Genomic DNA, 68,317 nt, shown 5'->3' with positions numbered 1-68,317 from the left:
ATTAAATAAAGTATATACACTTGCAGATTAATTTCATAATATTTTATATGTCACATTTTTTGTTGGCTTTGAACCCACGCAAGCCGTCTAATCCTGATTAAGGGTCCCTCATCTAATTGAGCAATTAGATAACAATTACAATTCATGAGCTCATTTTCAGCATAACTCGCCAAATTTGAAACTTACAAGGAGCTATTTGGTCCATAATATTGGACTATTAATAACTATGTGTGAATAAGTATAACATAATCTTTTGAATAATATTATTCTTGTTCACATGGTTTTAATTACTTTACACCATGTCATTTGTTCCAAATATGGGAAATTGAAGAATAGTATGCAATTTTTTGGAGCTCTATTTTTGTTCATCTAATTATCTTTTATCAGAACAAGCAAAAATTGGAATTGGGTAAGAGCAAATTTTATTTTAAAGTATATTTTTTGTTCTTAAAATTTGACAAAAATTTTAAAATTACCCGTAAGTTTTATTTTGTTTCAATTTTGTCCCAAAAATTTTCGATTTGTATCAAATATATCCTCGATGGCTAAATTTTTAAAAAAATTTAAAACCAATATAACAATAATGCATGAAAATTATGCTTGATTTACTTGTATTGAGGGTTATTCTTATGAAATTGTTGTTGAATTGGTCTTAAATTTTTTGAAAAATTAGCCGTCAAGGGTATATTTGATACAAATCGAAAACTTTTAGGACAAAATTGAAACAAAATAAAACTTAGGGATATTTTTAAAACTTTTGTCAAACTTTAGGGACAAAAAATATACTTTACCCTTTTATTTTTTAGAACTCCCAATAGGATAAAAGAAAAGAAAATAATTTTTTTTTTATCACTTTATTTTGTTTCACATTTTAAAAAATGTTTGATGCTCCTTTAATTGGGATTTATTAGGAGCAATTGAGGGCTCCCCCACCAGTAATTAACTTTATAAAGTTGTGTTTAGCTTTGATGTTTCTTCCAAGAACAAGAAAGATAGTGCCTTTGAATTCAAAAACGTTTTTAATTTTTTCTTTTTTTGCATATTCAACTCTGCCTAATCAACACTACATCATAAATGGCCCCATCTCAATACCTATCTCATTTAGTCCCAAGTTATACACAACTACTTGCCCATAATTAAAATTATGATACAATATGTTCATATAACAAACTTTGATGAATCATGAATGAATTGATTTATTCATTTATTGTATATAATAAGACATTGTCATTAATGAGGGGGCACCTTCCTTTTTATTTTTTCTTCTCTTCAATTTTCTCTACCTAAATATATGCTTATATTGCAACTTAGGTACCATTTTACTATCTGGCATAACAATTATTTACATCTAAAATTTGTACTTTTTTTGGGGGGGGGCTTTATGGATTCAAACATGATCAATTATGATGAACAGGTGCAAAAGTATGATGAGATTTGCTTTTGATTTCGTTTGAGCTGGCAAGTATGTACTAAACAAATTTGATAATGGGAGTGTAATGTAGGTTAATTATATTTGCTCAATTATAACAAAGTAGGGCCAATTTGGACACTGAAAAACTTATGGTGGAGACTTGACTAAAGCAAAAGCAATTTGGAGGGCCAAAGGCACAACATTAACTGAAGCTAGCCATAGATTCCTCTTTCAAAAATGTACATAAGTACATATATTGTCACAGGGCCTTAAGATCACTTTGTTGCAGTTTTGAGTTCCAATTCTAAGTTAGAAAATAATAATAAAGAAAAAGCATGTTCACCACAAATTTCAAACCAGATTAGTCGATCTTTTATAATATAATTGAAATACCAATTATAAATCACAAAAAAAAGAACAAAATAATATTGAATTGTCATAAAATTATTTTAGAAAACATGGCAACAAGGTCGGTGAGAGGCGGTGCAGCCCTGCTTCCATAAAAGGCCAAGTTCGACCCTGTTGGAGCCTAACAAACTGCTCACTCCATATTTGTTTCGGCTTCTTAAGCCCCCCACCATTCATTTTCTTTCTTTTTCGCATTTTTTGTTTATATTGGATTGTATACCTAACTAGTGACTCATTTTCATGGTACATCCAACATGAAGATAATGGGAAAAAAAAAAACAGTGAATAAATTTAGAGTTTTACTAATAGAAATTTCTTCCGTCAAGGTAAAGTTGGATAAAGAATAAAAATTATAATTAATTTTTTTTTAAAAATGTGCATTGCACATAATATTTTTATATTTTAAATATTTTTTTGTATTGTAAAACAAACAATCTTTACTCTTTACTCAACTTTTTTATTCAATATAGTATTTGTTACGATGGTTAACCGGAGATTATTAGGTTGGATTAGTTTGGCTGACCCAATCGTCGGAATGAGGAAGTATCCAAGCGGATTGATGATCCAAGGCCCCATCCAACTTCGGTATGAGAGAATGGGGGGTGGTACCTGTAAAGACATTCTGATGCCAAAAGGGAGCAAAACAGGTCTAGAGAGTATTGGGCTTCTAAGATACTTGAGGTGAACCCATAACTACCGTTGGTGTAGTTCCGTTATTTATGGGGAGTAACCGTCCCTTTATCTTAGGGAGGTTGAGATAGGAAGTGCGTAGAAAGATTTTAGGGGCAGTTACTCATTTGGATGGGTGTTTATCTGCCAGATAATTTTCGTCCCAACTTCTTTAGAACAAGTCGTGGTAGGAACCGACTTCGTGGGGTGAAGATCGGTGTAGAGCGAGACTTAATCTTTTGGATTGGGCCTTTCGTTTGGACCTGGGCCTTATCATTGGGTTAGGGTATGAACAGTATTATCCTTTATTAATATGTGTTCTAGAAATAGATTTTGAGAATATCATAAAAAATATAATTAAATTTTTTAAAAAAAGTGTGTCTTGCACATAATATTTTTATTTTTTAAATATGTTTTATATTATAAAACAAACAATTTTCATTCTTTACTCAACTTTTTTCTTCACTATAGTATTATCCTTTATTAATATGTGTTCTAGAAACATTTTGAAAATATCATGAAAAAGAAATATTAGACTAAAAAGTTATGCAAAACCATCAATTTCTTAAAAGTAATTATTATTATATTCTTAAGATATATTTTAAAAATAATTTTTAAAAAATGATTATTATTATTATAAACTAATAAATTTATTGATTATTATATTTGACAAAGAAAGCCAGTTTAATTTTGGGTTGTGACATAATCTTGAGTGAGAAAAAAAGAAGACAAGATACTTTTCTTCCATAATATAGTAATATTAGATTTGTTGAGGTTATTTAATATTTATCAGCATATATAAATGCAGGACATAACAGGCTTGTTAGCAAAGTAAAATGAGTGAAGGTTTTAAGGAGCAATATTGTGAATAAAGAGTTTTTACTTGCAATAATAATTGGCTGGTTGCAAGTGCATTATATGTATATAACAAAAAACAGAAAGTGTGATAGAAAACAGACCCTCATAATGAAGTGAAGCATCTGCAGCCGTAAAAGGCCCCACACCCACAGCCCCTTACTTTGGAGTGGTCCCCACCAGCTCATATGTGTGGTCTTGTGGGCCATGCCATTTCTTGCCTTTGTGGATTTTTCTAACACGAGCTGGCACCATTAATGGATTATCAATAATATTATTTTGGCCAAAGAAAATTCTAGATATTGGAGGAAAAACCCTCAGGCCTCAATATATTGATGTAGTAAATTATTTAGTACTTCAATCCTCAAAAAATTACTGGTTGAACAAAGGAAATTATTCAGATTTTGTATCAGAAAAGAAGTGCTCAATTCCACAATATTAAGGCACAAATGGGACAAGTAACCTTAATTGTTGTTCTAGTGGAACAAGTGAACTACTGCTACTAAGGTTCTATAGTTTTTGTCAAAAAGGCACTAAAATGTTGCTTAGAAAATAAAACATTCTTTAACTTTCTTTGACTCAAGAACATCTCTTTTCTTTTTAATTTTTCATTTTCATTTTCAATTTCCCCCTCACCTCAGAGTCTTCTTTGGTTGTCATTCCATTCAAACCATACCACCACCAATACCTCCAAATAAAACCACCCTCTCTCTCTCTCATAAACAGTTAAACCTCTCTTCCCTTGGAAACTTGTTCCTCTTCCTCTAATTCTAGTACCACCTCCTTTAATCTGATATATTAATACTATTGTAGGGTAAAAGATCATCCCTTTTTTGTACATAACAAAAGAGAAAACACAGAGAAACCAACAACAACAACCATGGCTGGTAACAAGTTTGCAACCATGTTACACAGGAACACCAACAAGATCACACTTGTTCTTGTCTATGCCATCCTTGAATGGATTCTCATCCTCCTCCTTCTCCTCAATTCTCTCTTCTCCTACCTCATCATAAAGTTTGCAGATTTATTTGGCCTCAAGAGACCCTGCATGTGGTGCACCAGAATCGATCATCTCATAGAGCCTGCAAAATTCAACAAGAGTTTATGCAAGGATCTTGTTTGTGAAGCTCATGCCTCTGAGATTTCCAAGCTTGGGTTCTGCTCCAACCATCACAAGTTGGCTGAATCAAACCACATGTGTGAGGATTGCTCATCTTCATCTCAACCAAGTTATGCCAAATTGTCTCAAAGCTTTGGTTTCTTCCCATGGATGAAGCAAATTGGTGTGGCTGATGACAGGGCTATTGAGAAAACAGAGGAGCCTCTGACTTGTTCTTGTTGCGGCACCAACTTGGACAGCAGATTCTACCCTCCTTGCATTCTGATCAAGCCTTCTCTTGATGTTTTGGGGTATAGCCATAAGCAGAATTTGCTCACAGAGCGTGGCGTTGACACGGAGGTTGACGATGGCGATCGCTCGGATCACAGCAGATCAGATGAACAGAGCACTGAAGAAAATAGAGGAGGTGACTTGGTTTTTGAGATTGATCAGTGCTCTGGTAGAAGAACAGAGGAAGCAGGGGAGAGTTGTGCTTGTTCTGTTTGTGATGGCTTGGATTTTAGTTTAGAGAAAGGGAAAGAAGCCATTGAAGAGGAAGCAGAAGCTTTGATAGTTTCTGAGGAAAAGAATGATGATCAGGCCTGTGAGAAGAACACTACTTCTCAAGTTGATTGCACTGATGAGGAGACGACTCTGGAAATTCCAAACAAACACCTTGAATTTTTCATTCATGGTGATGATTGCAGGTTGATTCCTGTTGAATTTGACTCTGCTGCCACAGAAGATGCAAATCAAAGTAGGTATAAGGCCAATGGCGAAGATTTTATTCTGGATTTTGACACGAGTGCTGATGCTGAAGCTGCGCCGGTTATTGAGAATTGGCACATTTCTGGGGAGGAAACTGTGGCAGAATTTTCATGCCAAGAGAATTCAAAGGCCTTCAAGGTCAATGAGATTGAATCAATTCAATTACAAGAAGAGGAACAACATTTGGAGCAAGATTATCAAGATGTGAAGATTGCTGAAACCACTGAAGATTTGCACAAGGATGATAATGCTGAACCAAACATGGAAAGAAGAGATGGAGAATCATGTTCAGATGTTTCAACAGGTTAGCTGTTATTCTATTCTCTTACTTGATTTTCTATGTTTATCGAATGATCTAATACCTATCTTTATTCGCGCAGCGTCTGAAGATGGATCGCAGTTGCAGGGAGAGGAATTTGAAGCAGAAGTGTCCATAGGGACTGAAATTCCTGATCAGGAGCAAGTTGATGAGTATCAAAGCCAAGATATTGTTTTGGATACAAGTCAAAGGATACAAGAAGATCCATCTACTAGCACAGTCAGTTATCAAGTCCCGGATCATAGTGGTAAACCTTAACTTCTTATCTCATTCTTGCTAGAAATTTTTCATTCTGTTTTGTGACATTTTTCAATTCAATATATAAGTAGGCCATGAGAAATTAGAAGAATTTGTGGAATTCAAAACCATGTCACTTGAAGTGAGAATGCCAACAGTAAATAACCACTTTTCGGAGTCTTCTGAGATTCATGAGAATGAGGAAGAAAGGGTTCCTGAGACCCCAACTTCAGTGGAGAGTCTGCATCAAATACACAAGAAACTACTACTCCTTGACAGGAAAGAATCTGGAACAGAAGAGTCGTTGGATGGAAGCGTTGTAAGCGATATAGAATGTGGAGAGGTATCCATTGAGAAGCTAAAATCAGCATTGAAATCAGAAAGGAAGGCTTTAAGCACTCTATATGCAGAACTAGAAGAAGAGAGGAGTGCATCTGCTGTGGCAGCAAATCAAACAATGGCAATGATAAACAGGCTTCAAGAAGAGAAAGCAGCAATGCAGATGGAAGCTTTGCAGTATCAGAGAATGATGGAAGAACAATCTGAGTATGATCAAGAGGCATTGCAGCTTCTGAATGAGCTTATGATGAAGAGGGAGAAAGAGAAGCAAGAGCTAGAAAAGGAGCTTGAAGTGTATAGGAAAAAGGTTCATGAATATGAGGTAAGGGAAAAAATGTTGATGATGTCAAGAAATGGTAGCAGTATAAGAAGCAGAACTTCATCTCCCTCTTGCAGCATTGCTGAAGATAGCGATGGATTATCTATCGATTTGAGTCATGAAGCAAAGGAAGAAAACGGATTTTGTAGCAGCCAGCAAGAATGCAGCAACAACCAGAACACACCTGTGGATGCAGTCTTGTATTTGGAGGAATCATTAGCAAACTTTGAACAAGAGAGGCTATCAATTATAGAACAGTTGAAGGTACTGGAAGAGAAGCTTATTATATTGAACTATGAAGAGCAAGAGCAAGTTCATGATGATAAAAAATCAACAGAATATCTTTGTGAGGAGAATGGGAATGGATATCATGATCATGATGTTGATGATCATGGAGGTCAGGTAAATGGATATGCAAATGGCCATGCAAATGGTAAGCATCATGAAGGGATAAAAATCATGGGTGCAAAAGCCAAGAGTCTTCTCCCACTTTTTGATGCAATGAGCACAGAAGAAGATGTGGAGTTGAGTGGAGATGAGTTAGAATTTTCTCCCATGCAACACATTTCGGCAGAAAAGGCTAATTCGGATAAGAAAAAGCTTGCTCTAGAAGAGGAAGTGGATCATGTTTATGAGAGACTACAGGTGTTGGAGGCAGATAGAGAGTTTCTAAAGCATTGTATCAGCTCCTTGAGAAAAGGGGACAAAGGGTTAGAGCTTCTTCAAGAAATTCTACAACATCTTCGTGATCTCAGGAATGTGGAACTCAGAGTGAGGAACATGGGAGATCTTGCAGTGTAACTAACAAGTCCATGCTCATACTAGGTAAAATGCTGAACTTGAGTTAACTCCCCAATTGAGTTTATGATTTTATAATACTCTGCAACTCTCGAGTTTGATTACATTGTTTGATTTTATGGACTTATCTTGTTCTTTAATGAATGCAGATTTGTTATAATGGAATTGAAGTTGATCCACATGCAGCAGATCAAGCATACAACATGAGCATTGAGTACCACTGGTGTGGTCTACCATAGATACAGGACAACCAATGCAAATGCATCACTTCAATGTTAACAAAAAGTGGGATTCCTTAATGGAGAGGGGAAATCCTGGTATGGTCTGTGTTGATACAATCATGGTGGACAACAAAACTGGAGTCTACCCTTCTCTTTTTCTTTGTTTTGTTTTGTCCATGTAAGCCCAAAATTTTTATGGGGTTGGTGTCTCCATTTCATCATCAGTCTTTGTGGAAAAGGATGGTGATGATTGAGTATATGTCTGTGTAGGGTAGTGAGGTTAAGGCCAACCTGTCACATTGTGTATTTTGTGAGAAAAAAGACCTGGCTTGCAAAGCTGGAGGGATATAACAAAAGATTCCAGTGCCAGGTACATATAGCTTTTAGTTTATTAGAGACAGAATTAGGGCCACTACTTTTGTCATTTTCCTTCATTTTTTTTCCTTTGATAAGGGTGAAAGATGGGGTAAGTAGCCTCTTCCTTTTTCTCTTCTCTCATCTTTTGCATACTTGCATTCTGTTGAGGTTTGTTTTTTAAATTTTTTATTTTTCTGAGGGGAACAAGGTGAGTCACTTGTATACTACATGTATTCATTTTGTAATTATATATATATAAAAAAGTGTTTGTTTGTTTATACTGATTGGAAGTTCCTTGGTTACTGTTGTTGCTTAAAGCTAGCTTGTGACTGAGATATGCGTTCCGAAATAACTAAAAAGTTAAGAATAAGAATAAAGAATCAGAATATGAAGCCTCTACGGTTTTAGCATTGATTATGCTTTAAGGTTAAGCATAATGCAACTTCTTGTTAGGTTGAGACAAATGTAAGTAAACTAAAATAATAATAATAATAACAATAATATAATATTGAGATGCATGCTGCGTTGAAAAGTGAAAACAATAGAAGGACGGCAGTGAGATATTACTGAAAGGAACATTGCATGAAGTCATGAACCTATTGATCATAAGATGAGAAAGGTTCCAAAATCTATTAAAAGTGAAATGGCTAGTTAGCTACACAAGTCAACATCAATGCAAGAAGTTTTCTCAATATTAGCACTCATTAAGTTTGAAGTGTTATGAAAGAAAGAAAATGTTGAAGAGTTCATATTCATTAAGTGCAATACTAATTAAGAGTTGCTCAACTACTATAGAATTCGACAAAGTCGTTTATTATGTCATCCAAATTAAGGATAAAAGTAAACATAAGTGGGCAATAATTTAATGAATATCATGTATGCGAGACAATTAGATTCATGTTTATTATTAATTATTTATTTTGACCAAAAAGTCACAGATATTTACCAATGTAGTTTTGATGTGCAGAAATGAAGGCTATAAGTGATAAATACATTTTTTTTATGATTTGCATGTAGAGGGACAAAGATAGTAATCTCCATCTTATTGTGTGTTTTGTACCCAACCTCATCAAACATAAGAACTTTAAAAACCTTCCAAAATAAATGTTATTAGTAAGAAATTGTCGATGTCAATCAAAGATGACGAGTTATGTATGGTGTATACACTGCATCTGCCCCCCAACTAAGTTTTTCAATCAGTGAGAAACAAAAAAAAAAAAATGTTTTCAAGGGAAATTTAGGAGTGCCCCTGATGTCACGGTAGCATCCCAATGGACCCAATTTGCCGCGAATTTTATGTACCATCCCGTTTTCTATTTCTTCTGAGTATACAGGCCTTACCCTAATCAGGTGCGGAACTAGATAAAATATTAGAGGGATAAAAAATATTTATACAATTAAATTAGACTAAAATAAAATTTTAAAGAGAGTTAAACTGAAATTTACATATAAAAAATTAAAATTAAAAGATCATTGTCCCCTTTCCTACCACCTGACTCCGCCTCCTGACTCTAATAAATGTCACTTTTATTTTCCATGGAGAATAAAATAGACAATTATACCCTGTGACCGGACAATTTTGCAACCTAGTATTAGTTGTACACAACTTTGGTTCAAGGAAAATGTACCCTTTCTTTAAAGGATTTTTTATTTTAATAAATGAAATAATTATAATAATTACTGAAATAAATAAATTAAAAATTATTACTGAAATAAATAACCCTCTCTTATCTTGTTTACACTATAAATGAGATAAGGCTGGAAGACATTTTTAAATAGATGTCGTTCACAGCCTTTGACCGGGTCTCAGTTTAAATTTTTCAACGATTTTCTCATCTCTTTTACTCCTTTCTAATTATATTATCAATAAATATGACGATGGCGCGCACAGTTGGTAACGATGGAGACATCAATAGACTGAACGAGACTTTGTATTACGCCGGACAGCCGACTTTAAGGTTAGTTCTTTTGTGTTGAATTTTGTACTATTTTATATAGATATATTTTTATATGTAGCCATGGTTAGGGTAATAACAAAAAACTAGAGTATAGTTTGTAGCGTTAGGAATAGGTCGCTTGTAGAAATTTAGACCTCTATTTAATTATGGTAGGTTATTGCTATATAGTTATTAGTTTGGAACTCTATTTTACCTGTGGTAAATTGTTACTACTTATTATAATCTTCTAGTTAGGTTTTTTAGTATCAAATATATTAAAATTAACAGAATAATATTTGTCTAAAAAACATGTAATTGAAGATGTAAATATGTTTTTAATTAGAAATATCTTTAACTTAGAAAAAAATGTTTATTTAACTTTAAAATTTTTATATTAAAAAGATTCAATTATAAAATAAAAAACAGCTTAAGAATTTATTAACAAAAATATAGAAACCTATTTAAAAGTTTTAAAATACGATAACCGTTAAATGTCGAAGACTTAATTAAAGTTTTAAATTTTTTTTTTTATAATTCTGAATATTTTTTTTTAGAGGCCTCACCTTCTACTGCCCCGGTAAGTGAGTCATACCCTTCCTCCACCTGACGCCATCGTCCCGTATCTGGTTAAGGCTAGATCGGCGACACGGTTCCCCTCAGGGATTTCACATTCGATAATTCCCTGATTATGACATTCGTGGAGCGATGGCGTCTGGAGACCCATACGTTTCATCTCCTGTGAGGTGAGGCCACTATCACCCTGCACGACATGGCGTACCAACTAGAGCTACGCGCACACGGGCCCCAGTTGGGGGTGCCTTCATGACTTTGGTAGGTGGTACCACATAGAGACGTGGCAGTTGGTGGATTGGATGCTGGGTGCCAAGCCTCCAGTGGCTCCACAGCAGGCTGCGCAGAGGAAGGAGTCGTTCACGCTGAAACTTGTTTGGTTGTGGGATCATGTCCGCCAGATGCCCCCTACAGACAACCCAGAGACCCTTCGCCACTAGGTGCTACATTAAGTTATTGATCGGAGGATATCTGATAACGGGCAAGTCGAACAACTTAGTCCACTTGCGTTGGCTCCCACTTTTGGAAGACTTCGGGCGGTGCCGGGCGTTGTCTTGGGGCTCAGCCGTACTTGCTTGGACGTACCAGTCACTGTGTCGCACACCGAGACGTCACAGACATCGCTGGCTGCACTCCGCTGTTGATATTTTGGATCTACCAGAAATTTTTTTTAGTAGTGTCCAACAAATAAAGGGATCTACCAGTATCCTATGACTGCCAGGTAATAAATATTTATTTCTGTATTTAGTTATCAATTTGTAACTTTCTAAGACCTATTGCATAACGAGCTGCTTTTATTCTTTATGGCACCTAATAAGCTTATCACTAGTGAAAAATAAAATAAACATATTAGAAACTTAAATTTTTTGTATTTTCAATAAATTTTTTTAATTTGTAATCTTACTCCCATTTATTTAGTTATTTGCTATATTAAATATTTATTCGTTAGATTTAAGATATATTTTGTTGGTGAGTCCTCGATTAAGTGAAGCCCACAAGTTTAAAAAAAAAATAAAGAAAGAAGTGGCTAAAGCCACAGGAGAGAGAGAAACTTATATATTTTAAAACCTAATCATATTTTACAATAATAAAATATAATTATAACAACAATTATATTATGTATACATAAAATAATCACTTATATAGAATAAATTTTAAAATACAAAATACACATTAAAAATAAATTAAATAATATATATATATTTATACACAAATTTATAATAGATAATTTAATAATTAATTTTTTATGTAAACATAATATTTTTATTATAAAAATTATTATTATGTTATATATATTTCACTTTCACTATTAAAATTTTTTGGATGTGTCAGTCAAGTTATGTGATAAGACACTTGATGATTCTATAAAGTTCAACCATTTGAAAGATGACTTTGTGAATCTATACCTTGGTTTGCAAATTGCAATTAGGTTAAAAAGAGTCATCTAGCCAGATATTCATTTTCTATCTTGTTCAAGGGATATATATATACATTGGTCAAATAGTCAATAATTGGCGCAATGTTAATGACCCATGCATGTACTTAACCCAGTTAAACTCGATTCAAACTTAAAGCTCAAGAAGTGGGACGTACTATTCATGCAAATAAAGACCGCCACTAAACAAGTAGTCAAATAATAGAGGAAGTTTGAAAGTACTTTGTTGAATGTTGTTCCTTATAGGAAGCAGACAAGCAGTTCTTTATAATTGATCAGTGAAGTGCTTCTGTTGATAAGATGGTAAAATTCTTAGTTATTACCTCGTGGCTGAGTTGGAACTATATGGCTGCACTTATGTTTTGAGCATTATTTAGAATGTGTTCAAATCTTTATTTGCATATAGATCACATTATCAGCTAACACACTAACGTTTTTTTTTCTTTGGTTTTTTTGGGCAAATATATAATTAATGAAAAAGGTTAGAAGATTATTAAAATTTATTATTTTTAGTTATTATTTAATTATTAATTTAATTTTTTTAATTTAGTTTTTTTTAATTTAATAATTCAATAAGATACTTTATCCTCTATTTTTAAATATTAATAGTTAACTGATGGTTAAAAATAATAAATTCTGATGGTCATCTATTATTCTTTAAAATTAACATATATTCGTATATTACTTAAAAAAAATTATATATTACTATATTAGGTAAAAAATAAAAACATTATTTGTACATTAAAATCAATTATTATGTATTTATATATAAATATATATTATTTAACTTTTATATATATATATTTTATACTAATAATTAATTTTAAAAATTTTTAGTATACATCTAATATTATTATAAATAAATTTATTGGCTATATATTTGTTAATCACTTAGATTTTCTTTTACTGTCTTACTAGCTCTACATTCAAGCAAAATACTTAACTAAATCCAACCAATTTGTTATAACCACTTTTCAAATCACGCTGTTTTTCCTTCTCCGTTTCCTTCCACTTCTCCTTTTTCGTTTCATTATCCTTCTCCTCCTCTTCCTCTTTCTTCTTCCGTTTCCTTCCCTTTTTCCTTTTTTTTCTTTGTTTTCCTCCTCCTCCTTTTCCTCCTCCTCCTCTTACTGACATTTCAATTGTTATTTTTTTCCTTTTTTTTTTCGTTATCATCGACTACCATCATCACTACCTTCTCCTTCTCCTCTTTTCTTTTTTTCATTTGATTTCTTCTTTTCATTCGTTTTCCTTCTCCTCCTTCTCTATTATCATCATCATTGTTATCATTATATCGTCATTATTACTATCGTTATTGTTAAATTTTTATCATATTAATGACGTTGTCTAATCCAAAATTAATTTGAATATATTTTTGTTCATAATTCGGTATTGTTTGCGTGCTTGTTTTCGAACTAAGTTTGTGTGTCATAATCATTAAATAATTTCGGTATAAAAACTAAAAAATTTATGTGTATTTGTTAAAAAATTTCGGTATATTTTTATTCTGATAAGTTCTACATAATTTAAAATTCTTCATTTTTCTCTTTCTCATGTTCTGCTATTTCTTCTTCTTTTTCATTATTATCCTTTTTTTCTTATTTATCTTGTTCTTCTTAAGTTTCTTCTTGCTTTACCTCTTAATAAGAATAATAAAAAAAAAAAATCAAATCAAGAAGAATAAAAAATACATAATACTGCAAAATTACTAGAAAGATGATAAACTTTCATTCGTTCAACTAAAAAAAGAATTAAATAATGAAAATAAAAAAAGTAAAAAAATACAGCATTAAAAAAGATATTTTTGTGCTTTTGTAACAAAATTTCAGTGTAAAAACTAAGAAATTTATGTGTATTTATTAACAAATTTCGATGTATTTTTATTCTAATAAGTTCTGCATAATTTAAAATTTTTCTTTTTTTCTTTTTTTTCTTTCATTTTTTTATAATTATTTTTGTTTCACTCTTTTAAGAGAAATAAAAAAAATAAATGCTGTAAAATTATTAGAAATAAGAAGAGAAAAAAATACAATAATAATAGCAACAATAAAAAAACGACAATAAAAAAAATATACAAAAAGAAGAAAAAATACAAAAACAAAAAAAGATATGTTCATATTAGTAAAATACGTATGTACATCTTACGTATAATAAAAGTAATTTTTATTAGATTTAAGCTAACTTAATTAAATTTGATTGCGAAAAAGACTTGGACACCTAACAGGAGTGAATAAATAATGTAATGTATATGGTTTGGAGATGCTACAAAAATGTTTTAGCATCCCTCTCCCTTTCCATAGAGAAAATGAAATTTTTGGTTGATATTTGATTTTGACTTTTCTTTCTCAATATGAAGAGAGTCAAGGAGGCGTCACCTGGTCAATATGAACACACTCGCTTCTGTTCTCTGTTCTCTCTTCTCCATTGTCCATACATATTTATGAGCTTTTCTTTCTCTAAAAACCAAACTAATAATAAGACCCCAAAAAGAAAAAGAAAAAGAAAACTAATCACTAAGAACTAAGAAGTAATAACAACTCAGGTTTCGTATTCATCATTTCAAATCTCTCTTCCCTTCTTTTATATTCTCAAGCTCCCACTTCATCTCCATTTCCTCACAAACCCAATTTCCTGTTCACAAAAAAGATTGCAACTTTGCTTCCTTTGTTTCATGGGCTCATCTTTCGAATCATAGAATTCCGTCATGGACAAGGATAAGGACAAGTCGTCCCACAGTTTTCTTCATAATCTCATCAAACACATTAAATTCGGTTCCAATAAAGGTATTCCAACTAAATCCCAACCTCTTTTTTTCCCCCATTGATCTGAATTATATCTTCTTCTTGATGTGCTCTCGTCTGATTATACTAGGGTTGTGTTCTTCTTCTGTGTTGTTTTTTTTTTTTAATCAGAGCGAAGCAATGAAGCTGAAATAAAGCAAATGGCTGCGCAGGAGCAGAAGGTCTTTTCCTATGAAACGTTAGTTGCAGCTACCAAGAATTTCAGTGCTCTGAATAAGCTTGGTGAGGGAGGCTTTGGACCCGTTTATAAGGTGAGCCATAATCACCAATTTTGTTAGTGTTTCTTTTTGTCTTTGGTTGCAAGGGAAAATGGATGAGAGAATACTGAGAAAGCTTTCAATTGGTTAAAGTAAAGGTACATGTTTTCTGATCATGAATTCAGGAATAGGCTCTTCAATTTTGGAATTTTCACAAAGAATCACTTCTGATCCCTAGAATTTCTCATTTTCCCCCCTTTTTGGGAAGCCCCGCATAAAAAAGGTGGTTCCTTTTTGTTTTACACGGTAAAGAAAGAACATATAAAATCTAAGAACTTTTCTAAATAATCTGTTTTTGATTTTTCATCAAACTTTCATCACTTGCAGGGGAAGCTGAGTGACGGGAGAGAGGTTGCAGTAAAAAAGCTATCACACACTTCAAATCAAGGGAAGAAAGAGTTCATGAATGAGGCCAAATTATTGGCTCGTGTACAGCACCGGAATGTGGTGAATTTGTTGGGCTATTGTGCCCATGGCGGAGAGAAGCTTCTTGTCTATGAGTATGTTCCTCATGAGAGCCTTGACAAGCTTCTGTTCAGTAAGTACTTCCCCCTTCCATTATTACCAATCCTTATTCTCTTCAATGAAATCACATGGAAGGAAGAACACCATTCATATTTTCCTAAGAGGATCTATGTAGTTAGGATTGCTTGTGGAACATGTTTTCTGTTTTTGTTACTTGTTGGATACACAATACTAATAAAATAAGCGTTTCAAATTAATTTGGTTTTTATAATTGATAGTCTGAACTAAGATAATTGGTGGTTTTCATTCAACCCAAAATTTCATTTTCTTCAGCTGACTTTGGAATGCGAATTTCCATATTTACCCTTTTTCCTAGTGTTAAAAGTTTCAAACCAATTTTGCTTATAATAAGCTGCTCCATCTTCTTCCCCTCCATTTTTTAATGCAGAGGTCCTGACTTTTCAGCTATACCAACAACGTGGACGATTAAAATGTAAAATTAGTTTTCTATTGTGATAGTGACTGCACTCAGGACTGACTTTGATATCAAATAAATAAACTTCATCCTTAAATTGGCTTGTGTAGTCAAAGAGATTGTTTCAAAACTCCTCCTTAGCAAAGCCATGACAAATCCTTAATTATCTCTGATGAACCTTCCTAATCAGCTTCTTTTTTCCTTTTCAATGATGGTGCTTAACCATTTATGGCTTCCCATTATAAGAAGGACAAAGTGAAACTTCCCAAACCCAAAAGCTTTCTAGTTTCTAGCATTCTTTTTGGGGTGGAAAAGCCATTCAAGACTCAAGGCAAAATAAATAAGTTGTGGGGTCAATCCTTTCTCATTTTTCTCTCTCTCAAACCAACACAATGCATTTATAATTATATGGTCTATGTATTTGCAAATTGTTTTGCGATAGAAATAGAAAAATATTAGAAAATGTCTATATTCCAATATATTATTTCATTTTTTACTCACTAACAAATTAAGAGGTGGTGTAGATTGAGACAGATCTTGTTTCACTGTATTTATATTTCGTGTTATGAGACACTTATCAACAAAGAAAAAGAAACCATAAATTTGATTCATTAATCAGATCAATATTGTGAGAAGCATTTTTGTATGTTGTTGACTTGTTCCAAGAGAAAATATGAAGATAAAAAATTAAATTGAATGAATGAATACAGAGGTGCACAAGAGGGGGGAGCTAGATTGGAAAAGGAGGCTGGGGATAATAACAGGGGTGGCAAAGGGGTTGCTTTATCTTCACGAAGACTGTCACCATTGCATCATCCACCGCGACATCAAGGCCAGTAACATCTTGCTCGATGACAAATGGCAGCCGAAGATCGCAGACTTTGGCATGGCCCGTCTCTTCCCCGAAGATCAGAGCCAGGTCAATACTCGTGTCGCTGGAACCAAGTAAGTCTAACCACAACTCTTTCGTCCCTTGTACATCAACACCATATTGAAGTCAAATATCAAAACTAGTACTATGACTAAGTATGCATATATTTTTCTCCTAAGGTTATAGAACATAATTAGATGTTTGTGTTTTGGTAGAGTCATAATAATTTGGTGATAATATCACAGTGGTTATATGGCACCTGAGTACGTAATGCATGGACAGCTGTCCGCCAAGGCTGATGTATTTAGCTATGGAGTGTTGGTGTTGGAGTTGATCAGTGGCCAACGAAACTCTAACTTTAATTTGGATGTGGATGCACAGAATCTACTTGATTGGGTAACTAACAATTGATGCCTCATTCTCCTTCACTTATATTTTCTCACGGTTTAGGTATTGTGTATCCTTTTCTTAATCACCAAACTATATAAAAACAATAATAATCAATAAACACAGGTAGACGTTTCTTGACTTTTCAATAGAGTTTTGGAGATCTTTCGTTATTTTAAAATTATTTAGTTAATTCAATAACATTGATTCGGAGATTGACTCATAACCCCATCACCAATCACCATCACATCTTTTCTAAAAAGAATTTAAACCAAACCCCAACGCCACAAACTGCTCCCTTACCTCATGGATACATAATCTGATTCCATCTAGAATCGTTGATAATAAAGCTACTTTATTCATAAATACTGTAGTTAAGATTGACATTAATAAATATTATATTAAACTACAGAATGTTGGGAGTAAAAGAGGGGGGGGGGGGGGGGGAATCGCAGCTCTGCTATGATGTATTATCTCATTCTAGAAAACATGAAAGAAAAAGAAGTTATGATCGATTGGTTGTAAGGTTACCCCAAGAGAAAGGAAATAGTGACACTACTACATGCTAAATTCACAAATTTATTTCAGTCACAAAGCAATAAGGGATATCTAAAAATGAATTAGAATTTGCATAACAACTCTAAATGATGTCTATTTTGTGTCTGATTCTAGACATACAAGCTGCACAAGAAGGGGAGGAACTTGGAAATTGTGGATTCCGTGTTAGCATCCACAATGGAAGCAGAACAAGTAGCAATGTGCATTCAGCTTGGTCTGCTGTGTACTCAGGGCGACCCAAAGCTACGACCCGACATGAGGCGCGTTGTGGTAATGCTGTCTAGGAAGCCAGGCCACATGGAAGAACCTACCAGACCGGGTGTGCCTGGTTCCAGATACAGGAGACGACCCAGGCAGCATACTGGATTGTCCTCCGCCACTCCTGGTACCTCCGGTGCCTCGGATTCTCAGACTTCTGATTCAAGTAGCAACACAACCAGTGTTACTGCTACTAGTGCTACTACTCCAACTGCAACTAGAACAAGAACAAGAACAAACTCGGGAGTTGCGGAATCATCGGACTCAAGAGGGAAACGACCAATGGAGGAGGGTTAGACTAAATGTGTTCTTTATGGTGTCATTGGGGTCAATCATGATTTTGTTATTCATTTTGTAAAATATGAGTTGGTGATATGATAAAGCAGTTAGAATGTAAATAGGATAACTGGATAAGGATAGGTTGGAAATTGCGAGGTTGAATTGAAATATTCATATCTTATTCTTTTATATATATTAAAATGAGGAAATTAGCCACAACAAACTGATACATACTTTTGGGGGAGAGGGGGTCATGATCTTGTTCTTGATACGTTTATGTTTATAACAAGTGCCGTGCACCTTAATGGCTGCTGAAAAAATGTCGAACTAAACATCAAAATATAGTTGGCTAGTTGGTATATGCCCTGTAATGACTACTGAAACATCAAATAATGCAACATTCATCTTTTTTTTTTTTTAATCGTGATATTTTATGGTTTTAAGTTTTAACTGATGACGCTTTGACTTTGTTAATAGTTATATTAGAGGCACTGACAATAAAGTAAATTTTGATAAGTCTATGCAATATTGCAATAATATTTCCTTGAAATAAAAAACATGGTTACATTATACTCGCATGAATTCTTAACAAATTAAATTAAATAAAAAGAAGAAGAAGAAAAGACAGTGAAAGTGAAACCCTAGACACCGCCATGAGACGCACCCTTCTCCGAAGTGCTTCCCTCTTCTCTCGCAACCTTCTCCTCCGCCCCCCTCCTCCTTCTTCTTCCTCCACGACCTCACTCCCCTCTCCTTTCGCCGCCGCAACCCGCCCCCGACTCAGGCTCTTCTCCTCCGACACCAACGACTCCTCCAATGAAACCAAAAACGACGCCGCCCTCGATATCAAGGACGTCAGCAACAAAGGTACACAAAGCCCCCTTTCAATCATTTCCCTCTCTAAATCCACCAAATGAATCTGTATATTTATGCATTCTTTTCGGTTCTGGCAGAGCTGAAAGAGTTGATGGTGAGTTACTTCAAGGGCGATAACCAGGTTCTTCCGTCCATCATGGAGGCAATCATGCTGCGGAAGCTCTCCGGGAAGCACGAGGACACCGACGACGAGCTCATGGACAGCCTTCGTATGGAGCCCATCGATGACGTCGATGACCAGGATTTCGAGGACGATTTCGAGGACCTAGTGGAGACTGATGAGGAGATCGATGACCTCTACAATGCCAGGGATATCGTCATGAAGAGGATGGTCAAGGATGAGTTCTTCAACATGGACGAGAAGAAGTGGGATGAGATCGTTGAGGATGGGGTCAAGCATGGCATCCTTAGGGACACCAAGGAGTGTGAAGAGATTCTCGAGGATATGCTCAGCTGGGACAAACTTCTCCCCGGTATGCCGCCGATTCTTGTTTAGAAATTGTGCTGATTAATACATCATTCATTCTCTCTAGTGCTCTAAAAATTATTAAGAGTATGAGGGAGTTTAGTGTGCAGTGTTAATTACATTCAGGGCTATTATAAATAGGTTGGTAATAAGTAATAACTCCAATGTGCAGTGTGAAAGGCAATAATTCTGTAGGCACCAATTCTTATTTTCTTGCTTGTGCCTTTTCTGTTATTATCTTTGCATTTTTTGAGTTAAAATTTAGTTTTCAAATTCGACATTGGGTGGCTTATGTTTGCTGATTATGCTGCTTTTTCATTTCTCGTTTTGGTGTGAAATTTTATATAGATGAGATAAAAAAGAAGGTGGAAATAAAATTTAATGAGCTTGGGGACATGTGTGAGAGAGGAGAGCTGGAACCCGAAGAAGCTTATGAACAGTTTAAGAAGTTTGAGGATGAGATGGTTGCGGAGTACATGAAGATAATGGAAAAACAGGAGGCCGCAAATTTCGATGGTACAGCTGTGCCAGACAAGAAAAAGGATTTAGATGACCCACCTGGCGAAGGCCCAATTCTCCGGTGGCAGACACGGGTAGTCTTTGCACCTGGTGGTGATGCTTGGCATCCAAAGAACAGGAAAGTGAAACTATCTGTAACTGTGAAGGAGCTCGGACTCTCAAAGTACCAGTTTCGCCGGCTGAGAGAATTGGTAGGGAAACGATATCATCCAGGAAAAGACGAGCTTACAATTACCAGCGAGAGGTAAAGTGTTATACCTATAATTTTCATTCATAGACTATTTCGTTCAATTTTGTGATTTGTGTATGGAATCCTTTCTGTATTTTGAAGGTTTGAACATCGGGAAGAAAACAGAAAGGACTGCTTAAGAACTCTTCTCAATCTCATTGAGGAGGCTGGCAAAGCTAACAAACTGGTGGATGATGCACGGGCTTCATACGTGAAGGGAAGGCTCCAAGCCAATCCTGCTTTCATGGAGAGGTTGCGAGCGAAGTCGATCAAGAGATTGCAAGAATCTAATCAGGTGCCTGCTTGAGGTTCTTCAGGTCTGATGTACGAATTTCGGACCCACCTTTCACCCGCCTTAATTTGTTACTGCTCCCATTCTACTTACTTCTGTGATTATGATCTTTCCTTTTTACACCAGAGTTATATTGTGAGCCAAAGTTGCGGCAATAGCCTTTTCCGCATGGTGGGCTGAGGTTGTAACATTTGATTCTCCAAGTACGCCATAACGGTGGGAGATTCAGTGCAGTGAGCTGTTCTTTAGTCGTATCTTTGATATTTAGAGATAGGCATCGCCGATAAGTTACCTTTAGCAGGTGTTGTATGCTAAGTAATTGATTTTTATCATGCTTCAAAGTTTTGTTTGCTTTTTCACCAATAAAATGTTTTTGTGTAAATAAATACAACTGACGGTCACTTGGATACTGACTAAAAATTACTTAGTAGCTGTTCAATTATTTGAATTGCACAATGAATACCTAAACTAAAAGTGTTACTCGAAAAGAAGAATAATTTGGCAAAGATTATCAGTGCTAGCTTTGTTTCTGTAGAAGCCATTGGGACATTGATTGGTGGTTGCCGAAGCGCAATGGATAGTCAATACCAAGGCTAAATGCAAACAGAATTTGACTTGGTTTACTTTTAAACGCCTTTTTCTACGGTTTAGATCCGATCAAGTTACTGGGAATTCAAGTGCACCAAACCTTGATTAGGGAACATGAATAAATCATGAATGAATAAAAAACAGCAGCAGCAGGTGACCAATCTTTTACCGTTCCGTTCAAGGCGCTCAATATTGCAATAATATTTTATTTTTTGAAAAAGCACCTGTGATATCTAAACATATCGCCATCGCTTATGACTTCGGATCACATAGTAACTGAGCAATCATTTGAGTTCGTGTCTATTACTTGGGATGGCCGACATTGACCTAAACATCACTGACTCATTTTGAACGAAGTCCCTAATCTCTTATGTTGAATTGTTTTTAATGCACTCTTCCAAAAGCAGCTGGTGTGAAATGTGGAAATAGGGAGCATAAAATAAGACAAACGAAACATTATTTCTTGAGAAGCATGACGGAAAGCCTGCCAATGGTAACCTTTGTTCATATTCTAGCATGCGCTCTCCTCAGCAACCATGTTGGAGATGCGTGGTTAAACCTTGTTGAGTTTCTGTTAGTTGTTGAATGTTGTGTGATTTGTGTCTGTTTCGCGTGAGGACATGATACACAATGTATAGTTGTATGTTCTGACAAAAGCAGGATTATAGAATGGGATGTTTCCGGAGCATTCTTTATATTTTGACATTGATTCAGGTGATATTTTTGATGACGTTAAACCAAATTGTGTATGAACTATGAACTATGAAGCCAAAACAAGAGTAGAGTCGTAGGCTTTAGATGTATCGATATTAAAACATGGTGTATTATCATATCTAAAATGGAAATCTTCGCGCTTACAAATCCGAGTGGGCTTTAAATTTCTAAAGTAAAACGTGGTGGTTCTTCATAGGATTTGTTACTGTCTTTGAAATAAGTAAAAATACGTTGTCAAGAATGGGATTCGAACCCATGCCCTTTCGGACCAGTACCTGAAACTGGCGCCTTAGACCAACTCGGCCATCTTGACTTACAACATAATTCTGGCAACTTTTTTTTAATAACGGTATTTTTATATATTTTTTTTCCCTCTTCGGTTAACTGTTATCATAACTTGGAATGGGTGTTTGGACCATAAATGCCAAAAGTTCTTCATATTTCCCTACACGGTGGTATCAGCAGTATACACCAAGATTAATTTCTTCATTTCTTGGAAACCCCCCAACCCCAAAAAATTGATATTAATTTAACTCAGCATTTATATATAGTCAGATAACTACTTTGGACAAAAGAAGGAAAAAAACAAAGCACATTGTTAGCTTGACTTTTATAGGTTTGATGCATTGCACTGACACGTAACAGTTAACACCTTTCAATATTGGTACAAAAGTTGGGCCTAAAACGTGTCTCTATTATACAGTTGATTAGCATAAGCAATAACTCAAATAAGATAGTCTCCCCATACTCAATTAAGAGGTTGCGGGTTCGAGTCTCCATACAAAGTAAAACCAAGTTGAGTTGGTCTAGTGGTTAGCTCACTAGTCTGCTTAAGCAAGTGTCGGGGGTTCGAATCCCGCCTTGTGCATGCAGCAACTCATTGGCCAGCGGCAAACCCTTAAATGGAGCTCAGTACCGCGACGGATTAGTCCTTAGCCTGTCGAGTTGGGGGATACCGTGGAAAACCAAAAAAAAAAAAAAGCATAATAATTGAAGGAGTTTTGCTCTAGAAAAAGTATAAATGTGATTACTGGACCTTAGTGCTCCATTGTTCTCGTCATGAAATTAAAAATTATGGTAGTGGAAACTAATTAGTATGGCTTGCAGTTTTTCACACACAAATCATGTGATGCGAGTCTAAATGGTTAGTACTTTAATTCCAACTAGAGTTTAAAATTGGCACACATGTTTTAATTGCCACTCTCATAAATAAGCTTAACGAATAAAGACATTTATTTTTATACTTGGGAAGCGGCAACTAGTTCAATGTTTTTCACTTTAACTGGAGACTTAAATAAATGAGGACTAAATATGGTTATTGTTAGTTGATCTTGGAAACTGCGACAGTGTTGTGATCCTAGTCCCTTACATTATTCTTAAGGGAATTTCTATATACATATATGGATACATAACAACACTATACATGAGAATGATGATGACATTTTTTGATCCAGTTTATAAAGTATGGTCGGATTGTAATTTTATTTGATCTTCTTTTCCTTGACCGGTCCTCTGGGAATTTTGTTCAGATATGTCTTCTGAAACCTTCTATATTTCCTCCTAATATCTATCATGATATGTTCAGCCAAATTCCTAATTTCTTCCTCATATCTATCATATACAATTGGCAGTGTTTGGATGCAGATAGAACCTTGTGAATCATAAACATGAAAAGACAAAAATTAATGCACTTATTCTGCAGTATCAAATATCTTGACAAAGAAACCAAGTGTAGGAGTTGAGTTCTAACCAATGTATAGCAGATTGATAAAGCTGAAGTAGTTTCCAATTTCTGATAATATATAGAGGGAGATGATAATCTGAAAATTTTATTTACAAGTTAGATATTTAATTTGGTTTTGGTTAAGAATTCAAGTGCATAAAAGGATAATCATTATTAGCATACTAGAAGAAATCGTGGTAGGTCTGTTCCACATGAAATGTGGAAGAGCACTTGTAATAGCTGGTAAAATCTTCTCTGCAAATTGAAAGCTAGATCTTCAAAGAAAGAATCTTTCAAAATAGTTTCCGGAATCTTGGGACCGTTCCTGTGTATCACCACGTGCCAGATATATCAGTTTTTTAACATGGAAAAGTCTAGGGGACCAGCAACTTTGTTAAATTCTGGCCAGCATGTAACCAGCAAAGAAAAGTGAGCCATTGGATGAAATCTCACACCAATCTTACATCATTAAAACTATCTTGATAGCTATTTGATAGCTACAAATCACAAAAATTGCTTACCCTAGCATTCTTCTTTTAACATATTAATTTTTAAATTATTTGGAGACATTATATAAAAGTAATGCTCTATAACTATAACTAGTGAAATTAATGAAGATCAATTTATTGTTGAGTAATAAAGTAGTCCTCAAATTTACAGTTTTCATTATCTTAGTTCTTTAGATTTAAAATTATTTATACTGGTCTCTGAAATTCATTTTTAGAACTATATTGGTTTCTGAATTTTTTTTAGTACTGAATCAACGAACTAAGTGATAAGTTGGCTCTGACTTGCCACGTTCGACATTAGCATCATTTTATTTTGTCACTTAAACAAGGCAAAAACGAAAAGAGAAAAAAGAGTTTATATAATGTGCAAATCATTATATCTCCATTCTCCAAAACAACTTTGCTTTTGCCTTAGTTAAGAACTATAACGAAAAATGTCATTTAGTCATGTGTCTAGTGTGGCAAGTCAAAACTAGCTCAGCATTTTGTTTATTGATTCAACGTCGAAAAGAGTCTAAGAATTGATATTGATGCCTGAAGCTGGATCTCGGAATCATCAGTATAGCAAATTTTGAATATGAAAGACTAAAATAGTGAAAGTTGTGAATCTCAGAGACCACTATAAGAATTTAGTCTGATATATACTATGACTCAAGTCAAAATGGTTACCATTTAAAGATATCAGCAACCGTGGACCATATGTAGAGTACTAGCATTGTGGTGATGGAAATGTGAGAAATAAGTGTCACGAAATTGTACTCAACAACCTCAAACAGAAACCAAATAGCTGTAATCCCAACCAAAATTGCAGCTGATACATTTCTATCTTTCCATAATAACACATCTGCCACTGAAAATTCAGCAACCAAATAATATAATCAATTCATTCAACTACAAGAAATAATTAGAAAAAAAAAGATTAATTACTTTTGCATCTCACATGACACAGGTGAAAACAGTAAAACACACATGGCTTTGTAATATTTTATTATCAATTATGAAGCGTGTACTTTTTTATCCCTTTCCTTTTGTTTCTTATTATTATATTCTCCAACATGAATCAAAAGTAACAAGTACCTTTTCCTCCTCCAAGAACTTCATGTATTGATTTTCCATGGGGAAAGATCTTTGACTGTGTTGTGATAATTTCATTATCAGAATCAGAGGATGTATTGTGCGCCATATTTGCTTGTTAGAAAGAAGATATTGCTCTATTGTGCTGCCATTGTTATTTTATACTATTCTGGCATGCACATTAGTAAGTAATTATTCTATTCTCGTTATTGAAGGAAGGTATGAATTAGGTTTGAGGTTAAACTTGGATACCTTGAATCTTAGATGAGACTACTACTTTGGCATGCAATTCTTATGGATTTGTCATGTAATCCATGCCAAGTATATGCTACTGTATATATATTATTAGTTTATTACAATCCAATGCTATTTAATTAATTTTTTAAAAAAATATATGAAAAATGATTGGATAAGAGCATGTTTGGAAAACAGGAAAAGAAAAAGACAGAGCACAATAGCATCGTTTGATTCATGTAGCCGACTCCACTTAGTGAGACAAGGCTTTGTTGTTGTTGTTGTTGTTTTGCTCAAAAAACAACTTATAAGCAAAAATATTGTTTTTGAATTATAATAATTTTTTTACCAAGTTAATCACAATTATCAAATATCAAATAATATAAATAAATATTTTATACATATTTTTGTAATTATATCATTTAAAAATAATTTCTTTTTTTTCATACATTCCAAATATAATGATTGATTGTCACATATAATCGATTATTCTAAAAAGCGATTATGTAAACAAGAATTATTTAAATAAGTTTAATTTATTTATCCTATGTTACTAACCATCACTCTTTTTCTTTTTACAGTATTTCGTTTTTTTTTTATTATTGATCAGGGTATATGAATCCAGTTTGTTTAGAAAGTGTGAAGAGAAGAAAGATAAGAGAGACAGGTGTTGTGTTTGTTGGCTCAGCTTATGAATACTTCTTGTGAATCAACTAAATCAATGAATATTCTAACTTCTAAAGACATTCCATTACTAATGTAATATAGAATCTTAAAACATTTACCGGGACTTGGTTAAAATCTTAAAATATATGTGTATAGTATAGAGTCTTAATTTTAATTATTTAAATGTAAAGATAAAAAACTAATAAAAAATAAGTGAATTATATATCTGTTGTACATAAATTTATCATCATTATTATTTATTAGAATAATTATTTTAGAAAAAGTAAGAAGAATAAAACTATTATTTTGGGCTTTAAAATGCTATTTTGAAATAATATTTCTAAAAAAATATATCATATTTTCATCCTCATAAAATCAATATTGGCTATATAAAATTCACCAAAAATAGAGATAAAAGCAATAAATAATTTTAGATATCAGATTTTACATAAATAAAATTGTTATGTCATTCAAATTTGATAATTTTAGTTAAGCTAATTTTTTTTTGGTGGATGATGTAAAAAAAAAAATTTCTTAGAAAATTGGAATTATCCTCTTTAGTCTTTTGTATGCATTTTGCAAATAATTTTCTAAATATTACAAATAAACTAGATTTAGATCCGTACAATGTGTGAAAAACTAATGTTATAAATTTTTTGTATAAAATTTTTTTATATCTAAAATTATAATAGAGGAATTTTGAGTTTTATAATTAGTTATAAAATAATTTATGTAGCTATTAAAACAGATATAATAAATTTTATAATATATTACATTAGTAATATATAATGAAAACTAATTAGATCAATTTATACTTTATATATATTGAAGTATTTGCTTAAGTAGTATTTTCAACTCTTAAAATAAAGAGTTATATCATAATAAATTAATTTGAGAGTAAAATTTCACCTCCGACTTCTGACTATTTACATATATGACAATCCGCCCTCTACCATTTGATAGGACATATTGCTCCCTATACACTCATCAAAATGCATGTGTTTTGCGACAAAGATAAAACTGTATGTTTCAACTTGTGAATGTTAACCTCCCTTCTACGCAGAAACTTTCTCATTTCTCTCCTCTATTGTCACTCACAATCACGAAAAACCATAAACAAACCACACTTAAATTTTGTTAACTTCAAATATTTAGTGAAGATGCTTAAAGGTCTGGGTACAAATGCCAACTAATAAGCAAAACAACAGCATGTATCATGTCTCCAAAATAATGCTTTGAATTATATGATTAGTGGATATAGTCATTGCCTTATATATCTTGGTAGAATTGTCTCACTAGTAAATTGTTAGAGATTTATGAGTCTCCTGAATAGATGGATAGAGGTTTATATGTCTACAATTAGCCCCTTGTTAGTTTTACTCTTCCACAATTAGAGAACTAAAGAATTTATAATACAAAAGAAAAAAAAATAGAAGCCTATCTTAAAATAACTACAACTAAAGAAAAATATATTCGAGTTTTGTTTTGTTCCAAATTCAAAGAGAATAAAATACCTCCATGAACGGTGATTCGTAGCTAAAGATTGCTTTGAGCTCATGATTCTTTCTTAAGGTGGGAGAAAGTGAGGATTTAAAAGCTATGCTCAAAATGGGAAAAGATGATGTAGTAAATGTTCTCTCCCCAAAACGCATGCATTTTGATGATGCGACAGGGGGTTAAATTGTCCCATCCAATTTGTTCTTTGACACCTTGACAATAAACGATACATGCAATATTTTTCTATTAAGAATTCACAGAATAACAGAGAGAGCAAATCATCTAATAGATCAATTGGTTAGGAGTTGCAACGACATTTTAATTTTATGAGGGGCCGGATTGTCATATGTGTAAATAGTTAGGGGAGGGGTAGGGTTTTACTCTAAATTTTGTAGTATAATAAAATATAGTTCTATCAATCTAGAGTGCGTGCGTATATGCGTGTGTGGGTGGCTTAAGTTTTTGGCCAATTCTATGGTGCCTTTTGTTTGGTGTCTAACTTTTACCTAAACCCGAATGGAATGTCCGCGTCGCATGTGTGCTCGCGTATGCGAGTTCTGCAGAATGACTAAAAATTGTTAAATGTTGCAGAATCCACCTTTACACACCAAACTTCCGACGCGCATAACTTTTCTGTTAGAAATTATTTTTAGTCCGTTTTTCGAACGGCGTAAACTTTACGGATCCAACTTTCATATGAAATACATTTGAAAAGGTTAGGGGGTCCGAAAGTCAAGTTATGGCTCATCGAAGTTCGATCAAAAATCAATTTTTCTCAACAAATCTCAAACTTCGTTTACTTCCACCAAATCACAATTTCCTACCAATCTTTCACAACTATACACAGCACTAACACATACCAAACCACACCTCAACAATTCATTTTCATATCATGACGTCCCATTCCACAAAATCATCAAGTCCAACTCCAACAATTACATTCAATACACATTATTCCTCAATATACCAACAATAATAATTCATGTTCATTAATCTCACTACAACATCAATCATCAATGTATCATTATAGTTCATTAAAGTCATCCCCTCATCAACCATACACCACAGTCATACTTTTCACCAACATACCAAATATCCACGTCAATCCAACCCATAGTACATCAACTAAAATCACTAAATAGGCATCAAACACACAATTTATCTTATCCTAAGTCGTCTAGCCTAAGTTTTCACGACACATTAATATTATATACGAGAAACCAAAACCATTTCTTGACCGATTTTTTCCTACGCCAAAGATAACCCAAATTAGCAAAATGACAAGCCTCCACCACCGAATTTCAGCACCCAAAGCTCAACCAAGCTTCCAATCTCCTCAATTGTGTTTCAAATTCACATATACACAACCTAATATATATTACCACATTCATATACACAAGCTTAATGCTCAACCATAATTAATCAAAGAATTCACTAGGGTTTGAGGATTTTTCCCTTACCTGTGCCTCAATTCAACAAAAACTTGCTAATTCCTTAAACTAATTGGACCCTAAAACATCAAAGAATAAAAAATCTCAACACCTATAACATAGGATTTTTTTTTCAAAATTAGAAAAAAGAGAATTGAAATTGAAAATGTGACATCCTTACCGAATTGATTACTGAATTTTGTAGAGCTCGATGCGTGGACGCGTGACCGCAAACGGTGCAGCGATCGGAGTTCTAGATTGAGAGATATATGGATTTGAGTGAAGGGTTAGGGTTTGGGAATTTTCTTCTCTTCCCTTATGTTTTCTAATGTGAAACAGCAATGAGAATGAGCTGAAGCTCATATGGTTAAGTGGATTGGTTGGGCCTTTGGGCCTGGTTCGGCCTGTTCGGCCCAATTTTGAGACAAAACCTTTAAAAATAGTGTCAAAATTCATGTTTTAATTAATTCTACCTCATTAATTTATAAAATTCTATTTTCTATTTTTTATTAATAATTAATTTATTGGCTAATTATTCGTTAATTATGCGGGGTTTACAATCCGCAAGTAGAGTCGGATACTCGCGAATTAAAAATTGGTATGGTTAGAGTTGGGATATTCTCAACCTGCGATTAGAATAGAGTTGAGTTTATATAAAAATCTCAACCTCTCAGTAGAATTAGAGTTGGATCCAAACCCTACCATACCCTACCCATTGCCACCCATAGTAATAGAATAAGCAGAAGAAATGTCATTTTTTAATTGCAAAAAATAATCATATTAAATAACCAACTGGGATGTACACAAACAAAAAAAATTTAAAATAAATTGAAAAAAAAATATCTAAAATTAAAAGAAAAGAAACACCTAAATCATTATAAAAAGAATATCCAAAACCTAACAAAAAGAAACCTTCGAAAACGTAATTAAAAAAAATATTTAAAATTATTGTACAACTTTTAAAGACGATCTGAAAAAAAAACACGTAGAGGGAGAGACGCAGAAGGAGAGACGGTGCAGAGGAAAAAACACAGAAAAAGAGGAAAAGAGAGGTGAAAGAAAGTACAAGGGCTCATGTTTAAATTAATTTTTGAAATTTTAAAATTAGGATTTTTTTAAAAATTAACTACTTAGTTACGTATAGATTTAATTTCTTAGACTTTTTCTGCAAACAAATATGAATATCAATTTTACATAAATAGATAGATTAAATTAAACACAATAACTCTATCAGGTGCATTTTATCAAATTGGCATTCTCTCTTAAGAGGATTGGGTTTGCTTTCCATCCAACATGATTCGGAAATGGGCCCTTCAATTTGAAAAGAGTAATAAGAAAAAACCGGTTTTTTATTAGTCAATATAAGTTATTTTTTAAAAAATTAAATTGAAAAGAGTTAGCTCTCTAATCAAAATATTTGTAAAATATACAAATTGTTTACTATTTTTTTTTACTGAAAATATGGAGACTCAAATCCGCAACCTCTTAATTGAGTATGGGGAGACTATGCCATTTGAGTTATTGCTTCTTACCTACAAATTGTTTACTATTGATAAATGATTTTAGAGAAATTATATTCATTTTTGGACTGTATCACAGATATCAGAGATTAATGTGAGTAAAGCTTATATACCTTTATGTTGTACAAGATATTGATGTGAACCCTACGTTTTAATCATGGTATCATTTGGACTGTGGAGATAATCCATATGAGAATGTATATGGACGATAAAATTGGTTAAGAGGGCAACACCAACGTTGTATTTCATGGACACTCCCTGACCCTTGGTCCTGTCCTTTGGCAGTGCAAAGAGGCAGATTATTGGAAATATGATACTCAGTGAATTATTATCATTCGTGTTTCGTACTGCTTAGTCAATTTTAAACCAATATATAATTGCAAAGGAAATAATTCGAAGTTAATGTCATCATTGTAATATTCACTAATTATTTGAGTTTTGGTGAAAGTGACAAGTGCTTTTACAAAAGAATAATTATAGATCCAACAAGAAGCAAGTGGACAAAGTTTGGGTAAGTAGACTACACTTAATTAACAATTAACACCGGGAATCTTTTTGGTATAATAAGGGCATTGATATCCCTTTTTACAATCAACAATGTAGATTTAGTTACAATTTTATCTGCATAGATAAAACCTGTATGATATATTATTATCTCCACAGTCCCCATGTGATATGCATGAATGATATTTTCTATAATATATAGTACATAGTACACACTTGAGACAAAGTGAAAGAGAGTAAACAATATCATAGGACGGACACAATTACAAATAATCATCATTGGCATCTTCTTATGTATAGAATTCTCCTCTGATTCATTCACACTCTCATCTCTCAAACACTCTAAGCTCAACATCTGCAATACATAACATAACATAACACACACTTCATCAAATGGACTCACCTAATTTGCGGTTCCATCCCAAATACTCAAAATCCCACACTTTCATCACACCCTCTCCTACCCTTTTCGCCAACAATTCCAACAACTCCAATTCCATCAATTTTCCAACTTCCTTTGCCAAAAAGTCCCGTGCTTTATTCTCCAAAATCATGGTTTCTTCTTCTGCACCTGCAACAGCAGCAGCGCCCATCACCTTTGGCTTCAAGAATTTGATGGAAACTTTCACTGTTGATGTGCACAGAGCAGAGAACAGGCCACTGAACGTGCCCTTGATTGCACCTTTTACCATTGCATCATCAAGGTTGGAGATGGTAGAGAACGTGGCCATTAGAATTGAGCTCGGCAATGGCTCTGTGGGTTGGGGTGAGGCACCAATTCTGCCTTTTGTTACTGCTGAGGACCAGAAAACTGCCATGGCCAAGGCTTCTGAGGCATGTGCCTTTCTCAGGAGATGTCCTTCACTGACACTGGGTTCCATGTTGGAGGAGATTGCTGCTATTCTTCCTGGCCATGAATTTGCTTCTGTGAGTGACATTCAGTTAAACTCATCATCTTCATCATCATATTAATTTTTTCTACTCATTCTAATGTTTTCCTTTTGTACTTTTGAAAGGGACGTTTTGCATGCCCCTTTGCTACATGAATTCATATGGCTTTGAATTAACTACGATCCTTCTTATTATTGGTAATTAAGGAAATGAAACGAGACTTGTAAAATTTGAGAAAGTTTTAGTCTTCAATTAGGCATTGTATTTTGTTGTATTTATTTGGTTGACTTTTGCCATTATGCCCTGCTTTTTGCGCCTAAAATTTCTGCTTTGATTCTTGTCTTTGGTTGCTTTTGAGAAAATGTGTTGTTTCAAGGTAGCTTAGATTGTTTGAAAGTTGCTAGCTTTTCCTGCACAGGAATCAATATCAAAATGTACAAAGGAAAATGAATCTTGTCCTGGTGCTTTCTTAAGGATAATTCAACCTTTTTCCTTCATACTCCATAATTTCCTCTTAATACTACTATAGCAATAAAGCTATTTTCATTCAGTTGGGATTTATGTAATGTTAAAGGTTAGGGCTGGGGTGGAGATGGCAATAATTGATGCTGTTGCAAATAGTATTCGTGTGCCATTATGGAGGCTTTTTGGTGGAGCCTCAAATACCATAACCACTGATATAACGGTAAGTTGTCATTGATCATAAAGATAAGATTTTAATGGAAATACTTGCATATAAAGAAATCTAAACTAACTCATATCTACAGATCCCAATTGTTTCTCCAACTGAAGCAGCTAAATTAGCTTCTAAATACTACAAAGAAGGGTTTAAGACTTTAAAGCTGAAAGTTGGCAAGAATCTGAATGCAGATATAGAAGTGCTTCAAGCTATAAGGGTTTCCCACCCTGAATGCCAGTTTATTTTAGATGCTAATGAGGGATATAACTCTGAGGAAGCAGTGGAAGTTCTTGAGAAATTAAATGGTTAAAAGCTCACCTAGTTGAATTTTTTTTTTCCATGACTTCCGCTGCCATACAGAAACAAAAATGCACACATGCACCAATTTACTTAGCTTGTGCAAACTTCTGTTAATTGCAGTATTTTAAGAAAGTTGACATGGAACTTAGATTTAAGAATCTTTTTTCTTTCTGTTGCAGAAATGGGGGTCACACCTGTCCTATTTGAGCAACCAGTTCATAGAGATGATTGGGATGGCCTTGGATATGTCAGTAACATAGCAAGAGAAAAATATGGAGTGTCTGTTGCAGCTGATGAGAGCTGCAGAAGTTTAGCTGATGTCTACAAAATAGCCGAAAGGAATCTCGCAGATGTCATCAACATTAAGCTGGCAAAAGTTGGGGTTATCGGTGCTCTGAATCTCATTGAGAAGGCAAAAGAAGTAGGTTTAGATTTGATGATTGGTGGTATGGTTGAGACAAGACTTGCAATGGGTTTTGCTGGGCACCTTGCTGCTGGCCTGGGTTGTTTCAGGTAAGTACATTATAGTTGAAAGATTTTGACACTACTTTAAGTTTTCAGAACGAATTCATATTGTTTTCCTTCTGTTTATTTAAAGCTTTAAATAACCAAACTCTTTTCTAGGTTCATTGACCTGGATACACCACTTTTGCTGTCAGAGGATCCGGTTCATGAAGGCTATGAAGGTATACTCCCTGTAATATGCACATGCAGGCATACAGCTCTTAAATTCAAGGTTTTATGTAACAAGTTGTTTTATTGGTGTCTTTTGCAATCTGATGACATTGAGGTATTTATTTGAACAGTTTCAGGTGCCACTTATAAGTTCAGAAATGTGAAGGGACATGGTGGATTCCTTCATTGGGACAATCTTGCTTAGCAAATTCTGGTTTTCTTGGAGAGTACAACCATAGTTAGTCTAGCATGGCTGCTAACATATGATAGTTGTGAATGATGTACACCTTAAAAAGAATTCAAATTGTTCATTCCTTGTGATTGGTTGGGAAGAAAAACATTACTATAGTTGGTTCTTGAACTATTACCAAGAACCTCTATGATCAGATTGCTTTAATTAGACAAAAATGTGGCTAAAGTACTATGTGAATAAGTAAGAAAAGAAAGGTGTTTTTTATTGTATGGAACTGGGAAGCGTTGTCCAAAACAGTTTGAATGCTACTTACATAAAAAATCAGCTTAAAACAAAAATTAATTTCCATATACAACATTTAGATGGTACTTATATTAGTCATGATGTCTTACAAATTTAGTAAATTTGTTATAGGACTCCAGTCCATTAACCAGGGTCTCTTGTCAGATGGAAGCACAAAATTGAGCTCAAACATCTCCCTTGATATGTTGCCTCCTTCACAAAACCCGACAAGTTTTGCAACTATTTCAGCACTCTCCTTTACATGCTTTGGATTATGGGGTTCTGTCCAGAGCTTGCTCACAAACTGCATCCTCTTCTGCTTCCCAACAACTGGAACATCCCATTTCATGTACAGTGCATCCCTCTCCTCTAGTGTCAAACGTGATCCCAATCTCTTTGCAAGGAATTCCCTTTCTCTTTTCAAGGCTTTGATACTATGTCATAAAATTTATAGTTAACATAAAAGAAAGATGCATTGATATAAAATATCATATAAGAAAGAAAGAAAGAAAGAAAGAAAGAAAGAAAGAAAGAAAGAAAATACCTTGATGACAAAGAGATCGTACGCTCGTCTCCAACATGAGCAGGGCTTGCATTCCCAACTTCTGCCAGATGTTGTTGCAACCATGTCAAACGCCTTAGCTCAACTTCCATGTATATTTGGTCAGCTGGATCTCCCTTGAATAACAAATAAAATTGGGTCCTATGAATTACAGAAACAAAACAAAGATCCCATAATTCAATGATCTGCTGCTGCTGCTCCTGAAATGTTATATGCCATGAAACTTGGGATTCTTCTTGTTCACTAAGACCTTCATTTTCTACATTGTGGCCATTTGCTTCATTTGCTTCAAGCTCAAGAACCTGTACAGATGAATGACGTGAGTGAACAACTAAGAGCATAGCAAGACATAATAGTGTAGACTATTCATGGTAAGGCAGAATGATTTTTAAGTAGATACTAACATACCTGGCAAACAAGTAACTGCTTTTGGTATTGCAATTTGGCCACACGTTCCTTCAACTCTGTAACATAAGTCCTTATACTTCTAACATTCTCTTCTGCAGCATTCTGAAACATTTTCTGCATTTTCTTCATGTTAACTGAACTAGAGCGTCGATAACCTGAATTGTTGTCCCGGGATGAAACATTATCCCCTTCTTCATTCTTTGATGGAGTCTCCTCCTTCTCAGATTCTGGTGGCAAATTCTCACTTGAAACAATGTCTTCATCATCCGGAGCTCTATTTTCGATATCAGATTCCAAAACTTGGTGAGGGGTGGATAATGGTGAGCATGGAGATCTTATAAAATTTTGCCGATTCACAGCATTAATTGAAGCCAAAGGAGGCAACTTTTTCCTTCTGTGTTCTTTTCTCTGTTTCGAGGCTTCGCTGTTTAGTTGTTGATAATTGTTTGGGAGAGACATCACCAGCTTGTCTATGGACCTTTGAACATTTTCTAGCTGTTGCTCAAGATTTGCAATGTTGCTTCCCTGTGAATGAAGACGGGTAATTTCGTGCTTGAGATTAGCACTGATGCTCTTGTTTACAGAAACCATGCTCCCAACTTCAACTTCCTTGGGTGCAGACCTAACAGCACACATTTGCCTTATTTCAGCTTGCAGGTTAGCAATTGTCTCTGCTGCATTTTGGTTCCCTAGTCTGTGACATGCCACTTCCTTCTGTAATACTTCCAGTGCTCGATTAGCTTCTTCCCCCAGCTGCTCCTGGAGATGCTCAAGTTTATGAATTTCATGCATAAGAGTAAAAGGAGCAGTAGATGATTGCCTCATTGACTGCCTTAATGTTGTGTTTCTTATTCTATCTCGTTTTAGTGATGATAGTGAACCAGTGTACGAGAGACACTTCTTGACTGATAACTGAGGTGATTCAACTTGATTTGAGATGTGATGATCCTCCTGAAGTTTTTTGTTTAATTCATCCACCTGAGATTGTGCAAGATCTCTTTGAAGTTTCAGTTGTTCAATCTCCATCTCCATCTGGATATAATTAGGTAATATTATCAGCAATGTAGTAAACATAGTCCTGTCTTATGTCATCATACCTGTTCATAGTAATCATCTTTCTTTTCCAATTTACCTGCTGAATTTTCAAATCCTTTTCCCTTGACTGATCAGGTGTGCTAAGCTCTGCCTCAAGCCTGGCTAATTCCTTTTGCAAATGTTTAACAAGCTGCTTGTCAGAAACAACCTTTGTAGAGTGTTTCAACACAGGAGATTCACGGATTTAGTATCTGGAAAAGGTAAAAGGAAAAAGGAAAAAAGAGGCAAACCAAGAACTTCATATTACCATGTTAACTTGAGCATTATTTGTTACTTCCTTTGCCCGGGTAGCAAATAAGAGAGTATTTCGCGACTGCTCCAGATGACTTAGTGCTGGGCTCAAAGTACATATGATGGCAGTGCGTGCATTCCCTCCGAGAGAGTGTTGCAATATACGGGTGAGTTTTGAATCTCTGTAAGGTATATGACCACTTCTTTTTCCAACACTGTGGATGAATACTAGTTGTCAGAGTAATCACATCAGGCGTGTCATGGATCCTGACAAACAAATAAGCGCAAATGACCGTCTCATAAGATTGTGAACAGCTATTCTGACCTGAGTTTCCGGATCACTGTTGTGAGAGTCATCAGGCTAAGATTAATATGGCAGCCTTCTCTAAGCCTAGTGCCATCTGCATGTGTCTGTGCAGCCCTCTCACTTCCAGCCAGATCAACTAAGTTCTGCAGCAACAAAGTGAGTTTGTTACATCCTATAAAGAACTAATGTGTGCTTAGTTAAAACAAGTTTGGAATTTCGATTTACCAGTGTGGCAAGAAAAGATCTCACACAATCTGAATTTTCACGTAGTGTACTTTGAATTGTCTGCAATATATACCAAAAAGAAAAAAAAAATACTTCCATTACCCTATTATTTGTTATGAGGCATCAAGGGTTTGAAAGAAACAAAAGAAGACTAAATGTTTAAAGCTAACCAGTCTTATTATTTGGTGAGATCTTGAGCTCTTATCATTAAGAGCAGTTTCACCAACCTGCCTTTGAGCTGCCCAAAAATATAAAATTAAAATTTAGGTGATTAACTTGTGAAAAAGAAGGCCATCTCAATTGCAAGCCAAGGCAGTTAGTTTCATTACCTTCACAAATAGATATAAGATATCTTAAATGCTTGTCATCATTTGCAGTTTCTTCCACCAATTTCTCAACAACAGTACCTTTCTACATGAAGTGATTAAAATATCAAGTTGCATTTTCACTGAAACATGGCAATAAATTGTAACATGAAAAGCAAACTAATATGATTTGAACCTAAGGTACTCCCAGATCCATCTCCATAAATAAAATCTCAAAAAATCATTCTATGATTACCTCGGGATCATCTAAAAGCTTCAGACTGCGTCCAGATTCTGAATTTAACAAGTCCCTCACATTTTCATTGTATATTTCAAGTCCAGATATTTTTATAGTGAAATCTCTCTCTGGGGTCTGCATCCATCCGATTCAAAAGTTTAGCTTTGTTTCCAAGTCATATCTAAACCTCATGAACTAGAGTAACTGAGCAAGAAATACTCTTCCTATGAAATAAGAGTAATCCAATTCTACAGCACCAAATATTGATTGATAGCTACATGAAGGTTTCGATAATACTTACATCCATTATATGGTTATATATATCATTGACCGCCTTCTCTGTTATGCCTCTCATTGTGTAAGTCTTTCCACTGCTTGTTTGTCCATAGGCAAAAACAGTTGCTGCAGTGAAATAGTTCCAGTCAAAGATCTATCATAATTCATGTATCTATGTTTCAAGCGATTTATGAAAATTGATAGAAGCAGTACAACTATAATGGGTACCATTGATGCCCATCAATGCAGACAATACAACATTCTTCACTCCTTCATCGTATACTGTCTCGGTTAAACAAGAAGGACCAAAAACTTTATCTGCAGGGGTGAAAGTAAAGTCAAGAACTTGTTAAAATACAAAGACATTATCTAACATGGAATTGATCCGATAATTGAAAAATGAGAAAAATTTAGTGAGGATCAATGTGTGATTTGATACCAAAAGCAAATGAGGTTGGTTGAGTTGCATGTTCAGGAACTTGTGGTTTACACACGATCCGGTGATGATCGACGCAATCCCACGCGACCTGATCTTTAGAGAATTGCTCTCTTCTGTTTAGAGGTCTTAGCCTCACTGTAACTACAATCTTATCCTCCCTTGCTCTTGTCCGTCCAGGGGTTGATGGTGGTGTCGTTTCAATCTTTGAAGCTGGTGTTCCAGGTGTTCTAACAGTCATTTTCTAAACAAAAAAGGGATTAAGAAGGTATTATTAATCGAAATGATAACTAATTAAGAAGTTGAATAAAAGCAATAAATTAAGAGAAGGAATGGAAATGAAGCAAAATAAGGAAAGAGGATAGTAAGCTCACTTGTGTTATAAGTAGCTCAATAACTTGAACTTAAGTAAGATTCTGAACAAGAAGAAGAAAAGATAGCAGCTGCAAGTCTGCAACAATGATAGTTGCATACAGAGAAACGGGAATTTAGGGTTTGAGAGAGAAAAAAAAATGAAGGAAGGATGAGCCTTTGCTTTCATGTGTCTTCACTCTTCAGACTTCAATACAACGCTTGTTCTTACGGGAGCCAGTGGACTCCTAACGGCTACTTTCTTTCTTTTACTTTTCCACAGATTTTTTTTAAGGGAGAAAAAGCAAAAAGGAATATTAGCATATTATAGTGCAATTAATTTTGGGGCTATCCATGCAAAATTGGAAATAAGGCGGCCCACGGGGTTTGAATATCTAGATCTAATGATTTTTTTTTCTTTTTTCTTTTTCATATGTAATGTAACTAGTGTTTCTATTTTTAAAAACTTTTATTTATCTTTACCCATTTTAAAGCACTTTTGGTGAAAAAAGATTAAAAAAATAAAATTGAAACATAATTTTAAAAAAGGAAAAATAAAAATAAAAACACAATGATATGCTCATGCAACTCATGTTCAAGAGTTTTGAAATTTCTCCACCACGAAAGAAGGAAGAACTTGTTTGTAACAAGCTTTCAATACTGAAGACGTTGTATACATTAGGTTCACATTATTGTGCGCGATATTCAGTTTGTAACCAAACAAACGTATGGCAGAGAATCACAAGCAGTGACCGCTTTTCAACATCAATCATAAGTTGTCTTGTAATAATATTCCACACACACCCACAGAATTCTTGACAACATTCATATCCCAAACCGACCAGCATCTAAAGAGTCAAGGATGCAGCACTAGCATTATAATTCATAGTTTAGTCATTAGTGCTATCATACAGTAGTACCAAATTTGCGCCTTCTTATTGTTATACACCAAACACCCATTTTCTTCGAAATCACTACTACTATTTGTAAATATTTAACCATTATTCAAATGGTGGCATGATCCCGGAGATGCTCCCTGTTAATCAATTTCCTCTAGCCATTTTTTCTTTATTAGATTTTCACCTTTTTCACTAAGGCCTTCCACTTATATGATAGAGTTTTCTTTTTCTCCATCCTCCGTATAAACCAACATTCCACTTCAGCATCATCTTTTCTACTGCTTAGGCAAGTTACCACAATCTCCATCGATGGATAGACTTTTTATCAACTTCACACCAAGCAATCAACACAGAGATTTGAGCTTTTGGCCGTAGCAGAGAGAATTGAATGACGTGTCGTCTAATTTACTTCACCTGTGGTGCGGCGCCATGATTTAAAGAACTGATAATCTGGGTGGTTCACCTGAAGAAGCCTTAACCAGTTATCTGCAGCCTGAAAGAGGGAATTCACCAGTTGACCCTCACCAACTCCTTTTTTCATCCACATGGATCCCTTTAACTTATAGGAGGCCATTGCAAAAGTGGACAATGAAATCTTTGGTATGCCATCCATCTCATTGGGATAAACCAATACGGGAGCCGGAGTACGACCACCACCTAAAAAATGAAATTGAAAAAAAGATGAAAATAAATAATCAATGTTGCATGAAACAGAAACATATTTCACATATTTAAAGCATAACATTAGTTTTGCAAATAGCTGTGATAATGGTATTGCTGTATTAGAATGACTTAGGGTGTAAGAACTAAGAAGCCATAGCAATTCAAACATAGGCTTGAAGTTCCATAACTACCTGTTGAGGGTGTATGTAGTGTATGGTATGTAAGAAAGCAGGCATCTAAATCTTTTAATGTTGGACCTGTGGGTATTCGATATATAGGATACCTAGAATATGACAAAAAATTGTTAATTCACTAGTTTAGTACAAAAGCCACACCTATCCAAAATACAAAAACGGGAAAGAAATGAAGCAGTTGATCACCATGCCACAGACATCCAACTAGCTGGCAATAAATCACAACTTCTTAATGACTTTAGGCCAGGATAGTGGCGTGCAAGATATAGTACCTGTCCCAATATTATGAAGTACAAGTCATAAGAAAAGCAATTTAGATTTAGGCCAAACAAGCCACAAGGTAATAAAGATCGATATAAGGTACATGCCTTGTCAGCCAATGGTTCACGGCTATAAGGAGGATCTGGTTCAAAATACTCAAAAACTAGATCCTGAGGATTTCCAGTTTCACTGTCATCACTGGAAAAGCCTTCTTGTATTGTATTGGGCTTATCATGTACAGAAAGCCTGCTCATTCCTAAAGAAACATCACCTGTAAGATATTGACTACTCTGTCCTATAAACTGATCAGTCCTTTTCCCATATTCATAATCACTGCTTTCATCGCTACATGAATCTCTGTAATAATCACCATCACTGTCTTCACTGGTGTACCTAATGAAGCAAGAAAATCAAATTTTATTATGCACTAAAGAATATAATTGTACAAGCTACAGTTGCAAAAGAAAAAGTAAATTCATAATTCATGTTTACTCTAATTAGGAATCATTAGCCACAGAGAGACTGAAAGTAAGCCCAAAAGATCCAACAATTTTAACTTTGCTTGATGAGGGAGAGAAGAAGAAGGAGCAGAAGTAAAAATTGACAAGGTATCAAACAAGGCACACATCTAGACACATCACTCAGTTGTGCTCTTCTCGATCTAATTCTATTTCTCCTGTTATAACTTCTTTCCAGAAGCACAAAAGAGATTCATTCCTGCACGGTACAGTCTATAAGGAATTAAGTTATATATTGATCATATAAACACCATATCAAATATAAGGAGAGTCCTCTCAACAATTCACACTGTATCTCCAAATTACCTCAAACTCCACAGACAATTTATTCACTCTTTCTGATCACCAATCTCGTTTCAACAAATCATATATAAACATTAAACAGTTAGAATAAAACCAATTACAGAACCAAACTTGAGTGACGAGTGAATCATTAACACACTATCTTACCAAGAACTTTAGTCCCAAAAAAAAGAGGATGAGAAGTGAAGCCAAAAGATGCAGGAGTTACAAAATCAGGCAAGATGAAGAGTTGTGAAATAACAAATTTGAATGTTTCACACGGTTATTTTGCAAAACACAAGAGACTAAGTAAAACCCTAAAAGCGTATAGAATAATACTGGTAATAAAAGAGATGCTGCACATATCAAAAACTTAACCTCATTTCGAGTGATCATAGTTACCTATTGTCAGCACATATTGAAGAATGACACTAAAAAATGCCAATACCTTGGCTTAGCACTTGACTTCTGAGAAGATTGACCATACAGTTGGATGGCTGACAAATAAGGTACATAATATTGTACAACAGATTCATTCTGATCAAGAAGCAAGGGCACTCCTGCACCATACGCGCTCCACTCCTTGAATGACTCCCACAGATCATCAAGCGTGAAATAAGACTGATACTCAACATCACAAGTTTTCCAACCTCTCATTGTTGTCTACACCCACAAACAGAATAAAAGAAACAAATGCAATCAGAAGCTAAATCATATAGACTATATTAACAAAATTACAAGTGTCAAAAACATGGTAGCCTACACTAGCTCAAATCATAAACTACTTTAAGTACCTTAACCCAAAAGAGCTAATGTGAAAAAAGATAACCTACATATTATTTATTTGTCTGCATTATGAAAGGACTCATCAAGAAGCAAGATCATGGCATAAACCAAAAGGAGGTGAATAGTGAATAGTGAATAGTGAATAGGAATCATCAACCTTTGAGAAATACTGTGCGGGGACTAATGGAGTTGTGGACTCCAAGAACCTATCAATGTTACTAGCAGTTTCTACAGATTCACAAGGAGATGGCTTTGACAAAGAACACAAAGATTCATCATTGGAATTGTTATTCTCGGAATCTAGAAGCTTAGTCTTCGGAGCTGAATCAGTAGTTTCAGGTTCAGCAGCGTTCTTGGGTCTGTGAAGCTGTTTGCGCTGATTCTGATTCTTCCTTGCCTTCACCGGAATGTAGAACCGATCCTCACCGCGAACACCCCTAAATTGCAGTGCAGTTCCCAGCATTTTCCGAATCCTTAATTTTTCAAGAAAGTACTATATACTCCTCCGTTTTGGTCAGAGAGAAAACGGAGGAAAGTATCAGATGGAAAAGAAACAAGGACCGAATTCCAAAATCTTCTCTTCTTTTTTTTTTTCCCACACTCTTGATTCTCGAAACAAACGGTTCCAATTAAAGAAAGGAGGGAAAAATGAAACTATTGTCGGTGGGAGTGAATAAGGGATGTATGAATTTGTGACGAACCAAACAGAGATTAAAAAATGAAAAGAGGTCTAAGAAATCGGAATCAGCAATTGGGAAGCGACGAAGAGAGAGAGAGAGAGAGAGAGAGAGAGAGAGAGAGAGAAGATTGGAATGCGTGGAAGCAAAGAGAGGAACCGTGAAGAAAAGAACAGAAACGCAAGAGGAAGAGGAAGAGGAAGACGAAGAAGACAAGCTTCAACCACAACACTCTTCTTACACACCCAAAACGTCCCAAAAGTGCACGCTAAGTACCGCGCTCCCTCACGCACAATATAGTTTCCCGTTTCCTTTCTTCTTTTTTTTGTAATTTAAAATAAAAGAAAAATGACAAATACGTTTTGACGCTAATTTTTTTTATACGAGGATCACAGAATTTTTTATTTTAATAAATAAAATAAATATAATAATTATCGAAATAAATAATTTTAAAATTAATTATCGATTTAAATTTTTTAATTACATCGTTTATACTGTAAACAAGATACAACACGTCAGCATGACACGTGTATATCTCGTTTACAGTGTAAACGAAATAAAAGAAGACAAATTCGCTGTGGTTATAAAAGGATGTGTAATCATTGGTATTCTCCACAAACATTCACTATCCTTTTTTCGATCTCATTTTTCTCACGAAAACAAGTGTACAATGGCCGGTAACAGTGTATACATAATTGTGCTTGTTTATCCCAATTGTCGTATGAGAAATGACGACAACGGGGTGATATTTGAGTACGAGGATCCGATATTGTTTCGAACTCAGCTTGTGAATACGTTGTCAGATTTGAAAAGTTTGATATTGAGCAAGTTTGGTGGTATAGCAGTGAGGGATATCGGAAGGGTGGGGTACAGGTTGCTAGCACCCATAGATAACGGCGTATTCCGGTTTCGACTATTCCGACTTCAAGGGGACGAGCATGTGCGACTGATGTTCGACATCCATGGGAAGATCATGGCAGAACAGGTAATGGAGCTTTCCGCCGAGGTGGGAGATAGTGATCGTGGTGGTTCTATACACTCGACCTATATACAGGACGATCGACCTCTCGCACCACCGCCCATTCATGTCGCCATTCCAGTGGATGAGGCGGAGGAGGGCGAGGAGGAGTCGGACAGAGATTACGTGGTGGATAGCACGGACAGTGATTCTTTCAAAGGTGGCGATGAGGATGAGTTTGTGCCAGAGACGCCTGCCCAGACTATGGCGCGCCATGTGCTGCCTCCACCTCACCCAATTCTGACGCTATCAGCGATGTCAAGTCACTATCACAGTCTGGATCTAGACACCATGCATGAGAGGATTCCGTTTTCTAACACGGGTGAAGAGGGTTACAACCTAGACGGTGGGCTAGAGTTTCGGGTCGGCCACAAGTTCAAAAGCCGAGAGGCAGTGCTTCAGGGTGTGAAGAACTACAGTATTCGCAGGAGTGCTGAGTACCGGGTTATCGAATCGGACCGGTTAAAGTACCATATGCAGTGCCGTCAAGCTGAAAATGGATGTCAATGGAGGCTTCCTGTGGCCCTTCGGCAAAACCTCAGATACTGGTAAGTTCGACTTTAATTGTGCTTTTGAGTACTTTTGTATAATATATTAAGTGGATTTGAGATATGGCTGAAGCAATACTGTTTTGTTGTGTTCAGGGAGGTTCAAAGGGTTGGTAGAGCGCACAGTTGTGTTTCGAGGATCACAGGTGTGTTACGCTGGGTTATGGAATTTTGGAGAGATATGCACTGTTATGACAGTATTGCTTTTTTGAATTAAGGGAAGGAAATCAGACCGTCCAATTTCTTTGCACAGAGAGAGGAACACAAATCGAACAACGGTCTGATTTGTGTGGAGCAAAATTTGTGGCGAATCGAAATCGGACTTACCGATTTCTAACCTAAGAAAAATTTTTAATTTGAGAGAACACTAATCGAACGGTCCGATTTGTATTCTGTAAAAAAATTTGAAATGACAGCAAGCGGTTGGACCGTCCTATTTATTTGTTTGTATATAAACTAAATTTTCCAAAACTCTTCGCTTCTTCTTTTTCATCGCATGCTTCAAATCTTAGGAAGTCATGTTCTTCCTCTCCTCTCGTTCTTCTTCTCCATTCTTTCAGAAAAAATAATAGTGAGATTGAGAGTATTTTATATACGTATATTATCATGGATGATAGAGTTATGTTAAAAATATATTATTATGGATAGATTTTATTACAAACATATGAAAGAGTTCAATTTGTATGTGAGAATCTATTAGATGTTATTCCGTTCACATTGTCATTTGAGGAATTAAAAGGTGTGATTTGTGAGAAGATAGATTCTCAAATATCTAGGAGAGTATCGTATATTTTGTACAGGTATCATTTATCTGTGTTTGGTGGGTTTGTTCAATTTCAAACTAAATATGTGACGGATGAAGCGAGTATACATGAAATGTTTTCAATGTATATTGAAAATTGCTACCGAATGTCGTTCATCAAGCTGTATATTGAGTTTGAGTAATCTGAAACGGACCGAAATATTGAATTGGAAGATTATAGTAGTGATAGCGAGGAAGAATTTAAAAATAACTATGAGATCGTTGGTCCAGGTTAAGACGAAGATGAAACTGATGGCACTATGAACGCAGATGTGCAGAGGTTGCAAATGCACTAGCAAACTAGCATCCGTTTGAGGAACCTTCTTTTATGCGGTCGTTGGATTTGGAGATTATGCATGCACCAGAATTTTCTCAATATATGAATGCAGGTATGTAAAGAAAGATAGCTGTATGATAGTTTGATATTGTAGATCAAATAGGTAAGATGAGTAACATATGTGATATGTGGATTATAATTTGTTAAATAGCATTTGATTACTTTATTAGTTAATAGTTCTTTATTATAGATTATATTTAGTAGTTCTTTATATAGGTAAAATAGTTAAAATATAGACTATAATTATATATATTAAAGTATATTTATCAATTGTTTATGTATGTTTTTTTAATTTATTAAATTGTATCTTTGTATAGTTATTTATTTATTTATTAAGTAGCATTTGATTCTTTTTTTTATATTTAATTTATTGTGTAGACAATAAATGATTTATTATTTATAATGTATAGAAAAATTTTAACTGTTAAGATATATATTTAATAATTATTTATGAAAATATATATTTTGCGGTGTAATTGTAGCAGAACTTCCTGTTGTGGTAGATGGTGAATTTATAGTGGGAATGGAATTCAGTTCGAGGGAGGCAGTAATCAAGGCAATGAAAGATTATACCATCTGTAGAGATGTAGACTATCGGGTGTATGAGTTGGAATTGATGACATTCTATGCTAAATGTACACAATATGGCGCAGGTTGTGATTGGCTGATCAGGGTTACCAAAATGCAGAAGAAGTATTGTTGGGAGATAAGGAGGTATAATGGTAGTTACACTTGTATCAGATCTACTATTTCTCAAGACCATTCGAAGCTGGATGTCTACCGTGACACTCCAAATAACCAAATGCTGACAGATGTCTAAAAGAATCATGTCTGGCTCAATGCGTTCAACGCCATAAGCATGCCAAACAAACTGGACACATCGAAAATATAAAATGATTACATAACAAATAATTCATTGACCAAATAAAAGCAGGTACCAATTTTTTACAACATACATGTCCTTCTTGCAGATCATCCAACAACCTCCTATAGTGAGCAAGAGAATGAAATCTGGAAGGCCAGTTTTCACGATCCCAGTTATACCACCTGCCGTCAGACGATTTCTTAGTTAACTAATCTTGTCAGAAATAAAATACAATTTCCTACACTTGTTCAAGGTATACAGTAATTTATTTTACCTGTTTGCAATCGGAAACACTTGGGGATTGCCGAAAATCGGTGCAAGAAATGGTAGACGGATCCAAACCCAAGTAAACAAAAGTGTTAGTGGGCCATCCATCTCCTTGCAGTTGACACGAGTTGCCCTACACAATGATCTATACAAGTGCGCAAAACATGCCTATCCCCAACTAAATTGTATGATCCCAGCAAAGTTACAGAGCAATGGCAGAAATTTTCAGTGTACCGCTGCACCCGACTTGTCTCCAAACAGAATTGTCCCAAATAATAACATTATGTGACACTTTACGTACCTCTGAATGTGAATATCATCAATCAAGACTAAGCCATCTTTCAAACCCCTAAACCACATCAACTTTATGAAACTTTTTCTACAATCCCTCTTCCTTGGTGCAATCCAAAACTAGTGCAAGCATTTGGCCTCTAAGGTCTCAAAACTACTCATGATCGGTCCTGTAACCGAAAGATCATTTGTCGGCAGACCAAGAAATATCGCCACATCCTTGAATGTCACAGCACACTCACCAACCGGAAAATGAAATGTGTGAGTCTCAAGCCGCTATTTCTCGATTAGAGCATTAATCATTGCTGACTGACATTGAATGACTCCAATATGAGAAACGTGATAAAAACCAGTCTTCCGTAAATGCCTCTCAACAATTTGGTTGTACAAATCCGACGGCATTAAGTGGTCACATGTCAACATCCGTGAACCCTATAATATCACATTTTCATTTTAACTATCAGTATAATATAATTATATTAACAATTATATTATTAACTACATTCATATTTATTAGCTTATAACAATAATTAATAAGTACTTTTTTCGTCCCTAAGATCTGAGGTCAAATCAAAATCGTCCCCATCTTTTTTTTCTTATTAAAATCATCCTCAAAGTTACAAAACGTTATAAAATCGTCCTTTTCTACTTCAATTTTATTTTCTTGACCAAATTACCCTTAAAATTAATAAAAATAATATTAAAAAACAAAAACACCCCCCCCCAAACCCCCACCCCCGTCTCCGTATCTCTTCCCTTTCTTCCCTCCGATCCCCTTCTTCCTACCTTTCCTCCTACCCCTTTCTTCGGAACCCCCTCCCAACCATAACCCCAATTCTTCTTCTCTCTCTTTCCGCCACCGTACCATCTCTGCCTCCTTTTCCACCTTCTTCTCTCTCTCCATCACCAACATCAACCCTTCCTCCATTGACGTTGGCCTCACCTTCCTCATCTCCCACGACGACCACTTTCTCGGCAATCCCGGTCTCTCCATAGCCCTCAACGACAACCATGTCAGCATCGACTTCAACGGCGTCATTTCAGCTCTGGCTGTCGCCATCACGTCGTTCTCCATCACTGTCGTTCCTATCCTCAGCCACAGCTGCGACAGCGCCAGCAACAGTAACTTCCCGCACCATCGTTCCTCCTCTTTCCCTCAACTGTGACGGCGATGGACGACAGCAACACCACCCCTCTTCTCTGAGTTCCCCTCTTCTCTCTTTTCTACGTTCTTCTCTCTTGAATTTTCTGTCTTGAATTTGAATTGGTGTTATTGTTGTTGACGGATATTTGAATCTAAATATATTGTCGTTGTTAATTCTGTGTTAGCTTTGCTTATTTTTTTGAAAATAAAAAAAATAGTTGTTACTGTTGAAGATTTAAGTGGAATCTGAATATATTGTTGTTGATGCTGCGTTAGCTTTGTTTAATTTTTTGAAATAAAAAAAAAGTTGTTGTTGTTGAAGATTTGGGTGGAGAGAGAGGAGCAGGGAAGAGGGAGGAGGGAGGAGCCGAGGAGGTAAACAGAGGAGAGCAAAAGAGAGAGATGATGATAAAGGGTAATTTAGTCCAAAAATTTGAAAAATGATGATTTTAAAACGTTCAGTAACGTTGAGAATGATTTTAATAAGAAAAAAGGTCGGAAACGATTTTAATTTTCACGCAAGATGTTAGGAACGAAAAAAGTATTTAACCCTTATTTTACATATATTAAAAATATATTTTCTAACGTCTAAAATCTATTTATGTTATAATAACAGCTATTATTCATTTCCTATTTATATAACCAAAATAACTTTAGTAATCACAAATTATTTATAAAATCCATATATGTGCCTTTTACAACAGCACCTCTAAAATCTATTTATTTTGCAAAAATAATTATTATTCATTTCCTATTTATATAACCAGAATAATTTTAATAATAAATTATTTATAAAATTGATATATATTTTTTATATAACCTCTAACATTATTATTATTATTATTATTATTATTATTATTATTATTATTTAAAAACCAACGTTATTAACAATCATAAATAATATATTAAATTTATATTTTAAATTTAGTGTTACTAATTTATTGTCTAAATTACACTAAATTATGTTAAATTCAATTATTAATAATTATAAATAATTTATTAAATTCATATTTTTTTTTATTTAACTTAAACTACCTTAAATTCATACTTCTACTTCTAGTACAATACAAGTAAAAAAATATATTAATTAAAATTTCATTCCAACACATAATAATAATAATAATAATAATAATAATAATAATAATAATAATAATAATAATAAGTTGTTAATCCTAATTAAATATCTAAACACTACATTTATAATAACATTTAGCTCAATAATTATTCACAAATTTTATAAATTAATTATATTTTATTTACTATTTTTAACACTTAATAATAATAATAATAGCATACATACATATCTAATTTCTAATTAGTACTACTATAATATTTTTACTAAAATCTAATATTATTACTACTGTTTTTATTAAATTAAAATATTATAAAATAAAAATTTACATAATTTAAATGCTTAAAATAATTAACAATGTAAAGTTTTGACAGATTCACTTCTTTTACTTTTGGTTTTTTGGGCATTGTTTTTATTTTTTTATTTTTTTTTGCTGTTTTGTGGTCCAACAATGGTTGAAAATGAAAATAGTAATATAGGATCGGGGGAGCAAGCCGTTTGGGAGAGTATGAGAGAGAGAGTGATAGATGCTGGAAGGGGGTGACATTCGAAGGTATAGAAAGCAACGAAGCCAATCCTAGGATCCCGCTGCATGCGCACCACGTGGACATCAGTACGTAAATCAGATGGTCCGATTTGTGTACCATCCGATTGCTGTAATCGGACCGTCCAATTACACTCCCCTCATCAGACCGTTCAATTTGCTTGGCGCAGCCATCACAGTCTGGTGAAATACCCTATACCCCCATAACCATGTTATACACTAACACTTATTACATATTAAAATTAAAAAAACTCACATTTTTGACCTGCAGATATTTAAATTCTCGAGAATTTAAAAATACATTTAAGTCTCTGACTTTTTCAAAATCTGGACATATTGATTTCTGGGTCTAATTTATTCTATTTTAAAAACTCTCGTACATATGCATTCGTATATCAGTCAGGTTAGTACAACGGAAGTCACGTTTGATTTTTTTTATTGGATCTGACACACCCAAGTAAATAGAAGAATCAATGTGTCTAGGTTTTGAAAAAATTATAAATTTAAATATATTTTCAAATACTCAAAGATTTAAACATTTGTGGGCCAAAAGGTCAATAACCTATTTATCCTTAATATTCGTCAAGGAGTCCAATCCATTATTTTTGGTTGTAATATAATATAGTTACTGTTCTATCTAATCTTAAATTTGTTATTATTATTCATATTTATTAAAAAAGTTATATTAGTATCTATTAATACACTAATAATAATAATAATATAATAAAAAACATATAAGAGTAATTTACTGAAGGTTATAGAAGGCTTAAAGAAGGGGGTTGAATCTATGACCTTCTTTTAAGTTACTGAAATAACCCTTTTAAAACAACTTGCAATCAGAGTCTGTTTGAACTCAGGAGCAGAAAAATTTATGAGACAATTTCATTTTGTCTCATGAATATTAGAAAACAGAACAGAGCATGGAAGAGAGAAGCTGACACCATCATGTATCCTGGTTCGGTTGCTTTTGTACAATTCAACCTACGTCCAGTCTCCACTACAACAGTGGTAAAATTTCCACTATAGTTAAAGTATTACATATACCAATTTCACAGGATTGACACAATCCTTCCACACTCAAGTTCTAACCTAACTTGACTTGGTTATGCTAATACCTAACTATTCATTCTTAGTGCTCACCCAACTAAGAAAGAGATACTTCATAGGTACAAGATACAAGACACAGACTTTACCTAAAGAAATTTAAAATAACTCTAGACTTTTCACTCATGTGTATCTCTCTGTCTTTTTCTCTTTTGGCTCTTTCAATAACTCACTCATTCAGCCTTTTACCTCAAGAAATTACAGAAAGATAAACATTGAAAAGTAAATTACAATATGCTAAACATGAAGGAGATTGACTCTTCAACAGCCTCTTTGCTATGTGATAAACCAGATTTTCTAGCCTCTGATTCAGTTCTTCATTCTGGCAGAATGCTCCTTTGACTAGGAAGTACTGTCAAAGTAGATGAACTTCTTCAGAGAGCTCTTCTCAGAACATACACCTCAAGAACACTGGTTATCTCTCCTTGTCCTTCTGAATGGTGAGAAATCTTCTTTTGTATCTCCTTGCATGTTGCTCAGTTGCTCTTTCCTAGGTCAACCCTTGAGCTGTGTGCTTCACCAACAGAGCCTCTCACTTTTTCCATTAATCCTCAAAATAGGAACTTTGGTTCTGACATTCTCTTGTTGATCGAAAGCCACAGGACATCATAAACAAATGTTTCCAATGGTAAAACCCTATCTCAGACATTGAAAACCAACTTGGTCCCCAAGATATACTTGTGACCGTGGATGCACAGTAGTGTTGAACATACATCATCTTTCCCATGTATCCCAATATGGAGTGACAGAAAGTTGAAGATGAAGAAAAAAAATAAGATGCATGTAGAAGGAAATAAAATCACCTTTAGCTTCTGACCTCTTCTTGATACAGATTGATATGGGTGATTAGACTTCAACCTTTCTTACTTAACCTTCTCTTTCTTTCTTCTTCTGTGAATAGCCTAGGAACTAATCTCTCTCTTACTTCTCTGATTTCTGACCAAGACAGGAAAAAGTGAACGTTGCTATGAAAGAAGCAACTTGGAGGGATTTGCTTGCTGACGGGCTTGGATCGGATATCCATTAAGCAACCCGTTTGATTTCTTTGGCTTTGTTTTCTTTTTGGCTTCGTTTGTATTATCAGCCCACCAACATGATTTCATTTGTTTTATATTGGGCTGCTACAATAATGATATTTGGCGTGCAACACTCAACCAAAAACAATTAAAACTAATTGGATAATTAGCCTAATAATTTAATGTTTGTCATCATCATATATGTTAGTTAATTTTTTAACTCAACATTTACTATTCAAATTATCTTTTGAAAATAAAAAATAATTTACTTTGGAAAATTAAGAGTTTGATTGTGTTAATTTAGAACAATTCTAATAGAATGATTTTAAAATATTATTTTTGATATTTATATAGAATGAATTGATTTAAAATTAAAATTAAAAAATATAATAAAATTGATTTTATCTTAAAAAGACAATATCACTTTAATAGAAAATTAATAAAATGTTGACATTAGCATAATTATATCTTAAAGAGAAGAGATGGTTTGAGAAATCACCTCTTGGTCTCTCAAAATTGAATTGAAGAAATTTTTTACTCTTATACAAAACGAGAGTCTCCTACCCTCTGGAATTACTCTTGTCAGTGGATAGCAAGCAAGCGAGAAATTAGAATTAACCATCTGTTTTCTATGACTTCCAATTAAAGCTCATAAAAAAAGGTCTTACAATTCATAATCAAACTAATAGTTCATATTCCTAAGAATTGGATAAAGACATTAAATTTCTATGCTTGATAAACCAAGATAGTTCTCCTGAATTAATAAGACAGTATGTTTATGTTATCTGGTTGAACCCCCAAGAGCCTTGCTTTATGCCCTCCAAAGTCTCTAAGACCTGCTTCATTGATGGCCTGAATTCTTTAGGATGCTGCACACACTGAAATGCCAACTCTGCCACTGCAGTTATAGTTTCCATAACACTATTGTCCGAGTGGAAACCAAGACTTGGATCCACAAGCTCTTCCAACTCATTGTTCAAGATCTTTCCCATTGCAAAGTTAGCCAAAGTAAAAAGCTGCGGCCCCTGACTTACAGTGGAAGGCATGGATGATATGAGCTGAAACAAAACCATGCCATAGCTATATACGTCGCTTTTATCACTCACCTTATTGAATTCAAAGTACTCAGGATCTATATAAGCAGGGGTTCCTACTGGAGCAGTAGAAACATGAGTAACAAAATCAAGATCCCCAAGTGGAAGAAACCGCGCCAGGCCGAAATCTGCAACTTTGGCACTTAGATTCTTGTCCAAGAGAATGTTGCTGGGTTTGACATCGCGGTGAATTATACCAGAATGGTGAAGATAGGCTAGTGCAGAAGCAGTCTCAATGGCAATATTTAATCTGGTAGCCCATGGTAGTTTGTTTCCAGAATTTCTATGGAGATAGGTCGATAGAGAACCGTTGGAGACATACTCGTAAACTAACAGGAGTTCATCACTGTCATCAGAACTGCGGCCATACAGCGAGACCAGATTCTGATGGCGCATCAGACTTAGGATCTCAACTTCTGTCGTGAATTGCTTTCTTGTCTTCTCCTTCTTTTCATGGAAACGTTTGATTGCTACCTCATATCCTTGTGGGAGCTTCCCTGAACAGAATTGTAATTCTAATTGTAAAAATAAGTTACACTATAAAGTAATGTCTCTTCAAACTTAAAACTAAATTATAAAGTTAAAGAGAAAGTGTTGTTGCAACCATTCAACACCTAATTGAAATAAAAAATTTGCTTTCAACACAAAAAAAAAAAACTAAAGATTAAATATCCAACATCTCTTACCATAGTAAACAGTCCCAAAGCCTCCTTTCCCAACATAATTCTCAAAATGGTTAGTTGCTTTTGCAAGCACATCATAAGAAAAGATTTGGAATTGTGACTTCATGTAATCCCAGAAAAACGCCAATGTCAGAGTTTCGAACTTGAAATCTAATTATCACAAAAAAAAAAAAATAATAAAGAGAATGCAAACACTTGAACACCAGAATTAGAAGCATGAAGAAAGTGGTAATCTATCTATGCGTTGCGCCTTCACCTCACCTGCAGTCAAATTTAAGTCCCTTCTCTGTTCTCTGATGCCCTTCAAACCCTCAAGCACCTGTGCCATGGATGGCCTTAGAGACACATCATAAATCAAGCACTGATATGCTAGCACTGCCACAGAAGTTAGCATCTGCTTTACAGCAGGGTCTGATTCAAACCCAAGGCTTGGATCCAATATCTCCTCCAGCGCATTGTTTTCAATTCTACTGATTATGAAAGTAGCAAGCTCCATGTTTAGCAAGTTTTCGCTCTTCTTGTACGAGGGCTTGGATGATAAAAGCTCACACAACACCACCCCAAAACTATATACGTCATTCTTGAAGTTAAGACAAAATTCTACCATGGGTAGTAATGCTGGATCCAGATAACCAATTCTCCCATGGATTGTATCGACTTTATGTGAAACAAAACCAGAAGGGCCTCTGGCAAGTTGCCATGATCCAAGACAGTTCTTAACTTTTGCACCTAAGTTTTCGTCCAGAAGAATATTGTGGGATGTTACCTGGCTGTGGAGGATGCCATTAGAGTGAAGATATGCCAATGCATTGGCAACATCAATAGCAATATCCAATCGGGTATCCCATGGCAACGTGAGACGCTTTGATCCTTGGCCATGAAGATGATTATGAAGAGCACCATTTGGAACGTACTCATGTGCTAGCAGGAATTCTTTCCCGTTAGAACTGTACCCATACACAGACACCACATTTTTATGCGGCAAAAGACTTAAGATTCTGCTTCTGCAGCCTTCTACATGCTTTTCAATGAATTGGAATTCACTTGCCGATAAGCGTTGGATTGCAACTTCACGAAAATCTTCTAGTATACCTAATGAAATAAAGAGCACCCAATCAATTCCCTGGATAAGCTAATGATTGATAAGTTCATTTTTATGATCTTATATATAAAGCATTTTAAGTTATTATTGAGAAATGAATCAATGTTTTAGTAAGGTAAATTCTGACATTATCCTATAACAATTTACAAGTAGCTAATAAAATATAGTCAATAATCAACCAACAAGTTACAGAGAGATTCTTAAGCTTATGTGTACTCAATTATTCTTTACACTATGTATCTATCAATCAATTTTCTATCATAAGTTTTAAACTAGATAAATATATAAAAGTGTATTTGATATAGAAAAAATATAAAATAAATACTCACGATTGTTTTTTGTTAAAGAATCAGAAGAGTAATTATGTTTTTGAAGGAATATTGGCGTCTTACCATGATACACCTTGCGATATGCTCTAGTTCCAAGATTCTTGGATGGATGAAAATGATGACAGGCACTGGCAAGTGCAGTATAACCCAAGTTTGGTAACTGTGACTTAATATCAAACTCGGTCGATCCATCAGAAGTAGTGCACGCAAAGCAGCACTCAAAAAGGGCACACCTCCACTTCATAAGGCTGATATATTCACTACTTCATATCCAATGATGACTACCCGGTACTTAGATACAAGGAAAACATGCATAGAAATAAATAAAAGAGAAGGAAACTACATCTGCAATGACGCGTTGTTTAGTTTACTTGTAGTCAACCCAAGAAACTTTGATTGAACTGCTGGGAAGGAAACTATATATCCCCCTATATCTAGGATGTCAATACCACCTGAAGCCGCGGGTACCCACTCCACCCCTATCCGTTCGAGATGGGTAATTACCTGCCCCACATTGGGACGGATTTTTAGTGGGGTGGATTCTTGAGAGGGGCGGGGCGGAGCGGGTTTAGGTAATACCCGCCCGCTATATATATAATATATATAATTTTAATATATAATATAAATAATATATATAAAATAATTAGTAAATAATTAATAATATTGTATCATATTTAAATTTTTATTTTAATTTATGTTATATATGTAATAATGGTTATATAAATTTTGAAATTTAATTTTATTTATTAAATTTTAGTAATTATAAGGACGGATAGGGACGGGGCGGATACCCGCAAGGACGTATTAGGGTTCAACATTTGATTACCCACGATAAAAGTGGGACAAATTTCATGTGGGTTGTTATACGGTGGGGTGAGTCGGATAGAGCAAAAATCCGCCCCTACCCGATGCCGCCCTACCTATATCCAATGATAGCTTCCTCCACTTTTCCTTATATTTGGTCACTCATTCTATTTATTCAGTATTCAACTATTCAACTATTCATGGTTGGTTGCTAGCTCAACTCCAACAAATATATAAAATTATTTGTTAATTTTTATTTTTAGAGAATTCAGAATTTAAAATTAAGATTTAGAGCTAAAAAAATAGAATTTAAAATGTAAAATGAAAAATCCAAGGTAATTTTGCTTTTTTTTTTTTTTGTTCTAGGTATCTCTCAACCTGCTAGTCCAATGACTAGATAAATTACTGCATCTATAATACGAGATTCGAACTCCAACACTTATTTAAACAGATGAGTGAGCCGATTACTCACCACTCGACCAACCCAAGTTAATTATTTTGCCTTTAATTTAAAGGTTTTTTTTTTGGACTTTATTTAAGGTGTTTCAACCTTAATAAATTTGATTGTTTTTTTGGGTTCTTGAATTGTTGAAGGAAGCCCTAACAGCTAGAGAGAATTGGGCTTTCCTGGGCTTCATTTTCGAAAGTCCCGCGAGTCCAGCCCCGCCACCTCAGCTATATTCACCTAAACTGCCTAATCCTATTCTGAGTGGTTTCATTGTTCTTGCTAAATTCCATTCCAGCTTAGACTCCCTACATACTTTGATTGATACCTTCTGCTCTAGGGTGTTACCGATCCAGTTTGGTAAGTTGGTGTATCTGTGATTTTCAACCCAAGAGAAGAGAGAATGCAGCTATCGTTTGATGCACCTCCTGAGTCCCCAGATGTTGCGGCAAACCCTAACAACGAAGCAGAGGAGGAGAACCCCGAACTCGGGTAAAATCTTATCTTTTAACTGTTTCAGATCCCATTGTACCACATTCATTTTATTTTATTGAAAATATTCGATTGGTTGGTTGTTCAGGGCTTTACTCTCGGAGCAGATGAGAAGACACGAGTCCTTCTGCGAACCCAATATAAAACCGGTAAGATTCCTCTGCTATTAGGAACTAGGGTTAGGTTAGGGGTAGCTTCTGTTTCCTTTTCTTTTTGATTATTTGGCTGCTGGAGCCTGGACTTATGAGAATGCAATGCAGGATGAGATTAATCCTATCACTCCTGAGCCTCTTGGAGAGAATGGAGACTTTGCCGTTCACCTTCATTCTCCCCTTACCATAGAAGCGAAACAACTCAAACTGGACTCTGATTCAAATGGTAGCCCTCGAACACCTAAAGGCAGTGTTTTTGACCCCTTTGCACCTGGTCCTGATCATTTGATGCGTGCGCCACAGGGTAAAAAATATCTTGAATTAAATATCGGTGTTTCTAGGCGACTTGATTTTCCTCACTCTCACTCTCTTGATGCTTCCTATGATGAAGAAGAATCTCTTTCGGATCAAGAGATCTTTGACTCTTTATGCAAGGATCTTATGGAGGTCATTGTTTCAAATCAGACTGAGGTTGCTTATTATTGTAAGACGCCTCCTAAGCTTTTGCCGGTATTCAGTGCCAGCCCTGGTACTTGTCCTCGTGCACCTATCAAATTGAAATCAGGAGCCAATCCAAGGAATACGAATACTGAGGTGGGCTTATGCAAGAAGCTTGAGTTCTGACTCACTGAAGCTGATCTATAGTTAATCCCATACATCCATAACTGCTTTGTGTCTAGCTAATTTTAACATCTTTTGTTCTGATCTTTTGATCTCTAGTCTACCCTCTGAGACAAACATGAACATTTGCATCTGACTAACATGCTGGCAAGCATTCCAACAGCACTGTATAGTAGTGTAGCCTAGTGTATCGATTGAATTTAATTTATTTTCTATTTCTTATTATTTGATGTTAATTAGATCATCGCGATATATTCTCCGATGCTATTTTTCTTTGTTCAATTGGTAAAGTTTGGTTTCATCTATCAACTTGGTACTACGTAAGTATCGATTGATATATATTTGTAAAAATACCATGTTGGTATGAGGAATGGTCAGAATTGAACAAGTGAGGTTGTTAGGAAAGGAATTTTGTTGCTTTTGAACAGGGTTAAATATCTTGTTAAAATATCCTACTTATTTTTAGTTTAAATGTTGTATTTTTTGAACAGTATTGCTTTTGAACGTGTCTTTGACAATTAAGAAAAATTCACAAAATTATGTAATTTCAATGAATAAATATAAGATAAATTGATAAAATTCACTTATTTTAATTTAAAATTAAAATTATCATAAAAGATGAGTTTATCACTTAAGCCGAGAAATGGCGACTGCCACAACCCGAGCAATAAGACGAAATGCATTTCTATGGAAGAATGCATTTCTATGGAAATGTAAACCGTGGAAATGTAAACCGTAGTAATTCTATAGTGGTTTATACTTGTCTGTCTACATATTCCCTCTATAGTGGTTTATACTTGTCTACATATCCCCTGAAAAATCATGTCATTGCCAATATAAAAATTCATAACAACTACCTTAATATTTTTCGATAAACTCATAACAACTACCTTAATATTTTTCGATCATATTTATTGAATAGAGCAGTTTGTTTATTAAATAGACCTTTCACATAAATAGTCTTCAAGTTCAATACATTTATTTATAGAAATTTTCATATTCGTCGAGCCTAATTTCTTTCATTTATACTGACGTTGAATTTAATTTGATTTTTTTTTTATTTTTTATTTATACTGACGTTGAATTTAGTTTGAATTTTTTTTCTATTATCTGAGTCAGACGATCTTTTAAATTGAAGTTGAGTTCTTATGATATGGAATTCATACAAAAATTTAGGAAATAGAGTTTTGTTTGAGTGCTACAAGTTAAATTGGTTTTTTGAAATTGATATAAAATTTATATTGGAATACTATAAAAAAAAATTGACAAGAATTATTCTCATTCTCTAAAAGTACAATGAAATAAGAAAAAAAATGAGAGGTTAAAATTCTTATTACTATGTGACTTATTGTGATGCATTAAGTACATATGTACGAGTGGTTGAAGTCGTTATATATTTTAGTATTGTTTGTATGAACTATATCATGCTTTTTTTTACTGAGTTTAATACAATACTACTTATGAAAACTTATATTATTTTTATACCACTTTTGTTTACATCAAGTTGTAATGAACCTAAAATACGACACCAAAAGGAATGAATATTAAGTTAATTAACTCATGATAGTTAGCATGATATGTATACAATACATAATTCTTCATTATATACCTCTTTAAGTTCCATTTTAGATAAATAAAAAATATTTTTAATTTATATGAACACAAGTTTAACATATCATATTTGAGAAAGTATTGGGAACCAATACTAATTATTTACAATGTGTACAATGGATTAAAAAAAATTACAATTAAAAATTAGATCATTAATTATTTAATTTTAAATTTTAAAATTTGAAAAATTAGGATTAATATTTAAACTCATTCACACTACGTATGGTTATTTCTAATCTTATCGTAACCTTCAATACACGTTCAAAACTTACCGTCATCTTCTCTGGTTCTCACCTCGCGTCACTGAATTCTTCGCCGGCCATACCGACGCTGCCACATCCTCCCACTGACACCATCCTCATCTCCGCCGGTTAGCCCGACGCGCCTCGCCCTCTGAACGCTCAGTCTAACGTTGCTACCACTTTTTCGCGCGCCTCTCTTCCAAACCGGCTTCGCTTTCTCCCATTTCTTCAAGCCTCTTCTCACCGATAATACCATCATGCTCTTCTTCTTCGAATCCAAGCATGGTTAGCTTCTTTCAGATTTGAGCACTATGCTTCACAACAGTGCCGCTTTCGTCATGCCTAGTCCTTTAAAACTATGTTCACCACAATAGTTGTTTCTTCTATTTATTCATCATCTTCTTCTTTTATTTTAATGGTCAATTTAGGATGGTCATTTTAGTATGTATGTGGATGGTTATTTTAATTTTTATATAGATGATTATTTTGATTGGATTGGGTTTAGTTATATATAATTAAAATATGTTAGATGTTCAATTCATTAGGTATGCGGATGATTATTTTTATCCTTGAGTGGATGGTTATTTTTACTAAGGTGAGTGTCGTGTGGCAAGCCAAAATAGCAACGGTGAAATGAGATGATTATTGATGAAGGTGGGGTGGCTGCCGGTTGAAAAAGAAGAGAGTATTGGAGTGAAATGTTTTAGTAAATCAGGATTTCAGATGGTTATTTTTTTGAAATAACTAACTGAATTTTTTAAAAATTTAAAATTTGAAATTTGATGTGAAATAATTGAATGAGAGTTTTTGAATTTATTATTTATTTCTATTGGATTAAATAACCAACCCATTGTACATATTGTTAAGATTTCTCATTGACTTACTAGCGGAATTCATCATATTTAGGCTAACTAGTGTAGTGTCAAAATTCAAAAACATGTGCAGAGTATAGACTCAACCTAAATCGTACTTAAACACCTGTCAAACTAATAAATTCAAATTCCAAACAAGGCACAACAATCAGATGTTAAAGTTGATATTATTACTGATATAACCTGAAATTGATATAGACAAAGTCTAATCATTCATCCAACTTTTAAATTGATAAACTACTGTAGAGGTACCGCGAGTTATGCCTTTTAAGCATTCCATTAGAAATCGCTAGAGGAGTGTAGTAGTTTCTTCTCACACGCAACCTAACGTAAACCGCTGCATCTCTACTGCGGTTTACGTCCAAATCATAATCCACTGTATTCAATGTATAGATGCTCAATGTATAGATGTTGTATTTTGGTAATATTGAAAGGCCAATTTATCTTAGTAGCTTGTCCTTATTTATGATTTATTATATCTTGTTGAAATATCCTACTCTGTTAAATTTAAATGTTGTATTTTTTAAAAAAATTTATCTACTGAATTATTGGTGGTCAGTTTTTACTTTCTATTTTTTTTAAACAAAAAGTTCAACACAATAAAGTGGAGCATCAATGAAAAAGTACTAAATAGATAAAATAAACTAATATTTAATCATCTTTAACAATATCATCAACAACCCAAAAAATCAAATATCACTCCACTCTTTATAACTCATAATCCATCTATTAGACTACTTTTACAATACCCATTTTTTAATTCCTAAAAATTTGTCATTTCTTAACAATCAAGTACTTCAAATAATAACAATAAAACCAAACTCACTTACATTCTATCAATTTGGTATTGAGATTTCAATTGCTAAAAATAAATAGAAATATCTGAGCCATTGCATGTAAAAACAAACATAAAATATAATATAATGTGCTTGCCGCTATCTTTTGAAGTCAGCATTTGATAATTTTCCTTTGATAAACTTCAATAGAAAAACCTTTGAATAAAATATTCCTATCGAAAGAAGTCAACATGAAGGTTTGAATGCAACTTTGAAGCAGTATGGGTAGCAAAGTGATTTATTTGAGACAGATGGAAATGACTACAATCTAATTAAGAATTTACTTAATGACCTAAACTAGGAGATTTATAAAAATCAGAAGTCAAATTTTGTTCTTGTGGCACTTCGATTTATTATATAGTTATACAATATAGGCAGCTTTGCATCCACAGATACATAAATCATAAAATGTCTATCTGCATAAAAATAGTCAAAATAAATAACAACGATATAATATAATTTTTTGAACAAGCCTGATTTGAATAATCACAAGTCAAATCTCAAATAGACAACTCTTCTAATATTACGTCATATGAATAGTCATCATCATATGCATAGAAAGAAAGCAAGCAATTAATAATTCTATCAAACTTTCCATCTTTCATTATCAGCATCTCCTCCTCCTCCTCCAGGTTCTATCTATGGCGGTGCAAATACATGAAAACCTTGTTAGATCAATGTTCACTATATCTCTGTTATGCTTGGCCACTTTGGCAAAACTTTCAATCTCTCAAGAAAGTGAATATGCAGCGTGCTCCAAGGCTTACAGCTGCGGAGAAATAGCCAACATCTACTATCCTTTCTGGGGAGGGAGCAGGCCAAGCTATTGCGGCATCAGCCAGCAATTCAAGCTCAGCTGCCACGCTAATCGCAACACCTCCATTCAAATTGGCTCACAGACTTTTCATGTGCTGAATATCGATCAACCTGCTTGCAACATAACAATGGTTAGAACTGGGATTGCCTATGATCAATGCTCTTCTCATTTAACCAACACTTCCTTAGAGACAAGCATGTTTCGCTTCTCGCCAAACGTTAGGAACGTCTCAATCTTCTATGACTGCGCTGGCAACAACAGTGAAACAATACACTCTTTCCCTTGCAAGGATGATCCCAAAAAGCGAGCTTTTTATGGGGATTTGGGTGTGGCGGTGGCTCAGAACTGCCAAGGAGTTCATGTGGAAGTGCAGGCGATACAGGAAGTGAGAGCTAATGAGGATGGAATTGAAGGGTTGAATAGAGCCTTGAGTGCAGGGTTTGATGTGAATTATAGTTCACCTTTTGACATTCAAAGATGCATAGGATGCATGTCGACTAAAGGAATATGCGGATCCAAAGATGAGTTTCGGTTTACTTGCTATTGCCCTGATGGAACTAATCATGCTTTGGATTGTTCTCATCATCATAGTATGTCTTCTTACCTTCTTATTTTCTTCATGTGAATATATATGACACTCGGACAATGGTTTTAGAAATGGGTTTATATTAGAGAAAAGATTTTGGTGCAAGAGTTTATGTCTATCTCAATCTTGATGAATCTGTATTGCCACTATAGAAGATGTGGAAATATTGAAAGTAGTTGACTTTACCATTGATATTCCCAATAATCCACTCTCATTTCCTCAGAACTTATCACCACACCTCTTGAAAGCATAAAGCATGGTTATCCTCCGGTTGTTCTAGTTTTTTCTAGAGGAAGAATGTTAGAAGGCCATCAGAAATTATTATTTTTGACCATCAATTAGTCATCAATGTTTAAAGATGTGAGTTAAAGTATGTTGTTGGATTACTAAACTAAAGAAATTGAGTTGGTGGTTAAAAATGATGGCAAAAAAACAATAAATTCTGATGGTCTTCTAGCATTTTTCTATCTAAACTTATGTACAGGTCTTCCTCGGAGCTACATGGTTAATTTCTTTTGTTTACATAAATTTTGTTTTTTGTGGAAGTTCTCAGAGGAGAAAAGCCAGAGTCTCTGCTGTTAGTTTCTATCCAATAAAGATTGTTGCTTTTTTAGATTGGAGACGAGGCAGACCCATGCTACCTTTTTACTTTTAATGGTCTACCTTTATCCTTATGTTTTCACACTGCATGACAATTTTTACTTTGACCAGGTTGAATTATCTAATATCTAACTATGATATTTTTCTTTGAAAAGAAAAAAGTCTAACGTTTTCTATTGCTAAAACAGTAGGGTTTTTATGCAACCATAAAGTATTCTGCTTAACCTTAATTTGAATTGGCAAATGAATTTGATGGGGTATGTGTATACAATATGAAGTTATTTGACAATATTCATCTCATTCAAACTTTGTCCTCTATCTGAACCGTTTCAGGTAAATTGAATTGGAAAAAGAAAGTTGCCATAGGTAACAAATGCAATCTTTATGAATAATTTATTTTCACTAAGCCCTATAAACATCAAATCAATTGAAAATCCAACTCATTCTTCGTAGGAGTTGCTGCTGCTGTGCTTAGTGCAGTTATATTAGGCATTGCCTTTAGTCTCTATTACCGTAGATGGAAGAAGAATTTTCAAGATGTATCATTTGTACCATCTCACAGCATGTCTTCTTTTTTAGAAGACACTGAAAAGGGACATCAAAAATACTCTGGACTCCAATTCTTTGCCTATAGAGAACTTCAAGAGGCCACAAACAACTTTGATCCAGACAGAGAACTAGGAGATGGAGGCTTTGGGAAAGTATATTTTGGTATCCACAGCAATATCCTTTATGATCAAAGAGTTATAAATACATAATTGCTTGCTTTTTTAAGTCATTAGTTTCAAATGTTTCACAGGAAAACTTGGAGACGGCCGTTTTGTTGCTGTGAAAAAGATGTATGAGAACAATTACAGGACAGTAGAGCAATTCATGAATGAAGTTGAGATCTTAACAGGCTTGCGCCACCAAAATCTGGTATCACTGTATGGATGTAATTCCAGCCACAGCAGCGAATTAATGCTTGTGTACGAATATGTTTCGAACGGAACAGTTGCAGATCATCTCCACGGACAGAAAGCGAAATCTGGTGCTCTCTGTTGGGATACCAGAATGAAGATTGCTATAGACACAGCTAGTGCATTGGTATATCTTCATGCTTCAGACATCATCCACAGAGATGTTAAAACCAATAATATCCTTCTTGATGATCACTTTAGAGCCAAAGTAGCCGATTTTGGACTCTCAAGACTATTTCCAAACCACTTAACTCACATTTCCACAGCGCCACAAGGCACACCTGGTTATGTTGATCCGGAGTACCACGAGTACTACCAGCTGACGGATAGAAGCGATGTGTACAGTTTTGGAGTTGTGCTGATTGAACTAATATCTTCAATGCGTGCAGTTGACATAACAAGGCATAGGCATGAGATCAATTTGTCGAACATGGCCATGAAGAAGATTCAGAGTGGTGCGTTGCATGAGATTGTAGACAAAAGCCTTGGATTCGAATCGGATTTGAGGGTAAGGAAGATGATCAATGGTGTTGCAGAGTTGGCATTTCGGTGCTTGCAGAGTTCTAAGGATATGAGGCCTTCAATGGTACAAGTGTTGGATACTTTGAAGGATATACAAAGTGATGGGAAATATAAAAGCAAACCAGAGGTGATGGATATATCAAAACAAGAAGATAATGATGCAACCGTGCTTAAGAACGAACCACCTCCACCTTCACCTGATTCAAATGGAAGAGTATAGGTAGACATATATAATAGATAATGGGTATACAGCTAATTATGTTTATTATTTTTAATTGAATGGTTATTTTTTTTAATTTGGTTTACTCATGAACAACTAAGCATGGATGGATGTTCAATTCATTAGGTGTTCGAATGGTTATCCTAATGTTAGGGTTTAAGGGATAATTTGGGAGTGGAGTATTTTTTTACTTTATTGTACTAATTTTAGAGCCCATTATTTACATTGTTTACAAAAGTCATTGTCTACTTAGTAAAATCCGATTCAAATTTATTGACCAACTAATGTACACCACCAATTTGGAACATCAAGTCTTGTCATCTACCATTGTTTAAGAGAGTTCCTTTCTCCTTTTTTGGCATTCATTTCTAGGGGTGAATGTCGATAAGGTCGGATCGGATTGGATATGACCAAAATCTCGATTTGATCCGCACTAAAACCATCAGATCCGTAGATTTTAAATTTGAATCCGATCCAATTAGCAAATGTGCATATCGGAAATCAAATATATCTATAAAATATAAAAATATTTTAAAAAGTTTATTTTTATTAAAAAATATCAATAAATTTTTTTTTCAAGGTTAAGAATGAGATTCGAACCCAAGACCTCTAGCTGAAAATGGGAAGATTATGCCACATATTTACTCTTAAAATATTATTTAACATATTTTTTTAATAATACAAATAAAATAATACAACATATATGATAATTATTAGGTGAAATAAAATATAAAAAATATTTATTTATTTATTTTTACAGATATGTAGATATACGAATCGATGTTTAAAATCCGTAATTCAATTCTATTAGTGTGTGGTGTGTGGATCGAATTCAAATTCAATCCAATAGTTTTGCGGATCAAATCAATATCTATAACTTTTGGGAGGGGTCAAAGTTTAGTTTACTTTTTTTTTTTTTTTTGGTTTACAAGTTTAGTTTACCAACAACAAACTTAGGAATGAAACTCAAATCCGTATTGAAATATTAAAAAAAAAAGACAAGTACAACTTGACCCACAAATTCAAAGCCCAATATTTAAACCCGAATTTGATCCACCAACCCTCTCTTGGTTAACACAATAACACATGACTGTTTCTATACACTATACAGTTTTGGTGGGTAGCTCCCAAGGTTAATATTTGGGCCGGGGAGTTTTGATAACTATTAAAATAATATTGGAACGTTGTTGATGTTTTTAGGTTTTGATTGGGAACGTTTTTTTTTGTGTAAAATGTCAATCCACAAATTAGGAACAGATCTTGTCCAAAACCCCAAAAAAATATAAAGAAGAGAACATAATGTTTAGCCTATATAGTTGGGCCAAAAGTTATTTTCAGGAGAACCAAAATAAAATTTATGGCAGCTCAAGAAATTAAAAAAGAAAAACAAAAAATACTTTTAATATTAAAAAGAATTCAATAAACCTTATCATTACTTGTTATGCTCTAGCACAGAAGCTTTAGATTTGGACAATGACAAAACGTTACAAGCTACCTTTTCAAAGTTCCATGCATTTGTGAATCCCTCTCCTTTTTATTTTTTATTTTTTGTGATGGAATAAATAATTGCATTCCTCGGCCATTCACAAAGCTGGATGTTTTCTTTATCCTTTCTTTGCCATCCACTTAACCCAATCTATCTTTACAAAAAGGTTCTTAGATTCTTCAAAAATGAGTTGTATAATATATAGTTATTTTTGCTTTATATGTACATAGTAAGTTGACACATATGTTGAATATGAGTTATGATGTGAGTAGCAGTAGCACATTATCGGTGTCATGCTGTTTAGTGTGATATGGTGGTTTCTTTTTTTTTTTCTTAAATCGTGGTTGATTTATGAATTTTTATTGTATGATTTTGATCATTCTCTTCTTGTTTTGAGTTGGATACTTTTTTCATATCATTCTTCATTTTATTTTGACTTTAATAATACTTTTTTATTTATCAAAAAAAAAAATAAGAATCAATTTTTTTAACTAATAATTAGTCAATTGTTAGTAAAAAGAAAATTAATTTTCTTAACCAAAATTGCGTTTAAAAAAATAAAAGATTCCTATTGAATAAAAGGACATCTGTAAACCAAGAAAAAGAAGAGCAACTATTAATTAAGAAAACGAAAGAGCAGCCTAACCAATACTCAGGTTAACCATAGATTCATGGTTGAGTCACTGTCTTGGGTATAAAGGCATTCAAAATAGTGAATGTCAAAAGATTATGACATATCTCGTCATCCACCACCACTTGATGCAACAGTCTAAAGCACTACCAGAATTTTGTCTTTGTCAATAAATTATAATTTTATAATTCGTATTTTAATTTTCTTATTTCGAATCTTTGATATGTTTCTCCCATTGTCCATTGATATAAATTATTTGCTTTTTCACCTATATATAGATATACCCTGTTTAATTTGAAATTCTTTTAGAGTATGATAATATATGATATATCCACTAATCAAAAATAATTATTTTTAGTTGAATGCATGAAAGGACAGATTACACTGAGATGGATGTGGAGAATGATATTATCTACTTACATTATTTTTAGTTTAATAAAGAGATCGCATAAACACTAAGGAGCATGATATATAATCTATACTTACATTATTGCATTATGATGACAACTACTATTATCCCCCTTGTCATTATCATAATCAAATAAATCACCAATAGGATATTGGATTAAACCATGGTGGAGAATGGAAACCGAAAGTAGTGTAGAGCATTTGCCATCCACTAACTTCCTGTTAGAAGCAGCCAAGAGGAACACCAATCATATAAAAATGGTTCAAAAATAAGATAATTGGTGAGATATAAAGGGACAACCAACGTGATTATTGTTTTCCAAGATTTCCCAAGTGATTATTTAGTGTAATATATTGAAAATCAATTACAATTTACAAGCCAAGTTTTATAATAATAATTTTAAAATTTAATAATTTAAGTTTAATTAAAAAAATATATACATGACTAATTTTTTTTTCCAAAGATAATAGGTTATATTTCATTAATTATTAAAAAATAAAATACAAAGATGTCCAAAAGCAGGACAGCATAATAAAAGGTGGGGATTTCCCAAAAACACTACACTGAAGGTATTCATCCAACGGTGCGTGATCGAAAAACGAAGAAAAATCTTAAAGAAGAAATAATGATAAATCAAATTGAATGGAACTAAGAGCTTGTCTCATAAAGATGACGACCTAAACTGGGAGTTCTTTGGATTTCAACTTGACAGAGCTTGCTAGAATGGCAGACGGTATAGAAGTAGAACCTTCAAAAATCAACGAGCTTTCCAGCAGTTCCAGCAAATGATAGCAAGCAATTGAGGATTACGGTCAGCATTCTTCAACAGGTTAAGTATCTTTGTTGATGCAGTCCACCATGTCCAAAAGTCGTTAGAACTCTGAGAGGAAAGACAATCACGAAGATAACTCTGAGACCATACGTAATAAGACAAATAAATCTATCAACTTAAATAATTAACGTCCGATTCGTCAAATAATTCTTTATTATTGATGATAGAAATTTGTTGATCACTGAATTAGTCGTTATCTAAAAGATTTTTTTTAAGTGATACAAAGCTTTTCTTAGATCTACACTACTAGCTAGTGTACTGATTTTTATTTTATTAAAGAATAAGAAGCAATA

At 34.3% G+C, this 68,317-nt stretch overlaps 10 protein-coding genes and 1 non-coding gene across 15 annotated transcripts; 6 read left to right on the top strand and 5 right to left on the bottom strand.

The window, feature by feature from the left end:
- The first annotated feature begins 3,628 nt into the window (after positions 1–3,628).
- On the top strand, positions 3,629–8,081 carry LOC112734747 (myosin-binding protein 2). 2 transcript variants are annotated; one of them, XM_025784198.3, is made up of 4 exons: positions 3,629–5,517; positions 5,594–5,779; positions 5,862–7,252; positions 7,375–8,081. In XM_025784198.3, the coding sequence occupies exons 1-3, from the start codon at positions 4,224–4,226 to the stop codon at positions 7,226–7,228; spliced, it is 2,847 nt and encodes a 948-aa protein (XP_025639983.1). In that variant the 5' UTR covers positions 3,629–4,223; the 3' UTR covers positions 7,229–7,252; positions 7,375–8,081. The 2 variants fall into 2 exon arrangements, with proteins under 2 accessions (XP_025639983.1, XP_025639982.1); XM_025784197.3 differs by having other exon boundaries at positions 3,721–5,517; positions 5,859–7,252.
- Positions 8,082–13,989: 5,908 nt separating this feature from the next.
- On the top strand, positions 13,990–18,319 carry LOC112734745 (cysteine-rich receptor-like protein kinase 43). Its single transcript, XM_025784193.3, has 6 exons — positions 13,990–14,528; positions 14,658–14,797; positions 15,131–15,341; positions 16,454–16,688; positions 16,860–17,010; positions 17,674–18,319. Exons 1-6 carry the CDS (start codon positions 14,450–14,452, stop codon positions 18,112–18,114), a joined length of 1,257 nt encoding a protein of 418 aa, XP_025639978.1. The 5' UTR covers positions 13,990–14,449; the 3' UTR covers positions 18,115–18,319.
- A 210-nt stretch (positions 18,320–18,529) lies between these two features.
- Positions 18,530–20,898, top strand: LOC112734746 (uncharacterized). 3 transcript variants are annotated; one of them, XM_025784196.2, is made up of 5 exons: positions 18,530–18,963; positions 19,050–19,445; positions 19,787–20,201; positions 20,289–20,503; positions 20,605–20,898. In XM_025784196.2, the coding sequence occupies exons 1-4, from the start codon at positions 18,750–18,752 to the stop codon at positions 20,491–20,493; spliced, it is 1,230 nt and encodes a 409-aa protein (XP_025639981.1). In that variant the 5' UTR covers positions 18,530–18,749; the 3' UTR covers positions 20,494–20,503; positions 20,605–20,898. The 3 variants fall into 3 exon arrangements, with proteins under 3 accessions (XP_025639981.1, XP_025639980.1, XP_025639979.1); XM_025784195.2 differs by having other exon boundaries at positions 20,289–20,510; XM_025784194.2 differs by having other exon boundaries at positions 20,289–20,898.
- Positions 20,899–22,012: 1,114 nt separating this feature from the next.
- On the bottom strand, positions 22,013–22,093 carry TRNAL-CAG (transfer RNA leucine (anticodon CAG)). The gene has a single exon. It is a non-coding gene; the product is annotated as a tRNA-Leu (tRNA).
- Positions 22,094–22,990: 897 nt separating this feature from the next.
- LOC112734742 (reticulon-like protein B9) lies at positions 22,991–29,256 on the bottom strand. The gene is made up of 6 exons (XM_025784191.3): positions 29,095–29,256; positions 25,090–28,040; positions 24,682–24,862; positions 23,687–23,828; positions 23,531–23,600; positions 22,991–23,431 (listed from the first exon to the last, which is right to left on the bottom strand). The coding sequence occupies exons 2-6, from the start codon at positions 25,193–25,195 to the stop codon at positions 23,262–23,264; spliced, it is 669 nt and encodes a 222-aa protein (XP_025639976.1). The 5' UTR covers positions 25,196–28,040; positions 29,095–29,256; the 3' UTR covers positions 22,991–23,261.
- A 1,822-nt stretch (positions 29,257–31,078) lies between these two features.
- Positions 31,079–33,949, top strand: LOC112734739 (L-Ala-D/L-amino acid epimerase). Its single transcript, XM_025784189.3, has 6 exons — positions 31,079–31,864; positions 32,403–32,513; positions 32,596–32,812; positions 32,987–33,320; positions 33,432–33,493; positions 33,614–33,949. The coding sequence occupies exons 1-6, from the start codon at positions 31,331–31,333 to the stop codon at positions 33,685–33,687; spliced, it is 1,332 nt and encodes a 443-aa protein (XP_025639974.1). The 5' UTR covers positions 31,079–31,330; the 3' UTR covers positions 33,688–33,949.
- Positions 33,917–39,053, bottom strand: LOC112734738 (kinesin-like protein NACK1). The gene is made up of 14 exons (XM_025784188.3): positions 38,415–39,053; positions 38,044–38,284; positions 37,833–37,922; positions 37,630–37,730; positions 37,347–37,463; positions 37,115–37,196; positions 36,956–37,023; positions 36,786–36,845; positions 36,579–36,703; positions 36,270–36,468; positions 36,060–36,170; positions 34,928–35,959; positions 34,502–34,821; positions 33,917–34,391 (listed from the first exon to the last, which is right to left on the bottom strand). The coding sequence occupies exons 2-14, from the start codon at positions 38,279–38,281 to the stop codon at positions 34,064–34,066; spliced, it is 2,871 nt and encodes a 956-aa protein (XP_025639973.1). The 5' UTR covers positions 38,282–38,284; positions 38,415–39,053; the 3' UTR covers positions 33,917–34,063.
- A 94-nt stretch (positions 39,054–39,147) lies between these two features.
- Positions 39,148–42,977, bottom strand: LOC112734740 (uncharacterized). The gene is made up of 6 exons (XM_025784190.3): positions 42,152–42,977; positions 41,657–41,871; positions 40,516–40,801; positions 40,334–40,419; positions 40,145–40,236; positions 39,148–39,947 (listed from the first exon to the last, which is right to left on the bottom strand). Exons 1-6 carry the CDS (start codon positions 42,455–42,457, stop codon positions 39,691–39,693), a joined length of 1,242 nt encoding a protein of 413 aa, XP_025639975.1. The 5' UTR covers positions 42,458–42,977; the 3' UTR covers positions 39,148–39,690.
- A 9,310-nt stretch (positions 42,978–52,287) lies between these two features.
- Positions 52,288–55,294, bottom strand: LOC112734737 (uncharacterized). The gene is made up of 4 exons (XM_025784187.3): positions 54,951–55,294; positions 53,718–54,548; positions 53,460–53,606; positions 52,288–53,270 (listed from the first exon to the last, which is right to left on the bottom strand). Exons 1-4 carry the CDS (start codon positions 55,129–55,131, stop codon positions 52,456–52,458), a joined length of 1,974 nt encoding a protein of 657 aa, XP_025639972.1. The 5' UTR covers positions 55,132–55,294; the 3' UTR covers positions 52,288–52,455.
- A 959-nt stretch (positions 55,295–56,253) lies between these two features.
- LOC112734736 (uncharacterized) lies at positions 56,254–57,877 on the top strand. Of its 2 annotated transcripts, XM_025784185.3 has the most exons (4): positions 56,393–56,628; positions 56,717–56,777; positions 56,889–57,084; positions 57,172–57,877. In XM_025784185.3, the coding sequence occupies exons 1-4, from the start codon at positions 56,540–56,542 to the stop codon at positions 57,402–57,404; spliced, it is 579 nt and encodes a 192-aa protein (XP_025639970.1). In that variant the 5' UTR covers positions 56,393–56,539; the 3' UTR covers positions 57,405–57,877. The 2 variants fall into 2 exon arrangements, with proteins under 2 accessions (XP_025639969.1, XP_025639970.1); XM_025784184.3 differs by having other exon boundaries at positions 56,254–56,628; positions 56,889–57,877.
- A 3,650-nt stretch (positions 57,878–61,527) lies between these two features.
- On the top strand, positions 61,528–64,947 carry LOC112734735 (LEAF RUST 10 DISEASE-RESISTANCE LOCUS RECEPTOR-LIKE PROTEIN KINASE-like 1.2). Its single transcript, XM_025784183.3, has 4 exons — positions 61,528–62,369; positions 63,299–63,331; positions 63,419–63,676; positions 63,765–64,947. Exons 1-4 carry the CDS (start codon positions 61,604–61,606, stop codon positions 64,664–64,666), a joined length of 1,959 nt encoding a protein of 652 aa, XP_025639968.1. The 5' UTR covers positions 61,528–61,603; the 3' UTR covers positions 64,667–64,947.
- The last annotated feature ends 3,370 nt before the right edge of the window (positions 64,948–68,317 follow it).

This window comes from Arachis hypogaea, chromosome 3 (genome assembly GCF_003086295.3).
Source record: "Arachis hypogaea cultivar Tifrunner chromosome 3, arahy.Tifrunner.gnm2.J5K5, whole genome shotgun sequence".
NCBI classification, from domain to species: Eukaryota; Viridiplantae; Streptophyta; class Magnoliopsida; order Fabales; family Fabaceae; genus Arachis; species Arachis hypogaea.
Note: the sequence above shows the minus strand (reverse complement) of the source record. Positions and strands in the feature narration are given on the sequence as shown.

What these genes read in the sequence shown, in the direction of transcription:
- LOC112734740 (XM_025784190.3), bottom strand. Translation starts at nt 42,457, where the DNA reads ATGCTGGGAACTGCACTGCAATTTAGGGGTGTTCGCGGTGAGGATCGG. An exon ending in AAGTCAAGTGCTAAGCCAAG is followed by an intron (nt 40,802 to 41,656) that starts GTATTGGCATTT and finishes TTGCTTCATTAG; the next exon opens with GTACACCAGTGAAGACAGTG. An exon ending in ACTACATACACCCTCAACAG is followed by an intron (nt 39,948 to 40,144) that starts GTAGTTATGGAA and finishes TTCATTTTTTAG; the next exon opens with GTGGTGGTCGTACTCCGGCT.
- LOC112734747 (XM_025784197.3), top strand. Translation starts at nt 4,224, where the DNA reads ATGGCTGGTAACAAGTTTGCAACCATGTTACACAGGAACACCAACAAG. An exon ending in ATGTTCAGATGTTTCAACAG is followed by an intron (nt 5,518 to 5,593) that starts GTTAGCTGTTAT and finishes TTATTCGCGCAG; the next exon opens with CGTCTGAAGATGGATCGCAG. An exon ending in TCAAGTCCCGGATCATAGTG is followed by an intron (nt 5,780 to 5,858) that starts GTAAACCTTAAC and finishes TCAATATATAAG; the next exon opens with TAGGCCATGAGAAATTAGAA.
- LOC112734735 (XM_025784183.3), top strand. Translation starts at nt 61,604, where the DNA reads ATGGCGGTGCAAATACATGAAAACCTTGTTAGATCAATGTTCACTATA. An exon ending in GGATTGTTCTCATCATCATA is followed by an intron (nt 62,370 to 63,298) that starts GTATGTCTTCTT and finishes GAACCGTTTCAG; the next exon opens with GTAAATTGAATTGGAAAAAG. An exon ending in CTTTGGGAAAGTATATTTTG is followed by an intron (nt 63,677 to 63,764) that starts GTATCCACAGCA and finishes AATGTTTCACAG; the next exon opens with GAAAACTTGGAGACGGCCGT.
- LOC112734738 (XM_025784188.3), bottom strand. Translation starts at nt 38,281, where the DNA reads ATGACTGTTAGAACACCTGGAACACCAGCTTCAAAGATTGAAACGACA. An exon ending in TATATAACCATATAATGGAT is followed by an intron (nt 37,464 to 37,629) that starts GTAAGTATTATC and finishes GGATGGATGCAG; the next exon opens with ACCCCAGAGAGAGATTTCAC. An exon ending in GATCTTTTCTTGCCACACTG is followed by an intron (nt 36,704 to 36,785) that starts GTAAATCGAAAT and finishes TTGTTGCTGCAG; the next exon opens with AACTTAGTTGATCTGGCTGG.
- LOC112734737 (XM_025784187.3), bottom strand. Translation starts at nt 55,131, where the DNA reads ATGAAGTGGAGGTGTGCCCTTTTTGAGTGCTGCTTTGCGTGCACTACT. An exon ending in ATATCGCAAGGTGTATCATG is followed by an intron (nt 54,549 to 54,950) that starts GTAAGACGCCAA and finishes TTATTTCATTAG; the next exon opens with GTATACTAGAAGATTTTCGT. An exon ending in CTTTGGGACTGTTTACTATG is followed by an intron (nt 53,271 to 53,459) that starts GTAAGAGATGTT and finishes AATTCTGTTCAG; the next exon opens with GGAAGCTCCCACAAGGATAT.
- LOC112734746 (XM_025784196.2), top strand. Translation starts at nt 18,750, where the DNA reads ATGAGACGCACCCTTCTCCGAAGTGCTTCCCTCTTCTCTCGCAACCTT. An exon ending in CAAGGACGTCAGCAACAAAG is followed by an intron (nt 18,964 to 19,049) that starts GTACACAAAGCC and finishes CGGTTCTGGCAG; the next exon opens with AGCTGAAAGAGTTGATGGTG. An exon ending in CTGGGACAAACTTCTCCCCG is followed by an intron (nt 19,446 to 19,786) that starts GTATGCCGCCGA and finishes AATTTTATATAG; the next exon opens with ATGAGATAAAAAAGAAGGTG.
- LOC112734739 (XM_025784189.3), top strand. Translation starts at nt 31,331, where the DNA reads ATGGACTCACCTAATTTGCGGTTCCATCCCAAATACTCAAAATCCCAC. An exon ending in AGTTCTTGAGAAATTAAATG is followed by an intron (nt 32,813 to 32,986) that starts GTTAAAAGCTCA and finishes TTTCTGTTGCAG; the next exon opens with AAATGGGGGTCACACCTGTC. An exon ending in GCTGGCCTGGGTTGTTTCAG is followed by an intron (nt 33,321 to 33,431) that starts GTAAGTACATTA and finishes ACTCTTTTCTAG; the next exon opens with GTTCATTGACCTGGATACAC.
- LOC112734745 (XM_025784193.3), top strand. Translation starts at nt 14,450, where the DNA reads ATGGACAAGGATAAGGACAAGTCGTCCCACAGTTTTCTTCATAATCTC. An exon ending in CCTTGACAAGCTTCTGTTCA is followed by an intron (nt 15,342 to 16,453) that starts GTAAGTACTTCC and finishes GAATGAATACAG; the next exon opens with AGGTGCACAAGAGGGGGGAG. An exon ending in CACAGAATCTACTTGATTGG is followed by an intron (nt 17,011 to 17,673) that starts GTAACTAACAAT and finishes GTCTGATTCTAG; the next exon opens with ACATACAAGCTGCACAAGAA.
- LOC112734742 (XM_025784191.3), bottom strand. Translation starts at nt 25,195, where the DNA reads ATGGCGCACAATACATCCTCTGATTCTGATAATGAAATTATCACAACA. An exon ending in AGTTCTTGGAGGAGGAAAAG is followed by an intron (nt 24,863 to 25,089) that starts GTACTTGTTACT and finishes CTGAATTTTCAG; the next exon opens with TGGCAGATGTGTTATTATGG. An exon ending in GTTGCTGATATCTTTAAATG is followed by an intron (nt 23,829 to 24,681) that starts GTAACCATTTTG and finishes GGTGATACACAG; the next exon opens with GAACGGTCCCAAGATTCCGG.
- LOC112734736 (XM_025784184.3), top strand. Translation starts at nt 56,540, where the DNA reads ATGCAGCTATCGTTTGATGCACCTCCTGAGTCCCCAGATGTTGCGGCA. An exon ending in GAGGAGAACCCCGAACTCGG is followed by an intron (nt 56,629 to 56,716) that starts GTAAAATCTTAT and finishes TTGGTTGTTCAG; the next exon opens with GGCTTTACTCTCGGAGCAGA. An exon ending in GCGAACCCAATATAAAACCG is followed by an intron (nt 56,778 to 56,888) that starts GTAAGATTCCTC and finishes AATGCAATGCAG; the next exon opens with GATGAGATTAATCCTATCAC.